At 36.3% G+C, this 71,407-nt stretch overlaps 4 protein-coding genes, 3 long non-coding RNA genes and 5 pseudogenes across 8 annotated transcripts in view; 8 read left to right on the top strand and 4 right to left on the bottom strand.

Moving 5' to 3' along the window:
- Window positions 1–8,945, top strand: part of LOC149052387 (uncharacterized) — a 15,996-nt gene extending 7,051 nt beyond the window's left edge. Inside the window, exons 3-7 of the mRNA XM_089180862.1 lie at window positions 123–194; window positions 763–834; window positions 1,648–1,719; window positions 8,198–8,269; window positions 8,870–8,945. Of these exons, the coding sequence (XP_089036988.1) occupies window positions 123–194; window positions 763–834; window positions 1,648–1,719; window positions 8,198–8,269; window positions 8,870–8,945 (364 nt within the window). The remainder of the gene's footprint in view (window positions 1–122; window positions 195–762; window positions 835–1,647; window positions 1,720–8,197; window positions 8,270–8,869) is intronic.
- A 665-nt stretch (window positions 8,946–9,610) lies between these two features.
- Window positions 9,611–12,287, top strand: LOC149052386 (uncharacterized). Its single transcript, XM_089180856.1, has 4 exons — window positions 9,611–9,702; window positions 10,423–10,494; window positions 11,617–11,688; window positions 12,190–12,287. Exons 1-4 carry the CDS (start codon window positions 9,611–9,613, stop codon window positions 12,263–12,265), a joined length of 312 nt encoding a protein of 103 aa, XP_089036982.1. The 3' UTR covers window positions 12,266–12,287.
- Window positions 12,288–14,160: 1,873 nt separating this feature from the next.
- On the top strand, window positions 14,161–22,566 carry LOC149052385 (G protein-coupled receptor GRL101-like). The gene is made up of 10 exons (XM_089194040.1): window positions 14,161–15,239; window positions 15,625–15,706; window positions 17,957–18,019; window positions 18,158–18,238; window positions 18,864–18,908; window positions 19,281–19,355; window positions 19,865–19,912; window positions 20,156–20,206; window positions 20,396–20,458; window positions 22,096–22,566. The coding sequence occupies exons 1-10, from the start codon at window positions 14,262–14,264 to the stop codon at window positions 22,137–22,139; spliced, it is 1,530 nt and encodes a 509-aa protein (XP_089050166.1). The 5' UTR covers window positions 14,161–14,261; the 3' UTR covers window positions 22,140–22,566.
- Window positions 22,567–35,030: 12,464 nt separating this feature from the next.
- On the top strand, window positions 35,031–36,521 carry LOC149052384 (uncharacterized; annotated as a pseudogene).
- A 2,018-nt stretch (window positions 36,522–38,539) lies between these two features.
- Window positions 38,540–40,368, top strand: LOC149052383 (uncharacterized; annotated as a pseudogene).
- A 289-nt stretch (window positions 40,369–40,657) lies between these two features.
- LOC149052382 (uncharacterized) lies at window positions 40,658–42,297 on the top strand (annotated as a pseudogene).
- Window positions 42,298–46,847: 4,550 nt separating this feature from the next.
- On the bottom strand, window positions 46,848–52,066 carry LOC149052381 (uncharacterized; annotated as a pseudogene).
- Window positions 51,820–53,585, bottom strand: LOC149052380 (uncharacterized; annotated as a pseudogene). The gene is made up of 2 exons (XR_016183272.1): window positions 53,102–53,585; window positions 51,820–52,522 (listed from the first exon to the last, which is right to left on the bottom strand). The product of XR_016183272.1 is annotated as an uncharacterized LOC149052380 (transcript).
- A 91-nt stretch (window positions 53,586–53,676) lies between these two features.
- LOC149052378 (NADH dehydrogenase [ubiquinone] 1 alpha subcomplex assembly factor 8-like) lies at window positions 53,677–61,411 on the top strand. The gene is made up of 3 exons (XM_089195169.1): window positions 53,677–53,877; window positions 59,916–60,014; window positions 60,886–61,411. The coding sequence occupies exons 1-3, from the start codon at window positions 53,806–53,808 to the stop codon at window positions 60,904–60,906; spliced, it is 192 nt and encodes a 63-aa protein (XP_089051295.1). The 5' UTR covers window positions 53,677–53,805; the 3' UTR covers window positions 60,907–61,411.
- On the bottom strand, window positions 54,436–56,375 carry LOC149052379 (uncharacterized). The gene is made up of 2 exons (XR_016183368.1): window positions 55,402–56,375; window positions 54,436–54,933 (listed from the first exon to the last, which is right to left on the bottom strand). It is a non-coding gene; the product is annotated as an uncharacterized LOC149052379 (long non-coding RNA).
- A 498-nt stretch (window positions 61,412–61,909) lies between the features above and the next one.
- On the bottom strand, window positions 61,910–64,082 carry LOC149052377 (uncharacterized). Its single transcript, XR_016183359.1, has 2 exons — window positions 62,893–64,082; window positions 61,910–62,405 (listed from the first exon to the last, which is right to left on the bottom strand). It is a non-coding gene; the product is annotated as an uncharacterized LOC149052377 (long non-coding RNA).
- Window positions 63,969–64,414, top strand: LOC149052376 (uncharacterized). Its single transcript, XR_016183377.1, has 2 exons — window positions 63,969–64,103; window positions 64,281–64,414. It is a non-coding gene; the product is annotated as an uncharacterized LOC149052376 (long non-coding RNA).
- The last annotated feature ends 6,993 nt before the right edge of the window (window positions 64,415–71,407 follow it).

Genomic DNA, 71,407 nt, shown 5'->3' with positions numbered 1-71,407 from the left:
AATCGAAAAGAAAGTATCGGCTCTTTGATTCTTAAGGTTTACGTGAATGCATTTATTGTGGATCCTGACCCTCTCTAATTCGTGCAATGTGATTGACACTACTTTTTATTATTTCTTGTTAGGGTTTTAGACAACAATCAGTTGGGGGAATTACCATCAGACATTTTTAGTAATAACACTAGGCTGGTGAACCTGTAAGTTTATACCCTGCTTCATCAGTATGCTAAAGGACATGTCTTAAATCCAAATCCACCGAACAGAGAAGTAATGTTTTATCTCCAAATGATCGAATTTACCTTCTTTTCTTGAACACTCATATTATTTCTTATGCTGATGCACAGTACCCTTGGACCCACCTCACCCTTGTTTTGACCTCTGCTAAACAGAATGTGCCATAAAACGACCAGCCATGTCGAAATTTGGGCTGTTACTTTTTTGTTTTTTTTGTCTTTTTTCTCTGTTTATTTTATGTTTTGTCTTTTCGCTTGTGCCAATGATGTTTTCCCTTTTTTTATTGCTTTTTTTGAGTTATTTTCCTTTTTGCATGGTTTTTTTTTCTTTTACGTAGTATGGGAGAAAACTGTACTAAGATAAAAATAGTTTGGATAGATTTCATGTATATTTGAATCATAAAGTTTTTAGTAGGGTTGATTTTGTTATTGTTGTGCTTTTAGTAAGCTTTAATACTTGGAAACATTTAGGTCTTGTATCATCTTGAAGCTCCAACTAAATCGGTACTTTGATATGTTTTCTTGTAAAAAGGACTCTTGACGAAAACAAGCTAAAGAATTTGTCTTCAGGCATTTTTAGAAACAACGTTCGTCTGTCATTTCTGTAAGTAGATGATGTTATTGTTATTGTTAACAGCATAATGAGGGATAAGAGTGAGATAACCAACGGACCAACCAAGAATTTCGTAAGGCGTAGCTCTGATATGTTGGCTCGGGTAAAATTTTGCACTTGTACGGAATTTGTTTGAACTCTGAAAATACAGCATTTACCGTACTGAAAATCGCATGGAGTTGTAGATAAAATTTTCATCATTGTTTGAACGGACGGAGTTGCATTGGAATTTGAACTTCAGCGAAAATTGAGACTGCGCGTTTGATGGGTCAAAGAATGCACTGTTTACCATCAGATCGCAAGAGCAAAGAAGCGAACAATGATAATACTTACAACAGAATGACTTACTCACAATGAATAAATAGCCCACATGACAATCCCAAAGTTATAAATTTAAGAGGGCACGGTAAACAAGGAAGACAGGAAACATAGAGAGGTGGAAAAATCCTACTGACTGTGCCGAGACTATCCGGTCGTTTATAGAACACAGTCACGGATTGGAACTGGGGGAAAAAGTCCCATGAGTGCCTTGGACCTGGGCTCCAGCCCACACCACCGGGTCCGGTACTTTCAGCGCTTACTAACACGCTAATCTCTATCAGACATGCGCAGTCTAACCTTAATCACATTTATTTTTGGGTGTAATATCTTCCTCCTTTATTAGTTTCTAGTTTTGAAGTGCTAAAAATAACCTTAAAAGTTATTATCACTGTTATTATTATTATTATTACTATTATTATTAATATTATTGTTGTTGTTATTATTTATTAATGCACTCTAACTGTTTTTGTTCTTGAATTGTAGTTACTTGTCCGGTAACCCATTAAAGGAATTGCAGTCAGATATTTTCAGTACAAATACCAAGTTGGAGTACCTGTAAGTATGTTTATTGTTTATTTGAATACGTTGTAAGAGTAGAAACAGAGCATTACAATGATAATTTGTCTTTATAGTCAATCACTCGCTGACACTTTTACTTTTAGAATCTAATAAGATAATTTAGGCCTTTGTCAATAATGAACACAAAATTAAGAATTTTGGTGTGAGCAAATTTGTGTTAAATTCCGTAGATTAGACATTTTAGGAACAATAAGTATATTTTGAGAAAGGAAGGAAGGAACTAAGATGAAGCATTTGACAATTGCCAAAGGCAACTTTCCGACGGCATTTGCTTCAAAAAATAAATAAATAGGTAAATTTTAAAAAAATTTTAAAATAGATTGAAAGAAAAGTCCTTAGCAGATTGCGATTATTTTATTTTTTGTTAACAATTTAGGTTATCATAGCAACACAACGACCTCTTAAAGAACCTTATTTTCTGCTTTTTTCGCCTGTGAATCACAAACGGGTTTTGGTGGCCCCCATTCCTTTTACTTCTGAATAGCAATTAGTGCATCAAAAGACACAAAATGACGACAATTTAACCTGCGGACGAACAAAGGGGTGAAGGAGGGGTTTCCTTCTCTTTTTTTCCTCTCTTTATAATCAAGAGGATTTTAACGGGGCAACTGTCCACTTGAGTAGCTATTCATTTATCTTGGGGACACATTTGCTGATAACTTGGTGAAAATCGGCTTAGTATATTGAATAACAAGTGAAGTGTGGTTTAGGAATTGATATGAGTTACGGAAGAATTAAAGGTTCTTAGATAAAAAAAAAGAAGCATAGATCGTTTTTCAGTATCTTTTGACGAGTCGAAAATTATTGAGGAAAAAACTAAAAATCTAAAAAAAAAACCGCCATCTTGGATGGTTTGGTATGATTTAGAAAAACCATCATCTTGTTTGTTTGTTTTTAAATAAAAGTAGCCCTACCAGTAAAATCAGCATATATTTAGTTTCTTTTGAAGGAAACTTTACCAAAGTCGTGACCTTTTTTGTCTCTAAGACTGACTAATTTTCTAATTAGGCCCATCATTCTATTTTCAATTTTGTAATGGGAAGAAGAACTTCGTCTTCGGGCTACTATAATGCTGAGTTGTTCGTATTCTAGAGATAAGGTAACACCGGAAGTAAAGATTGCATTGATCCCAGTCTCCACTTTCAAAGGCAATAAAATGGCTTCGAAAGGAAATGTGATGTTAACATCAAACATTTGTTAACACTTAGTCACCACTCCTCCGAGTAGTCGGCGTTTTAGTCGGTGTAAATACGTTTTATCATCATCATCATCTTTATTTACCCTATTTACACGATACAAAAATTTATTTACAGTGTTAATAGGGGAGGAGACCCATAAAGCCACCGGGCCTATGGGAGAGCCACCTCACTTACAATAATAAATAAGAGAAAGAAAAAGTGCTGCGAATGTGTGACTAGGCCAATTCAGGGATTATTTAAATAAAAACTCTTGCATTTTCGTCTGAAGGCTAAGAAGGTTTGAATTTGTAAATTGCTTGAGATTTGTACGACACAAATGTGTTCGATAATTAGTGGCTGTTCTGGTATCATAGTTGTGAATTTGGCTATTATACAAATTACTGATACAAAAAGCCGGATTGAGAAGCAATAGGGGTAATAAGTTCTTTTTATAATAAAACATGAATTTGGCGATTTCAAACGTATTGGCTTGGAAAGTATCTAAAATTCCTAGTTTGGAGAATAAAGGAGCGGAATGGGTTCGATAGTCTGAGTTGGTGATAGCCCACTCAGCTCGCTTTTGCAAGTAATAAATTCTATTTAAGTTAGATACATATGTGGACGACCAGGCGGAGTTACAATAGACGATGTAAGGATAAATTAAGGTGTTGTAGAAAGTGAGTTTGATCGTAGAGGATAGGAAAAAGTGAGACCTAAATATAACACCTATTGATTTAGCGATTTGTTTACATACATGGCAGATATGGTGTTTCCGAGTGAGATGATCGTCTATATAGACCCAAGGAATTTGGTTGTGTTAGATTGTTGTAGAGGTTTGATTCCAAAGGAGAGAAAAATGCTGGAGTTAAATTTCTTCTGTCTGAGTTTAAAAATGATGTAGTTCGTTTTCTTTATATTAACTGAAAGCTGATTACATTTCAGCCAAACATCAATATTTTGGAGTTCATCATTAAGTACGGGTTCTAAGCAATTTGGGCTTGAATGAGAATAAAAGATACTGGTTTCATAAGCGAAAAGCAGAGGGTCTGTTAATTCAGAGGCATTAGGGAGGTCATTTATGTATAGAATGAACAATAGGGGGCCTAAAATCATGATTGAACTTTTAGGGAAGCCACACTTGATGGTTTGCATTGGAGAGCAAGTTTGATTGACTTAGACAAACTGCAGGCGGTAAGAAAAGTAGCTTTTGAACCACTGCAGAGCCACGTCACGGATACCATAGTGCTCCAATTTGGCAAACAAGATTTGACGGTCGAGAATTTCGAGTGCTTTAGAAAGATCTAGAAAAACACCCACCGTTGTTTCGTGTTGGTCGATTGCCGAGGCAGTTTTATTTACCAAATGAATTTGCCCGTGCGATGTCGAATGATTTTTCCGAAATCCAAACTGACAGCGGTAAAGTATATCGTGTTTTTTTTGCCAAATTCAACTAAGCGACTGTATATGACTTTTTCAAAAAATTTGGAGAGATTAGACAACAAAGAAATAGGTCTGTAGCTTCCAAAAAGCAAGGATCCTCTGTTTCGAAAATGGGAATAATTTTCGCGATTTTAAGTTTGTTCGGGAAAATGCCTTTTAGAAGAGATAGATTGATAATATCTGCCAAGGGAGCAGAAATAAGGTGAAATGAATACTTAATGACATGCATTGGGAAACTGTCATAGCCAGGAGCCTTCTTTGACGCGAACATGCCACAAATGCTTTCTAGTTCACTAGTTGTGGTGGGCTTTAGGTTAATGAAGGAATGATTATTATCACCAAGATGGGAACGAAAAGAAGAATTCACACTGGATATAGATCTAGCCAGGCTAGGACCAATGTCTGTAAAGTATTTACAGAATCTTTCAGCGATCTCCATTGGATCCGTTAATTTTCTGCCTTCAGATTTGAATGATGTGGGAAGAGATGAATTACTTTTACGCTAGTTGATAACCTCATTTAACAATTTCCAAGTTGTTTTGAGGGCATTTCTGGCATTATCAAATTTGGAGTCGTAGTATTTTTGTTTGGAAATTCGAGTAAGATGGGTGAGTTTGTTCCTGTAAGCGTTATACTTCGTCTCAGAAGATGCGAAAGGTGATCAGACAAACTTTTTGTAGAGTCTCTTCTTCTTGTTAATAGATGTCAGAATTCCAGGGCTGAGCTAAGGGGAAACGACATGACAGGACGGAAAAACGCGTGGACTGTAAGTACCTACCGTTGTCCCATACAAAGCCTTAGAAAACTTTTCTAAGGCTTTGTATGGAACAACGGGAGGTACTTACAGTGCATGCATTATCCGTCCTGTCATGTTTGTTCACCTGTTTACTTTTGAGAACCTTTTGAGGGAAACAGTCGCTGTAGATACTGGAGTATTCTTCAATAAAATGATTATACGCTTCATTGGAATGTTACAGGTTGCGGAATGAGAACCATTTTGCGTTTGATAGGTTCTCGTTGAATTTATGCAAGTTATCGTCATTGAATGTGCGTATCAAAATTTTCCTTTCTGTGCTGCGCGTTAGAATTACGTCGTCAAAATATGCAAAAATGGGTTAGTGGTCAGATAAATCAGTTAGAATAATGCCTCTAAGACATTATGTGCAAGGTTGTTGATGAATATTTTGTCAATTAGCGTCACAGAGTATGAGGTGAGGCGTGTTGGATTGGAGATGAGAGGAAGAAAGGCGTGTGAAAATAAGCTGTCAATAAATTCCTGTGTTGGAACATGATAATTGTATTGAAGAAGGCTTAGGTTAAAGTCTTCCATCATGTAACGATGTTTATTGTCTTTAGAAATTAGTGAGAGAATATTGTTGAATTTCTCAATGAACATAACAGTGTTTTGATTTGGTGGTCTGTACACGTAACCGACAGTAACATTGTTTTGCGTGGGGAACAATAATTTCCTAGAAAAGTGGCTCAATTACATCTGGATCTGAAAATTTGCATTCTGTTGTAAATAAATTCCAACTCCGCCGACTGTTTTTTATTTACGATGGTTGGAGACAAAATTGTATCCTGTGATACTTGCGAGCTCTGCAGTGCAATGAGTTAGCCAAGTTTCTGACACACCAATCACAGAGAACGGCATATTAATATTTCTCAGGAATGAATTAAGTTGATCGAAATTTCTTATTAAGCTTCGAGCGTTTAAATGTATAATAGAAAAATTTGTTTTGTCGCCAAAAGAAACTACTCGATTGCTTAGGTCTTCCCTAACCAATAGCCACTATTAGGCCGGCGAGTGATAAAGTTAGAGTCGGGATTCAGATAAATAGAAAGCGGATTAAACAATTCGGGCCTTTCAACAAGATTAAATAATGTTTCAAGACGGCATCGTGACTCAAGGGACCAGGAGAAAATTCATAAACAGCTAAATTAAAGGAACTGTTATTCAAGTGAATAAAAGGGAGGAAAGATTGAAAGTGTGTCTTGTCAGCCATCATAGAAGCAGCAAATTAAATTATAGATTAAACTACAAAATTCAGAGTGCTTAGCTTAAAGGTAGGCTCTCTTGTCGAACAAACCTTTCAAGGTCGTCAAGAGTTTTGAACTGGATAGGGCGGAAGTCTTCTGTTTGCCGTAAATAGATGGTAAAGTTCTAACACCAACAAATCCTGAAGCCAATACGAGTATGAATCTTTTTTCATATCCGCCAGGAGTTGTTAGACCTGCGGAGTTAGATGGTCAAAAATCTTCACGTTCTCCGATGTGCAATCGGCAGGTTAACCAATTGAAGAAGCTGTAACCTTACATGCATCTTTCCGTACATTCATGACGTTCTCTTTCGCAATCCTTCTTGTGAACTTGCAAACGACTGGTCTCGGGCCAGGAATGGCGTTTCTTGTGGGAGTACGATGAGCGATATCGATATCTGGAATAGAGATTTCAACTCCTGCAGCTTGAAAGAGGCTAAGACATAATATAATTGTGTCGAATGTTGACTCGCTTGCCTTTTTTTTAGGGAGACCGACGATCTTACGTTGTATTGATAACTGTAGCGCTGAATCAGCTCGATGGATTTCCCAATCTCTTCCACTCGTTTTGACAGAACATTCAGGCGTGACCAGAGCTGTTGCAAACTTTTATCCGCTTACTGGCGAAGGTCATCGTAAGACTTGGCATAAAATTGCAGGGTGTTCAAAGTCTCGTCCTGTGATATCGCCGGTCGACTCACTTCGCCGTCATTGTTGGAGACATTAGTATCGTTGACGCTAAGTTTGAGCGAATTCTAAAAGTTTTCAATTTTTTTTTCAGAGCAGCAATTTCGGATTTGAAGCTTACATTTTCTCTAAAGCGAGCGAACATTCGAACTAGGCATAGAGGGAAAAATTGCATGAACGCCGAGTGATCAAATATTCGTCCGCACACCTCCCTGGCAGTTATCAGAATAAGTAAATAACTAACAAAAAAGTAAAGGAAAGATATCATGCTTTATCAACAATTTGGATTTTTTTGTTTGTTTCTTAGTTGAAATTAAAGAAGAGGTAGCATAATTTTCATTTTCACTGGCAGAATCTTTTAGGGTCTGACTGGCTACCAGCAGCATCATTTGCATATGTATACCATAATATTAACAATATCTTGTAGATGACATAGCAGGTATCTCTTTAAGGTAAAAACGTTTCAAAATATGGCAACGTAACGAAAACACAAGGGGGAAGGAAGGAAGGGGTGGCGATCTTAATTTCTGTGTTTCATTTTGAATTTGCCTGGTTCCCACGTTACTGTCATTATTTTAAATATTTTCCCTACTTTTCTATGTATACTCTCCTCTATCAATCTTCAAAGGGCGTTAGGAATCCATGATATTTTCAAAATTAAACTTTCAAATGTCTTCCGCTAGAGGACACGTGATTAGAAGGTCTTACGGCCCAGAAGACGATGAAAATTAATTAACTTCAAAAGATAATTTTCACTGAGATTTTCATCGGACTTCAAGTGACGGTCATAACTTTTAAAAAAACTTAATTCAATCCGAAAAATGCGTATCTCACTCGAAAATTGCTAATCACTGTAGCTGGCATGGATAAATGAAGAAAGAGAAAATATGTAGTTAACGCACTTTGTTTTACTATTTTCCTTTACGGAAATAAATCGTATTGCAGCCTATTAAGGAAAAAAACATGAAACAAATTTGTGATGAAATCGCAATAACTTCAAAAATGTAGTTATTAGTTATAGTTATCCTTAAATGGTAACAAGGGTTCTGGTACAGTATTGCTGCTATTTATACTTTATGCAACTCTTATGTATGTGAACTATATCATTAGGTACTTGTCTGAAATGCAATTGCACAACCTTCCCCTGGGAATCTTTGAGAATAACACAAGATTGGAGTTTTTGTAAGTAACATTTCTGTCTTAACTATTTAAACTCAGGATTATTGACGAGCGAGTCTTATTTATGTACGTAAACAAATGTAAAGCACCTATTTCGCATATCGAGAAGAACAAGAAATTTAAGAGACTCAATGATACATAAAATATTACCAAATCTTTCTTGAAGTGCGGCTAAGATGTGCCTCTTTTACTGCTGAATAGCTCTAAAACCCTCTAAGTGTTTTTGTTTTCAAACTGATACAAGTCAAGGTGTTGTAGAGAAACCTTGGAACTCATATCAAGGAGGCACTCTGACATCGATTGTCACATTTAAAACAGGCATTACCAGGTGTTTATTCAAAATATTTTCATCAAATGTCCATTATAGACCGAATGCAATTAAAAACCACACTTTCTCTTTGTATAATCTAAGTATATTGCAGAGTGATTTGATGAGTATTCAGGATGAAGTTAGCACAAGCAAATAATCATTTATGAAAGCAATGCAAATTTTTGCCAAATCGGCAAGACATTAATAATAGTCTCGGTGATTCCCCTACCCTGAGCGATAAACTTCAGGGGTATCTTAACACTATTAATCAGTTTATTTGGTAAATAACGCAGGCGCCTGAATGACAACGACATGAAAGGATTAAATGGAAGCGCCTTCAGAAACATGATACTTTTAAAGGAACTGTAAGTGTTTCGTAAAAACAAAGTGAAACATGGTAACAATGATTTCCGTTTGCAGGATCGCAATGTATTGACATCCGTCTTATGACTCATGCTGTACAATGATAAGGAAACAGATCTAGATAAACGAAGAGAACTGATGACTTTTTTAAATCAGTCAAATAATAAAAGTTAGGAAAGGTTCAAATTCTGATTACACTCAAACGACCCTTTTTGTCAAAAATATATCTCCGAAAAAGGTTTATCAACATATCCTCTGATGTAAATCATCGCAGTTGATAACTTGTAGAACCGAGGTAAATTAAATACGAATTCTTTAGATTGCATCAGGTTGAGAAACCATTATCGATTTGTCCTTCTAAAATTCTGTTTATCATAGAGCCCGTTGCATTCCACTCGGTAAGTGCGCCATGATCTCGAGCCAGGCATTTTCCAGTTTGGTCCTCTCACTCGTTGCATAAGTTCATAGAACTTGGTCGTATTGCATTGCATCGAATGGCATTGCATTTTGTTGTGATTTATTGTCGGTTACATATGTAATTAGCTTTCCTGTTGCGTTTCACACGATGCAGTTATTAGAAATAACTGTTTCAGTTTTTATTCTCTTATCGCTCGTGCACCAATTTAACCTATAGACTAATAATTTTTTAAGCTTTTCAATAAACTAAGTAGATGTCTCTTCTTCAACACAGATGGTTGCAAGACAACAATTTCACTGAATTGCCTCCCGAATTATTCAAAGATCTAAAAGGCTTAAATGAGCTGTAAGTTACATGGAGATGCTCTTTAGCTATTTAGCTTTATGACTGTGGTTAAGGGATGATTTTAAGCTTTCAATGTCATCTCCCTTCCACAACAGGCCTGCTCGTGTAATTATATAGACAATAATATGCTGGTCACCATATTATCGCGTCACTAATTATACGAGATTGGACGAGATATTTCCATTTTCAAACTTTTCTGATATTACCCTTAGCACAAAAATTAAAAAAAAAAAAACCAATTGAACCATCCTAAACTGTTCCCTCACTTTTGTTCTGATAATCAGAATAGGAGATTTTCAGTCATACAGCAACGAAATCGTTGCGTGCCATAAAATTTGTAGTCATTACATAATTTTCTGTTGTGAACTAGTTAGATGTCTTCATAAGACACGGGCTGGATGATTTCTATACTGAATAATTCACTGGAATAGTAGGGATAATCAGCTCATGCCAACCTTAGATAGCAGTGTTTAGTGTGCGATCAAATTTCAAGTTGTCAACCGGTTGTTCCTTTTCTGTAGAAATAGCGAAATAGCTAAGACGATTGCACTGCATTAACTGTTCCTTTCTCTTTATGAGATTATGCACATTGCTTGTACACGATTAAATTCAGCTCTTTCATTATTCTTAGTGACCAGCGTCTGTATACCTTTTTTTTCTACGAATTTCAAATAACATTGTAAATTAAGACGCACTTTCTTGTCTTGTCATTCCTATCAGCTATCTGTCAAATAACAAATTGAAGACTCTACCAGATGGAATTTTTAACAGCCTCTCCAACCTCATATATCTGTGAGTACAATAATTATTTAACAAAAGTAACGATTCGAAAAGAGGTCATTGAATTTTTACAAAAAGGCACATTTCTCAAAGCTGTGTGGCCACATTCAGTTAACAGAAACACGTATGTTAACACTGAAAGGTCTGACGTGGGTATCAGTCGAAATTTGCAACACAGTTTTGGTGATAAAAATGAATAAGTTGCCAGATGAAACTACGCTGAAGGAAGTCACTGATTATAAGGAGAGCAAAAGAAAAGAAGACCCACTACCCCAGGATCATTCTCCTCCATAAGGATTAGCAATAAACTCTAGGGATCGCTTTTTGTCTCCGTGTCATGAAAATTTTACAGTCAATTTTTGTAAAACTGTTTAGGTGAATTTTAGAATGCTATGTTATGTAGATGTGCTTTGGTGAGTAAAGTTGACGTACTTGGAGGTTTGAAAATCAATGAAAACCTTATTCGTGATTTGCTTCTGTTTGATAGCAACTTAGCAACTCAAAATTTTGTCCGGATAAAACACCTGCTTTTAGCACAGCATGATAAACCAGTAAACCAAGGCTGCAACAACAGTAATAAATGTAATCTCAATAAAAACAATGACAATAAAAATAATAATAATAAAAATAAAATGATTAATTAGAGTTGATGATTTTCAAGTTGGGTATTGTTCAACTACTGCACGCGAGGTAGCAACATTATGATACATTCCGCGTTTTTGTATTCCTTTTTTCGTCGTCGGGAGAGTATTAAGTATAAATAGTATATTTAGCATTTAGTATATTATAATCAATTTTTCTATTTTGTATGAAAAAAGCTTTCTGTATGATATTTTTTCCTAGAAAATATTCACGGATTATCTTATGCTCTTTTGGTCCGCACTATATCGTTTCTTGATAGCGTCATAACCAGCGTTTTGCTGCCGGATTTTGAAAAAAATTAACCATCTATAATGTTCCTCCAGATAGCTAAAGAACTCAAAATAGATAGATTAAGTTGGAAACTACTGCGGAGGCAAACATTATTTTATGAACAATTGTTCTTCAAAAGCAGCCAATATTTTTTATTCTATGAATCAGTATTGGTAATTTCATGGTAATAGATTCGTAACTACGGTTATTATTACATTCTAGGGATTTGTCAAATAATGAACTTGGAAATCTACCGCCATACATCTTTAAAAACATTACAGCTGTGAGATTTCTGTAAGTGAGATTCTCTTTGAGTTAAGATTAACAAAAAAAGCTGTCTCTAAGAATTACCTTGCAATAACAGCAATAAGTGAGTAAATCGGCTTCCTAGTTTATAGCAATTTACATTTCTTATTTATTTTAAGCTGCTAAATTTTTTTGGTCTTGCAATTATATTTTGCGACAGAGGCTTATAATTTGTTGACTTAGATACTAAAGCAACCTAAATAATTTTTTTAAAATGTGCAATAGCTTACTTACGATTTTTCAAACTCAACTTTAAACAACAGACCTGAAGCAGAGGTTTCTGGTAATAAAATCTAAAGTTTCTCTAGCCTGAGAGCATGAAAGTTTCATGTGGGTCTGATGTTTTCTTTTTTTCTGTGATATTTAAATATCAAACCCGGGAGCTAATTGTACTGCAGTAAATTCAGAAGATAATTAAGACAAAAGTAGATTTAAAGATATTCCTTCATGCGTGTATTTCAGTCTAACATCTGCACCGCGCTTTTTCAGAAAAATGGAATACAACAAAATTGAGAGGCTTCATGAAGATCAATTCCAGGGCTTAGTGAAGTTGTTCGAGTTGTGAGTACATCTAGATTTCAAACGTTAATTTTTCATTATGATCTGATGCAATCTAAAGCCTATTTTAGAACCAGCCAATTCATATGTATTAAAAAAAACTCATTCAGTGAATAAAAGTTGACAAGAAAATGTTTACAAATTAACCATATTTATATGGAGAGAGATGAAACCAAAAGAAGCGCATGATAATCATATATTATCAAGGTTTTTCTTTTTAACGTTTACGCGATAAACGGCTCAAGTGCACTGAGATTTTTGTTCATATTCGTCCTTCAGATTATAGAGCCGCAATGATAAAGTTAACTTGAAAGGAAACGAACTTTTTTGAACAAAGAAAAAATGGCTTCAATTTAGCTGAGTCTATAAATATTGAGTTTAGTTGCAAAGGTTTGGATTAAAACGGCCATGCGATTAATTTTCTCAGGGAATTAATTTGCACAGATATTAGTTGGAATAGAAAATCAGGAGCCATAATAGGGAACGCGTTAGTAAATATAGTTAGTATCCTCTATTAGTACTAGCGTTAGTAAATATAGTTAGTATCCTCTATTAGTACTAGCCTCTATAATATATTGGATCACAATCTTCGTCACCAGATCTATATAATTGTGATATAACTATATAATTGTGATATAACTATATAATTGTGATATAACTTTGATATCAGTTTTGCTGTTTAAATTAGATGTGCCATGTCAGGTTATGCTATGTTACTTGTGTATTAAATTAAATTCCCCCTTACCTGTTTAAGACATCTCTCGGAGAACAGAATCGAGGCTTTGCCTGACAAGATTTTCGAGGGCGTTAAGAACCTCAAGGGCCTGTGAGTGCAGCTGATAACATACGAAACAATTTCTAATTTTTTTAGAAGATGAAAATGTACATAACAGAAAGATTCACATTATGGAATTCTTTGAAAATGTTAACACGATCTCCAACAGGCGTGGTGTAAATTGTAATGCTCAACAACTTAATTTTATTACTATCTATTTTCTTGACGAAAAAAAGTGTGGCTTGCTATAAACATGGTTTTATTGAGCAAAGGTGGATATTATCAAAAAAGCAAACAAACATAGTTGAGAACTATGATACTTCCGACGGCAACTTCAGGTGTAATTTTTAGGAATCAGACAATGTAAGACCTTGTTTATCAACTGCTAGTTAATTCTTATGTTATTAATTTTTACAGAAACATCTTGGGCAATAAAATACAAAATGTCACCAGCATAACTTTCGGTCATGCCCGGGAACTTCGATTTTTGTAAGTTCACTGCAAATGGCAGTTCTTTATCACGGTACCTACAATAAAGCCGCATGTACTGCAATCGGATAAGATGCAGGTGTGAAGTTAATTTAGAGTATTATAGTTAATTGGCTATAATTTTTAATTTTATTAAACTCAAAGGAAAGGCTTGCAACTAATTATTTGGGAAGATGAGATATGCAACTTAATTTTCATCTTCTATTTTAAACTTGCAGGTTCATGCACTACAACCTGATGGCTGAACTCCCCAAAGGCTTTTTTGGGCTTTTGCCACACATTATCAGAGTGTAATACTCCATTATAATAATTTAACATGATGGCTTAATAGGAGATTTGGGGCGAATGTTGTCTGAATTACCTTTGAAATAGAAATTATTGTCAAATTGTGATGTGGGTGATGCAACCATTTGAAGTATTTTCTTTCCTTCAGTCTGTTATGGTTCAGTTGATCAATAAATTTTCATTTATGCCAACATCTTCTATCAATTCCAATCCTGAAATGATATGAAGCCTTATTTAGATTTTAAATAAAATTGCCTAAGGCATGCTTCGCGTGACTTTCTAATTGCTATTAATTCATGAAAAAATGCTTATCAATTATCTTTGCCTCAGCATAGATCACTATTTTCTTGCCGATCGTTTTCGATAATCATAATTTTGCTCTCATTGTTCTAACGATGTACCCTTTCTAATTTCCCCTTTTTTTTCTAATTCCAGAACTCTGGACACCAACCTGATGTGCTGCCACCTTGATCTTTTCAGGCAGGATGCCGATTGCGAATTTGCCTTCAATGATAACTTCGCAAGCTGTCACTCCATGTTCCGCAACCTTGCTCCAAGGAGAAGTCTTTGGGTTGTCGGCCTTCTTTCGTTGTTTGGGTCTGTGTTTGTAGTTGGGTGGCAGTATTTCTTCCCTGATAACAATATGGTCCAGTCTATTATGTTGGTAAATCTTGGTATTTCAGACGGCATCATGGGTATTTACCTCATCATTATAGGTATAAAAGACCTGCAATGGTCAGGGGAATACTACCTGCACGACTATGAGTGGCGCACCGGCTGGTTTTGCCATTTCAATGGCGCCATGTCTGTCCTTTCAAGCGAGGTGTCTGTTATGATGATTTCTCTGATTGCATGGGACAGGCTCAAGAACATTGTTTTTCCTTACACGTTTGCAAAAATTACACCAAGGCAGACCCGTATTATGTGCGCAGTTATCTGGCTAGTGGGAGGCATTATGGCATTCCTTCCCTTGTCTGGAATGCGATACTTTGGTGACTGGTATTATGGCAAGAACGTGGTGTGCCTGCCACTGCAACTTTCCCCGCAGTTACAAGAAGGCTGGGAATTCTCCACTTCCATCTTTATCATTTTCAATTTTTCTCTTTTCATCTTCATTATGATTGCTTATCTTGCCATCTTGTTGAAATCATGGTCGTCGAGCAGACGGCTGGGTGCGCATGGAACTGTTCGTGAAATACGAGCAAGAGCACAAAGCGCACAGGCTAAAAGGGAAAGAGCACTTGCCAAAAGAGTCTTCTTCATTATTCTGACCGATTTCCTGTGTTGGATACCAATCATTGCTATCGGTATCAAGTCGCACGTCGAGAAAACGTTTGATCCACCTGGTGATCTGGCAGTGTGGATTGCAGTGTTCGCCTTGCCGATCAATTCAGCTATCAACCCACTGCTGTACACGCTTTCTACTCCACAGGTAACAGTTTTCTCTTGCTTTGAAATACGATATACTGTCATTTTCAGTCTTAACAGACACCCCTGCGAAATGATTTTTGAAACAAACACAGATCGATTATCCCCACTGTTTTCCAGAAATTTTGATACTTTCACTCAAAGGCAACCTCTCTCTTTTTCAAATTTATTCTTATTACGACTGACAAATTATATTTTGAGACCCTCAAGTTACAGTCGATAAAAGTTTGTTTTTGTATATTTTTCGCGAAGAACCCCAGAAGTGGAGAAGCACAGTTTTTCTGTTTACTTCTTCACTGTTGGTTATAACCATGGAGACAAACCTAAATTTAAATGCAATTTAGTAAATATCTCTTTCATTAACTGCCGCATAAATTGATAATGTATAGGTGCAAGCTGTGTTGAAACCAAAACTGAGGAAACTGTGGTTCAATGTTCGATCTATTTTCCGAAGTGGACAAAATCAAGAAGGTACGGTGCATTTATACATACCATAATAAGGCCTTGGAGGAGATGAGGGTGAAAGTGGTATGAAATGGTAAAAACAAGCATTGCTTCCAATAAAAAAAAAAAAACAGAAAACGAAAACAAACAGATAGAAAGAAAATTTTTTAAATCTCAAAAGCGTAATAAACAAAATGTTATAACAGGTTTTCGTAAAGAAGAGAAGGTATTGTAGACGAGGCCGGCAAGAAAAGAAATTAATGCAAGAGAGTGACTAAAACTGTGGGAAGAAATGGGGACTAAGCACTAAATTTATAATGTCAATAGGAGAAACGACCCGATTAGAAATCATAATTTAATGTTCATGAGCTATTCCGAGTTATAGCGGTTCAGAGATAAAGTGCCGCAACTTCGGCGCGGGAATGAACTGTCATCGGTATAAAGAGGAAAAACCGAGGTAGTAAAAATCAGCGAAAATTTTTCGAACTTCAAAGTGGGACAGTCAATTTTATTTTATTTCATTTTTATTTTTTTTTGTGGGAGAGATATGGCGGCAAATTTATGCGCGAGGTATGCATTCTGTTTTTTTCCTGCTGATTCGTAGCGGGGGGTTACTGTATTAGGCAAAATAAAACAAAATGATATGAAACGAAATGCAAATTCTGTCATTTGTGAAAAGAACTCAAAATCTTTCATTTGCGAACTGGAAATCTGTAATTTGCAAGACTAGAAGTGTGGAGAACTTCAAGGTCACCAGCCGGAAGAATAAATCTGTCGGTTCATCACAAGTTTGGATTGCATATGCAACCTATTGTGCAATGTAAAGATAGTGCGCAACAAGCGGTAGAAACGGCCGAAACTTAGTTTCTTGGGTTTTATCAAAACTTCCTAAATGCTTCATATCCCACGAATGCACAGCTGAAGTATCAACCAATTGTTTTATAACATTGTCAACGCATTATGTTGCATGTTGTTTTCTCACAATTTAGGAAAATTTCGAGAAATACAGCGTGCAGTTAGTTTCAAATAAGTCGTCTTTGAACAATCACAGGCTCTAATGAAACTAGATAAGTTCAAAAACCTATCCCCAAGCTAGAAAAAAATTTGGCAGTTTTTTGTTATAATGTACTCAGAAACCAAAATTTTTAAAATAAAATTCGCAGTGCATACTTGGCAATCAGATTTCAAAGTCACTTCTTATATACGTCGGGTTTACCCAATGAACGTGAACTGAAAGGTAAGTCAAAAAAGACGTAAAAATATCAGAGAGAAACGTTTCATTCGAATAAATACCAAGTACGCTATGTATTGCCGAAAAGAATGATATTTCCTTGCGTATGTTCGACCCGCGTTAAAGATTCACATTTCTGGGATCGCTGTTGACTTGACTTCATGGCCAGAATATTGCGAAGCGTTGTGTTCAAAAGTTATCACATCTAAAACAAAATCTTCTTTTGCAGAATACTTCAGGTATGTTAACACTTATAAAAATATATCTAACGAGCAAAAGAATGCCCCAAAATAGCGAAGTCGACTGTTTTCAGCAAATTCAGTTTCGTTTTCCATCCATGATTCGGATCGTGTTTGGGAATCGTAGTATTGCTCACCCGAGAGCTCTTGCCATCGCTTTTAAGACTTAAAAGATCATCGCTTCCCAAACGAGTATCCTTCCACAGATTTACTTTTCAATAAGAGCTTTTAAAGGTCTATCTCAATCGGGATGGAAAGGATAAATTTCTTGAAAACCTCTCAGCCAAACTCGTTCGCAAGTTCGCATTCAATCGCTGAGGAAAATTTTCAATCTGGAGGCATATGTCTGCTGACGTCATTAGCGTGTACAATAGGATTATGAAGCACGCTTACGCTGTTGAATTTGGGAACTTGAATTTGTTAGCTATGTTATCAGTTCCTCTCTCCCACAAATACTTTTTCACTCTCCAACAATGAATTCAAGAAACTTTCGCTAATTATTCTTCATACCGATGAGATAGACTTCGCCTCTTTCTCGCGCCGTAATTTAGGCACCAGATCTCTGAACCAAACAATATTGGGGCAAATGGATACCACTTGCAAATTAAACCTTTTTTAAATAGAATGTGAGCGTAAAACTATGAACCATTTTCAGAATATAGATGGATAAGCTTCTAAAGATGCAGATCTGACTTGAAGAATGACTTTTTAAACTGATGTTTGGATAAGCCTTAATCTTTGTTTGTAAAAGTTTAAGACAATTTTTTTTGCTTTTTGTTTTTTTGTTTTTTTTGTTCTGTTACATAGCGGAAGCAGGAAATGATCAGCAGGGACAGATTATGAATGAAGAACACGCCAACAACGAAGAGGGTAATATATGGTAATTCCTTGTGTAATTAAAAATTAAATGACTTCTCTCCAACTTGGTAGTGTTCAATGTATAATGATTTTCCTTTGTTTCTTCTCTTCCTTTTTATTCCCTTTTTTTCTCACATTTTCTTCCCATAGGAGAGCAGATTGAAATGCAAGAAATAGAGCACAACGAAATCCCGGAAGTGGAAGCTCCTGAATCGCCTTTTCTGCAACCAGGTCAGTATTCCATCCGTATACTTATTTTCACTGAAACATCATTCCGCAATTAGCTAAGTGGGTAATCAAATGGAAAAACTCTGAAGCAAATTATTCGTCTCAGTACTCGTAGGTATTATATCGTGGGTATGAATGTACTTTTTTAAAATGATTTTGGTAATATGTGATTGATTTCATAGTTTTCAACTCGCATGGCACGTATATAGTTCAATTAAATCATCTACCACATGTTAGCGCTCTTCCTAATTAAAATAGATAAATGGAACTATACAACCCTGCTCCTCTTCCGATAATTCTGTTTGTGCATTTTGAGAAAAGAAAAATAGAGGAAGGGCTTCCCGTTATGACATAAACGCCATGAATTTTAATGTAATCACGATAGGCTGATTACTGAAAGAAAAAACCTACAATAAAACTAACTCCTTTGGTCTTTCTTAAGTTACCTTCAATAATTCTGGAGACAGTTCTCCTTACGCACTTTCTGAACCTCACTTGGTTCCCATACGACAGAGCTCTAGTTAATGACTAATAAGTATTCACAATTATCATTCCATGATTTAAGTTTGCGGTTCTACTATGAGGTAAATAACTTAAACTTAAAAATAATTTTTTGGTCCATCGACAGCTATGGAACAAGCCTGTGGAGGAGATGAGACCCCATCTTCTTCCGGTAAAATGTCTTATTAATTGAAATAAAATTCCCCGCCTATTATTATGTTTTTATTTTTTTTTTATTTCAAAAATATTAAAACAAGTCATGCAGAACTGTTTTATTCACAAGAGTAGAACTGTAATCATTACAACTGTAAATTGTAACTTCGACTGCTGTTTAAAATTGTTCCTGAGAATCGCCAGATACTGAGCAAGAAATGATGTGGTGGGAGTTAATGAAAGAAAGCATTGAGTCACATGAAATGTTTTTTGAAAAAGTGTGATTTCAAACCCACGTTATCATGCGCATAAACTTACACATGTGAAATAAGGTGAGCTGTATAACATAAGCATCATGTCATGGTTTACTCTACTTGTTCCTTTGAAACAGATTATGAGGATGATTTTGACATCCGACCAGCCACTGAAGAGACTGTCGAAGGCAAAGAACTTTTAAACAAACTATGTAAGTCTACCAAACAATAAATTAAGAGGAGCCTCGTACAACCCAAAGTGTTGGCTGGTTCCACAAAACTGGCTTTTGGTATATTTATTTATATATCCTTGTATGTTATACAAAAATATTTTATTTCGGTCTCTTGAATGAATTCATAGAAGAAGCTAGGTGGTCACCATCTCCTTTAAGGTAAAAAAAAATCTTTCCTCACTAACTGAAAATAATGACTCTTGCAAACTTAAAAAGACAGAGTGGGGGAAATTGGACAAAATTAGACGTATTCATGCCCTACACGCAAGTGCACCAAACACCACCTGCCTCATGCCCGTTTAGGGTAGAAGACTCTTGCGCAATACCTCGTGAATATCTTTAATAGCTATTGATACAAGAGTTGAAAAATTTTCAACAAATGTCATTTGTTTTAATCATCTGATTACTTACTCATAATGCCATAATGTGCTTAGTTTCAAGTTTACAAGTATTCGATTACTAATTTTTTTCAAAATGTGTTTCTCCAGGTCAGAAAGGAGAGAAAAAGCGTGAGCCTGAACAGCCAATTGAAGAAGGTAAATTTCATACGGTTCAGTTTCTTTTTGCTTTAATTTTTTTTTAACCTTTACAGCTAAATGAGCCAATTTGGTGGCTTCGACCATGGGCCGGGTTTATTATGAAGACCACTTATTATATTTGATAGGTATTATATATGCGTTAGCCTACACAGCAACACTGACAGTTACTATAATGCATTCTATACGTTTCCCTTAAAGTACTCATATCTCATTATAATTAACAACCTTGCTATCACACAGAATCTAAGGAGCAGGTGGAGAGTGAAGAGATTCCGATGCCAAGTGACGAAGGTAAAGGATATAAAGATTTTGATTGGTTACCCAAGGTGTTAACGCGCTAGATGAATTACTGAAGCATATCTTTTATCTTGGTAGTCCCTGGGAAAAAAGATAATGGCTTCTTAAAATGCTCAAGTCAAAGCAAGATTGAACGACTGAAACTAATGTACATTTTACCAAATGCTTTATCTTCTTAAAAAGCTGAAAACGTCGAAGAAGAAGACAAGAAAGTGCTTGAGCCTGACATGGACACGGAAGAGGAAGGTAACATTCCTTATAATCAGATAACTTGGGTTTATCGACCAAGATGATAATGTAAACTGACCCCGTGAAGAGTTTCAAAGCTGATGCCTCGTCAGAGCGAATGGAGGAATTTAGGTTGTGTGAGTGTTTATATGTGGAAAATGGAGATACGCTATAGGTGAGAACATGGTGACAAGGAATATTAGAGTGAATAAAAAGCGTTTGTTGATACTGTGGGGATCAAGAGTGCCAATTTGAAAGATAATTTTTTTGCTCTAGAGTTCTGCCCCCCTTCGAACTGCCTAGATATAGGGATAGGCCGTAGACTGCCATGTGACTCCTAGAACGTTCAGGGAGATTAAAGTGTCTAGCAACTCGTTTGGATGCGTCTTTATACGTTGCAAAGGTGTTTTAGAAATTGGCCACCTAGTCACCGTTCTGTGTCATCAATGTATATCTTTTTGCAATAAGTGCAAGTTATGCTATTTATGACATTGGCGGAACTGGAAGCGCAACTTAACCTCTTCGTACCGTTATGGGACCTAGTTCTTAAACACTAATCAGCTTAGCCGAAACAGTGCTTACGCACACTTGCTTTTCATTCGGGGACAACTATTACAAAAAAAGAACAGGTAACAATGAAACCAGCTTTAAAGCCAATATTTTCGTAGGTCTTATCGAACGCCAATTTTTCGGTTCATACAACGGCCTCAAACCTAAACTCTACGTCGCTACATTTGAAGTGTATATCGGTGCTACCGCAATTTATAACCGCGGTCAATTCCTTGTCTAAAATATACCTAGGAAATTTCCGACATTTCTTTGCCTTTTTAGAAATGAAAGTTTTAATTAAATGCGAAGGTTAATGTACTAGTGTGTACAACAAACGTACCGACTTATATAGTTACTTGTAATAATTACCTCCGCATCCATTACATGTTAAGAAGCCCACTGCTCTTTCTCAGTTTGTTAGACTTGTGGAAGAAAGCAGTGTGATTCGTTATAGTTATAGTCTGCTGCTTGTGGTTTTGCAAACGGAAACGATTTTATCCTGATTTTGGTGATGTACGATAAGTAAAAATATGAGCATACCTGCCTGCTGACCTAACCTTACCACCCAAGTTATTGATTAATAAGATGAGTTAGTGTAATCACCTTAGTTAATAATGCAAATTGTTCTCCGTCAGAGTTTCTAATTAACAATCTGGTTGATGGGCCAACTGGTCAATTGACTAGTAAGCCGTCAGATTACATCAACTGTGTGAGCTGGCTGAAAGACGGTCTCATAATCTGCTTGACTGTCTGCCAAACTGGATGATTGTCTGTCTGCTCTATTGTCTGCCAGACTGTCTGCTGGACTGTTTTTCTGACTGTCTGCCTGAACCTGTACACAACTGTCTGCCTGAATGTCCATCTGGCTTTCAGCCTAACCTTCTGACGGACTGTCTGCCTGACTGTTTGCCTGACTCTCTTTTATACTGTCTCTCAGACTGCCAGTAAGACTATCTGCCTGACTATCTGCTTAACCAGCGGGCATGGAGTAATTTATTTTCAAGCTGCCTGTGGGGATCAGACTGCCAAAGCCAAATGAGCGACTAACTTTCTGGTTAGTTGTTCTGCATGCATTGATAAATGTGTTTTTTTTCTCTTTCCATTAGTAAAAGAGACCTTCATGGTTGGAGAAAAGAACAGAAGGATTTAAGTGATAGAAAAAGCAATTCTAGTAATAGTCATGTGGTAATTAGAAAAATTATGTCCATCTACTGATCGTTTTTTATTGAGGTTATTTGCTATCATTAGTAGTATACATGATTAACTTTGAGGGAGTAGCAATTCCTCAGTGGTTTTAGATATGAATTTTAGCTGATTTTCATTGTAGTGTTTTCGGCTTCATTAGGCTTACTCGTAGTTTAGAGGGAATTTAAAGTTTTAAAGTCCATGAATAGCTTCCATTTAGAGTACCTTCTACCTCAGTTTCTTTTTCCTAAAACTGTAATTTAAAAAAATTACATATATCATAACCAAAGCAAATGTTTAGCATTTAGATTATGTTTGGAAGTTACGTTTCTTAGTATCTCGATTTTAGGAAACAAGCAAGCAATAAAAAAATAAAATTTAGAATCATTTAGAGGCACAGACGTCAATCATTGGATATTTAGTAGTATATTGACGATCTTATGGTTCGTTTTTAGAATTCTGACAGTCTTATTTACGAGTATTTCTAACTGAAATCGCTTTCAGCTTGCTTCATTTATGAAATTTCCTTAATTTAGGGAAGAACAAAGAAGTTTGGAGGTGTACTGATTTTAAAAAAGACTAACGGGCTTAAATAATAATTAGCAGAGATTTGGCAGTAAAACATAAATTTAAATAAGTCATTTCTAGGTTCTTGACTAATTCTGGGAGAGTGTTTCATTTTGAGTCTAAAAAAAAACCAAAGCACTTAGTATTCGACGATAAAACTTAGACAGTTGCGTGGTTCAAGATTTCCAATGGTAGATAATTATTAGCATCCTGACAATCTCATTTCTTATAGTTTTTTTTTTGTAGCTTTTTTCCGAGCAATTAGTTAATAGGAGTTACGGTTAATGTTATTTAGGGCTGGAGATTATATCAAGGAACTTAAAAAAATCACGGTCTGGACTTTAGCTACTGGGGATTCGGCAGTATAATAGCAACAATCAAAATAGCCTAATTCCACAGCACCTTTGGCGAGTTATCAGGGTAAATTTCGACTTTTTTTTTTCAACAATATTTCTAGTTGCAAGAGAAATTAATACAAAAGGGACAAAAAGAAGAACAATTTACTGAATAAGACGTCACTAATCAATGTTTCAGTTAGCAGTTTAGTAAGTTATCTAAGTAGCTCATTTCTAGAATTTTCATAACTCGTTTTCGAGCATTATAGTAACTAATATGAGGTAAAGTGACTTCTATTCTCGCTATGTTAGGACGTTTGTCATGAGTATAGATTTATCAGATAACTTAGAAAAAAGTCTGGGTACGCAAACAAGCTTTAAGATATGTAGTGGGAAAAAAATAAACAGTTTAATACATCGCTTATTAGACGTTTTGTAGTGCATCGATGATCTAAATAGCCCATTTATTAGAATTTTCATAACTCGTTTGCGAGCATTACAATCATTAAGACTTAAAAAGACGTTCGGAGATATTACGCTTATACAATCGATATTTCACTCCAAAAAAAATTAATAATAATAAAAAAGGTCTAAGAATATCACTAAATTAGATATTTGGTAGTGTGTTTAAGCCTAAATTGTAGTTAATTTTTAGAATTGTTTAACTCATTTTGAGAATTCTAGTTCATTGTAGTACGTGATATTCAAATTATTTCATAGCCTGGTTTAAATGTGATCATCAAACAAGGTTTCTACAGTAAAGAGGGAAATGGCACGGAGTAAGAACTTTTTCCAAGTTAAGGGGTTAACAATAAGGGGATCATGTTTACTGTAAATCAGAGCTTTCAATAAAACACCTTTTAGACCTTATCTTGAGTCTGATATATAAAAGAAAAACAAACAAACAAACAAAAAACCAACAATAAAAGTTTTTAAGTCTCGTTATTGATGCGTTACAAGATTACAATGGTCTTCAAGTGAGAAGGTACGTAGACGGCCCTGAATTTCAGATCAAGCTTTACTTATGATATACTTTTGAATTGACTGGCTAAAATTTATCGAAAAAATATTGTCCCCTTACGGCTCTTTCCAGGCGAGCGAAGGCGAGTGCAAGGGAGTGTCTTGCTACTCGCGTGAAACCAGAACAATGGGATTGTTGGAACTAGGCTGTTGGATATGCATAATTAAGAAATCAAGAAAAACTACACCTATTTTGTCTACAATCGAAAACTTTAGTCCAATTGACAAGATGATTCCAACCGTGTTCCACATCAGCAGCTGTAATGAATTTGCCTAAAAGAGCCATGAGCCACATGGATGTTCCCGGTCAGTGATCAATGCAGTGAATGTAGGATCACATGAGATGTAAAAATTTCATTACAACCTGATCCATTTACTATTTTAACTCCTGAAAGTACAGTTTGTTATTCCATCAGCTTATTAGTTTCTCTTGGTTCCAAGAAATCAAAGGAAAGGTCACCCTATGAAGCATTTTATTGCACGGTTCAAAAGCAAAGGCCTTTAATTGATCGAATCGTAACAATAGTACTTCTGTAAAAGGGATCAACAGTCAATCTATCTCGACTAATATTATTACATTGTTCTGCAAACTACTGAACCTAAACTACTGATGGCTGGATGTCCAAAATCTTGGAGAAACACATGTAAATAGAGTGGTAAGAATTTCAATTTGAGCGTCTGATTTACATAACATTTCACGAGAAAAACATAAACTTTACCAAGAAAGGAAAATCGCTGGTTAGTTTTTGAAACTTACATTTGAAAAATGACAACTGGCACCGTTGGGGACGGTTATCACATGAAATAGTATGAAATTGATTTTCCCCAGCGTTGCCGCCCTGCTTGCTTAAGATCCCTAAGATCTGTAAAGAATCCACAAGTGATCTAGCAGTGACAAAGGCGCAGAGACGAAAAAATATTCAATGAGCAAAGTAATGGGTCTGCTCTTGGGTTTCAGACAACCTTTTGCCGTCCTTAGCTAACCACAGCGTGAGGTTCCTAAAATTTGTTTTCTCTAAAAAGGAGAATCTCGCAAATCATTCGCACCATTCAACGTTGCATTGACATATAATAGTTAAATGGAAATCCTCTGACTTTAGCAAAAGTGAGCACATCAACTTTGTCGAAAAATTCGCGGAAGAAATGAAAGTTTACTTTTGATTTTGATTTGCCCAGCCATCCGCATTGCGTCTTGCGTGATACCTTTACCTCCGTGATGCAAATGGAATTCTTTTTAAGAATCGGTAATACCATGAAGGGGCCCTTTGAGTTTAAGGTCTTGACATCAAATCATCGGTTGAATATAGAGTTAAATCGTTTAAGGAAAATAGTCATCTCATCATCGCAGTAGTGCATTACATTTTCATAATCTCACGTAAATTATGCCTTGTACGATTTCAAAACTAAATCTTCTATTAAGAAACACTTCTGGGACACATCAACACTTCAAAATAATATCTACCATGTTAAAGGAGAGTCCTTAACATCGCAAAACCTCATTTGAAGGCAGAAAACAACCAAAACTCCCGTCGCGTTTGGGACATTTGAAGGTTTTTCAACTCACAAAGATAGTTTCGTCGTTTAAAAGAACTGCAAGCTCATTTTGTTTCGAAAGGAATATCATTTGGTAAAATTTTTCTTTTCTTTTTGAAGTCTATCTCAATTGGAATAGAAAGGAGAAAAGATCTCGTGGCTTTACTCGAGGGGAACTTTCTGCCGGCGTGAAACTGCATACGTAATGCTATGGTTGCACGGCTATGTGGTAATAACGAGGAATTTTACCATGCTAGCTCCTCTGGAAAAAAGGTAAGCCTTGCGCGCGCTACGTTTAACAAATAGAGAAGCCTTGCCTGTGCTCTGTTCTGCTGCAAAGCACGCAGGAAGAAAGAAGCGTAAGGAGAAATACGAGAAGTAGTCGACTGTTTCTCTCCACCACTTGAGTGCACTAGCCGCTTCCTATGTGCTTTACAACATACAGAGTAGGGCACAGTCATTCTCTATTTGTTTTTCATAACAAAGAATAAGGAGAAATACGAGAAGTAGTCGACTGTTTCTCTCCACCACTTGAGTGCACTAGCCGCTTCCTATGTGCTTTAAAACTTACAGAGTAGGGCACAGTCATTCTCTATTTGTTTTTTATAACAAAGAATAATTCAGACTCCCCTTACATTATCTTCAATTGTAAAAGAAAAAGACAGTTTTGACAGCTCTATATTCTCATAAACAAGCTACAATAAGCCAATCGGAATCCTTTTAGAATGTTTCAAATAATCAGATTGATTGAACAAAACTAAAGCTGTCAAAAATGCCAAACCATTAAAATTCACAATCAAAAGTAGTTTACAAACTGAAATAGTAAGACAGGTCAAACTTAATACGTTTGCCAGAAGTTTTTTAGCTCACGCGAAATTTTTCACATGAAAATTAGTGAAGAAACTGCTAAAAGCCGTGTGTTTTATGAATGAGTGACGACCGAATACAGAAGAACATAGCGATTACTCGAAATTAAAGCACCGTAAAACTCGGTTGTTGCGACTGAAGTGGTCTTCCATTCGACGCATCGGAAAGGATATCAGAGCAAACTTTTAGTTGTTACTAGAAGGGCGGCCGATGCAATTTCCTAGGCTTTCTTCACTGCGATTACCGGGGATTGCCATGATGATCTAGCCGCGATGGAACTCAGCATATTGGCGGTCCTTCTGACACCGCTATGATTAATTTGTGTTTCATTTTCATTACCATATGTAAACTTGCAAACTAACTGAGCGTGAAAACTTGTTCCGAAATTTCAGAAACAAAAAAGCTTGAGAGAAGTCCGGGAAATGGTCAAACATGGTACAATTTGGCAGAAGGGATAATAACATCAGGCTGATCAGTTGCAATTTTCGCCGCCTAATATCTTAAATTTTTATTTCTTAATACTAAACGATTGACTCTGAGATTTAGAGATTTGGAACGTACGCGTGAGCCTGGAGCTAATCCAAACGCTAGTTCATTAAACGAAATACAGCGTACGAATTCGATGTTTTTTCTTTTTTTATTTACTAATTTAGTGAATATGAGACGAGCAAGTCAGTACAAAAGGGTAATTTAGTGTTATCAACTCAATCGATAACGTAAATTCGCCACCGTAATGAGTTTAAAAGCTGACGCTATGAGCGTTAGCCCTCCATGAGAGCGGTTAGAAATTAAATCAAACTGTTGACCTACACTGTGGCAAATAACTGGTTAGCGGTTACAATAGCTCGTGGTTAAAACTAAAATGAACAAGGACCTCTAGGATGAAAGGGCTCGTATTTGCAACTATGTTGCAAAGGAGAAACGTTAGTAAAAGGGGTCGTACGAAGTGGAAGTTTTAGAGAGAGTTAAAAATGAAAGAAAAATGATAAAATAGAAAGCAAATCAATTATGAGAACGTAGGCATTTAGTGTGTTACGTAGATGTTGATATTTGTTATTCCTTTTCTTGTGAAAAATAAAGAATGTAAAAATCGTTATAAAATCTCAGGACCATTTTTCTTATTTTCTCCTCAAACATGCTAGAATTAAGACTGAAAAATACTAAATCATAAATGTCACTATCAAAACCTCCTCGTGATTATTGATCTACTGCACGATATATTTTTTATCCTTAGATTTTACCAGGATTCTAAATATCAAGTATGCGGAGAAACCGTCCTTACGATTTCTTTCCCATACAAACAAGATAGTTTGAGATTATATTGTCTGAAGAGATCTAAATAATCAATCTGTTTTGGATCTGCTTGTAAAAAAAAAAACTTTCTCTTAAAATACTTGTCTTTTGTAATGCCGGCCTTTGCCTATGTTTACAGAACCTTGACACCTGTTCAACCACTTGTTATAAACACCAAAGACACTGGGGTTATAATTGTAATCTACTCCAAGGTAATAGCAAACCGGTGGAATGTAATATAAGCAATTCCTTTCAGTTAGCTTAATCCGCTAAACAGTTTCCAAGAGGCGTAATCATATATCTTGGACAGCAATCAAGGTATGTAAAAGACGTGTTTAGGGGGCATAAATAAAACTTAGCAGGTTTTAAATCAAACCAAGCTAAATCTCAACTTTCATTTTCCATCTCTGTCTGTCTTGGTTTTGTTGTTTCGTGGGTTCTTCTCTCATTCCACAAACAGTTTTTAGCCAAGATCCAAAAAGTTACCTTCATTCTTAGCACTATACCATAATCTTGGTCTTTAATTCTTAATCGAAATTTATCTTGCAGGAAAGAATTAATAAACTCATTAACAATTTATAAACCAAAAAAGTAAAATTTGACTGTAACGGGACGTTACACTTTTTCCCTTTTATATAGTTGGTTTTATCTCGGCTAAACAATTAAAAGTAACTAAGAGCGAAACGATATACGGGAACAACATGGTTGAAGAGCAAGTACAAAAAAAATATCTATTTTTCAGTTATTTTCCACGTTTTTCATGACGAGCTTTGCGTCGGAAAAAAATTTTATGCAAATTAGCTGGCTGCACATTAAATGTGCAGGCAGCTAATTTGCATAAGTAACTCAAGCCAAGGTTTGTGGCATAAGGTGTTCGCTAAACTTTCCAGGACATCCGATAATCGCTTCAAAAAACGTAATTATGCTCCCCTCGAATGAAATGGAAAAAACCGCAACTTCCGATGATTACAATTCTAATCATTTTCAAGATGCAACTCTACTTTGTTCACTCATTTTTCAGAAACAAGATTCCAGAGAAATGTCTCATACAAACTTAACGGGTCTAATTCGAAAAAACTTAAAGGGCGGTACGCTAAGCTTATTTTCTCTGTAGAGGCAATACGTGTCTTAAAGAAGACAACAGTAAATCGTTAACGCAAGGTCCACGAATATTCCTGACCAAATGTTACAGAAACATATAACAGGAACAATTCAAAACACGTAAGACGAAGAAACTCAAAAGTAGCCTAAAAGCGGCACCGGTAAAGCTGATTTCACCTCCTTGATCGAAGACCTAGCCCTACGTAAGGTTAACTCCGACAAACCCTTCTTTATACAGGTCATGGTTTTTAACTTTTAAAGACCAGAAACTGTGTTGATTAGATGATCCAGAGAATACACATCGCTTCTAACTGATAGTCTCCTCGTTCGGTCTTCAAGCTTCGGCGCAATGCAATTATTCTTATAATGACCTTCTATGTGCAAAGGTTTCAGTTTGAAACGGGGAGGAGCTGGTCTAAAACATCGTTATTGCATTTTAGGTCATTGGGAACAAATTCATGCGTATGAATATCGTCTCACGCGACTGCCGAGTTAGGAGGGATAAGAAAAGGTTAAAAATAACCCTCAGGTATACGCTACCCAAGAGGGTATAGAGGAGATTAAAAATAACCCTCAGGTATACACAACCCAAGAGGGTATAGGAGAGATTAAGTATAACCCTCAGGTATACACTACCCAAGAGGGTATGCGAGAGATTAAAAATAACCCTCAGGTATACACAACCCAAGAGGGTATAGGAGAGATTAAGAATAACCCTCAGGTATACACTACCCAAGAGGGTATGCAAGAGATTAAAAATATCCCCCAGGTATACACTACCCAAGAGGGTATAGGAGAGATTAAGAATAACCCTCAGGTATTCACTACCCAAGAGGGTATGCAAGAGATTAAAAATATCCCTCAGGTATACACTACCCAGGAGGGTATACGAAAGATTAAGAATAACCCTCAGGTATACACTACCCAAGAGGGTATAGGAGAGATTAAGAATAACCCTCAGGTATACACTACCCAAGAGGGTATGCAAGAGATTAAAAATATCCCCCAGGTATACACTACCCAAGAGGGTATAGGAGAGATTAAGAATAACCCTCAGGTATACACTACCCAAGAGGGTATAGGAGAGATTAAGAATACCCCTCAGGTATACACAACCCAAGAGGGTATGCAAGAGCACGAAAAAATGAATTCACACTAATTTATATCAGGAGACCGCTCTTTGGCCGGACTCTTTCTTTTGATTGAAAGTTGAGGCATCCACCATTAACTCATATAATTATTATCCTTTACTAGTTCCCGAATGTCTTTGTCAAGCTCGGCTATTCTTGACTGACATCATTGCAATTTCCCATGATATTTCGACTGGAGGCATTTCCCGCCTAAAGTGTACGGTCGAGGGCGATTTGATTTACCGCATAAACAACAAGATTATATTTTGAGACCTTGCGAATCTATCCGCTGGATTTCTCCCTGTCTGATTAATCTGGCACAGAGACCAATTGAAGATGTAACAAGCATGTTATTTGGTTACCTGGGGTTGAACGAACAGCCTTTATTGGCGCGCTTGAGACCTGCTGACAGGATAGAACGTATTGTAGTCATCACGGAATCGACGAAACAATTCGTTCTTTGCAAAAGTTTTTGGTCTGATTTCACATTAACTTTTCATTAGCACATACCAGGACTTTTTGGGGTCGAGATTGGATCCCGTAGCTATAGAAAGCTCAGGCGATCGATCGAAGACTACAGCCTTCATGATAAGATCGCGCCAAGTGATTTTAATGCCAGATTTCTTGTGTTTTCGTAATTGAAATTCGAGCATAGATGCAGTATTAATAATTAGGTGAACCTTTAACTTATAATCAACAGGTTTAAGTAACCGCACAGACACTTACCGACCGCAAACGTTGATGTAATTCTCTACACTGATGACAGAAATATAGCGCCTCAATTTCTCACCTAGCCTTACGAAAATTAGTTAAATCTCGTCTGATAGGTCAAATAAGAAAGGTAGCAGCCGAAGTCATTCATAGATTTTGGGAAAGGAGCAACGAGAAGTTTGGAGGGGCTTTGAATTAATGCGTTCGTACTGAATGTTCGATATTTCATACTCTTCCCACTTAAGATCAAAATACAACTGAGGGCCGGTTATTTAAATAAAGTCTAGGCATTCTTTAACAGAACCGCATCCTAATCAATCCTCAACTTAGCTGAGCCTTTTATCGGAACGTTTATATTTGTGAACAATTTCATTGATATAACTTTTTATTGAGTTTCTGAGTAATGTTTCCAATTTGAGAGTTTGAGATATCGCAAAAAATGGCTTCCTGTTGGTGGAAAAGATACACGGCTCTAGATCAGTTTTACTTCCCGTTTTTTCAGAATGTTAGCCAAAGAAATGCTAGAATGAATACCCCCCATTATATCGGTTAGTTGGTACGTGTGCTATCATTGGTCAAAAAAGCGCACCGAATTGCACTTAATTTCCCCCTAAATTCAAAAGTTTGTTGGAATTGATATCTTCCACCCTCCACTTGAATCCAGAGATGTGAAAAAAAACTTACTTACCTCCTTTTATTGGTCTGTATCGTAATTAACGGAACCTTGCTTTTTTCGCACAGTCCTTTGGCCCACCAAGCACAAAGCCATGATGAAAAGACATTTATTATATCTCATGTTCAAAGAGAGGAGGAAGATTTTAATTCAAACAACTTTTAAATTCAGAGGGCCGTACTATTGAAGACGGCCCCCTTGACTGACTGATCATAGCGCACCATACTAAGTGAGATATATAACACTGAGTATTATTACCATTAAATGACTGATATGTGTTTCGTTCAATACTGTAGGATATTAAGTATTTTATAATCATCTTCAATAACATCAACGAGCCTTTTCTCGCGCAATTTATAAACCAGAAACTGACATGTGACTGTCATAAATTCATCGCATAAGAGTGATTAGCACACTTATTTTAAAAAAACAAATATATAAAACAGGCTAGAGAAGATTAAAGTAGACTTATTTCAAACCTTGCCAATGTTTTGTTCCTGATATACACTCCAACTGCTTTCATCAATAGAGAAGGACAGCTTGTAGCTTTTGACGCATGGACCATTTTTCTTCCCTTGCGTTGCGATTGCGCAGACAGTGTGAAGTGCTCCCATATCAACTTGTATGTAGTCATCGGTGATTGCAGTAGTTTTCTGACACCAACCATTTACTCCATTGAGCCGTCCCATGCGCGGATAATAACTTAGATAATAAGAACTTGCGGTAATTTGGGCGTTAGGTATTGTGTGGATCTTCTACCCCTACAGTGGCATGAAAATGTAATTAACTGGGTGCCATTGTTAGACATTTGTTGATACATTTGTGCAATTTTGTCCTCTCTGACTCAAGTTGTCAATTGAAAAATGAGATCGACTGTAATTTAGTTTTCCATAAGGAAATTATAGGAACAATGATGGCCTTTGTAACTCCTATTTGTCGAGCACAATGATAGTCTGAATGATTCATCTACAGCTGGCCTCTTAAACCAGCCTACTATCTCCATCTCGAGCTGAGATAATATTTCTTTGATTTTTGGTGGTTTTAGATGGTTGTACCGAGGTGGTTTTAGATGGTTGTACTGAGGTAGTTTTAGGGGGTTGTACTGAGGTGGTTTTTAGATGGTTGTACTAAGGTAGTTTTAGGTGGTTGTACTGAGGTGGTTTTTAGATGGTTGCAATTAGGTAGTTTTAGTTGGTTATGCAGAGGTGGTTTTAGATGGTTGCACTGAGGTAGTTTTAGATGGTTTAAGATGGTTTGCTTGTAGATTGTTTAAGATGGTTTAAGATGGTTTAGGGCCTGGTTACATAAAAGTGGGGGACCCTTGGTAGTTGAGGTAACCTGCCTACTTGTGGTTGAGAAATAGCCTGTGTTAATGTACAATCTTACAACCTCAGGAACTCTAGCAACCCCAGCAAGATACATTGACCCACCTTGGGATTTTTACATGGCAAATTGCCATCCCTGTTGGGAGACACTCTCCTAAGAAGGTCACCCTGCCTATCATGTAAACGTGATCAATATAAAGTAAGAGATTATATGGATAGGCAGGTTACCTCACTTAGGTGGAGTCCCCCAACCTTCATGTAAACAGGCCCCTAGGATGGTTTTAAGATGGTTTCAGGTGCTTGTACATGGCTTTAGATGGTTTCAGTTGGTTGTAGATGGTCTGAATCAGTTGTAGATCAGGTTTTAGTTGGTTGTGGATGGTTTGAGTCAGTTGCAGATGGTTTGAGCTGGTTGTAGATGGTTTAAGTTGGTTGTAGATGGTTTAAGTTGGTTTTAGATGGCTTGAGTTGGTTGTAGATGGATACAGATGCTTCTAGATGGTTTCAAATGGTTACAGATCACTCTAGATGTTTTAAGAAGGTTATAAATGGTTCCAGATAGTTTAAGATGGTTCTGAATGGTTTTAGTAGATTCAAGATGGTTGCCAATTTTTTTTACATGGGGCAAAGGATTTAAGATGGGTTTATATGGTTTTAGGTGGTTTCAAATGGTTTAAGATTACTTTGGATCCTTTTAGTTTGTTTTCAGATGTACATATTGGTTTTAGTTTGTGTTAAGGGGGTTTTTGGTCAGGCCATGCTTTAGTATTTCCCTTTCTTTGCACCTTATGTGTTTCCTACATAAGTTTTGTCTTATATATTAATACAGTAAAACCCAATTGAACTAAGTGTTTTGAATAAGGTACTACATACGAGTATGTTAATGCAGAAGGTCATATTCACAGCTGACTTCTGATAACTTTCAAATGTTATTCCAGCCAGCAACTAGCAAATGAAACAAAAGTCATTGGGGTGCTTTAGATTTACATGTTTTTTATTCATTTGCTATCGCTATTTTTTTCCTCTATCTCTCTCCCTCTCCTCTCTCTGTGTCTCTCTATCTTTCAATTTGTTTTTATTTGTTATTTTGCATCTTTTTCAGTATTTTAAGATGGACAAAATTGATGTGGTATTTGTACCACACAATATAGATACAAAAAGAAATACTTTTAAAGAGATCTTGAAGAAGCTCAGAACTTTAATTTTATGGGACTGCATGCACATACCTCTCCTCCCAGACTTTGCAAATTAAAGCATATAATAACAGTTTCCTTTTTTCAATAGCCTTTTTAGCTACTGTACAGTGTCATCTAACTGTTTTAAGTCATATTAATGTGATAAAGAAACTGGAAAATATATTTTTCCAATGGAATAAAGAGAGAAAGTTTCTAAAGAACCTGTGGTGCTGCATTTGTGGGGAAATATAGCAAGAAAATTCTGTTTTATTTACTGAGTTGATAATATAAATGTACCATCATAAAGTGTTTCAAAGTTGACTTTTTGAGTGTCAGCCCTAAAGTAGCTGTGACTGCATGTGTGTTGTCGGTGACAGTTAGTTCAAAGTTTTCTTGTTTGTCAAACTGCTAAACCAGTTAGAATTTTACTTTTCTTGGTTTTTTCTTTTAGTGTGTAACATTACTTTTTTTCTGGTCAGCACTGGATAAACAACCACAATGCGAAGTGTAGTAGTGGTTCCAGAGTGCTTGATGGACACAAGAGGACAGAAAAGAAACTAGTGAGGAAACAAAGTGGCTTTAATGCTTTCACAAGGGATATTCTCCTGGATTGACAAGTTCTTGAAATGATATACCCAATACATTTACTGACCTTATGATTTTGTTTAATTTGTAAACTGGTCTTAAATTGTGCTATAATAGCAAACAAGCATTTCGTATTGAATTTTTCTGTTCGACATTGATTTAAATTGATCAGCATTAATTTATCAGTTTTCTTATTGTTACATTTATATTACTGGTAGATTGACTGTTGTCAAATAAAATTATGATATTTATCTGTGTGGATTGTAATTTAAGATATGCCAAAAATTTTCCCCTTTCTTATAATTTTACAGTTGGTCACCAGGTGTCTCAGCAAGCTCTTAATAAACAATGAAAGTTATTCTTAAACTTACTCATAATTACCTGTTTTAAATATCTTACTTTTTGGGTTTTTTATTTTCCTTGATTTACACAACTTTCTAAGTATGCAAGCTCAGTAATTTTCATGTAATTAAATGCTTGTCACCATACAATCCTATCATGGAATACAACTTTAATCCAGCACTAAACAAACTGACATTGCTTAAGTAATGAGTATATATGTTATCACACTTATTTGGTTCTTCTAATTATTACCAATCCTTATCAATGTTTTACACAGGTTGCAGAACTGGAAACACTTGCTGGTCATGCACTGATGTTATGTGCTTATGATGGTGTTTGTTACCAAGGTTCAGCTGGGATTGGTGACAGCCTTTTAAAAACAAACATCATGGAAACATTTGCAAGTAGATTACACTGTGAGTACTGACTGTAGATATGCATTAATTAGCACTTTACTCTTGATATATACTTTCAGAAGCTCTTTCTAATTTTACTTGTAATGTTGAAATCTTTCTGCAAATTTTTGCGCTTGAGAATTTGTGAATTGGATTTTTCCATACATGAGTTGATGAAAAAAAGAAAAACAATTAGTAAAACCAATTACCTGTTAATTCCAATTTGCATTTCATTCCTGCACTCAAAACATAAACAGAACCTCAAAAAAAGTTATCGAGAGCAGTAGTCCCGGTACTCAATTTCTGTTACTCTAAGTGTACATTTATGTTCTTAAATATCAATATAATCTCAATATATTAAAACAATAAATGAATCTCAATGAAATTCACTACATTGATGCTTAGATCAACAACTTATTACACCAAGCATCTCGTTTCTTAAGAACTTAGAAAAGAAAGCACTATATTTCCAGTGAGAATAGGTCCTTAATTTATAGGTAGTCCCTGGTGGAAAAGCAAGACGTGTCAGTAAAACATCTACAAGAAGTGTTCAACTTCAAATACAGTATGCGTTTTTATAGCATATATTTGCCTTTATCCATGCACGTGCGGATTAAGGTCTTCGAAGATCTAGCTGATGTTCCTCCAAATTATTGAAAAATATCTTTGTTTTCTCTTTCCATTGAAATGGCCGCATTCAGTTTCAGTTGACCCATGATTGAAAACTACATCTCCATAAACTACTATTTGAAGCATTTAAGGGGTCAATAGCTGTTTTACACTCAGCTTCTGCCTTTTCTGTGATTTGTTGCAATACGAAAAAAAGTCAGTCTTCTTTCCCAATATAAATTTTATTTCTGCTTTTAATGTATTGATGTGGTAATTCCCTTTATCTATGGCTATGATTTCTCTTTTAAGTGTCATATTCAACGCAACAAGGAGTGACTTTTAGCTTCGTTTCTTTTTCCAGTCAATTTCTGTCTTTGTCCTTTGTAGGTGAACTTGTCGGAAACAGAGGAAGTAAAATGCCTTACGCTAAGATACAGCAATTGGTAATTTCATTTAATAACCTTCCCTTGGATTTAAAGAAAGAGATTGGTGTTATGCCGCGTAAACCGTCCCTTTACGGAAGCGGCCAGCGCCGAAAGCTGTGGCTCGCCCGTCACGACTGGAGCTTTGGTATTTCTTTGCCTGTACCCTCCATGGATAGTTGCACGACCCCTTCAGCCACCACTCATACATCAACTTCTCCTACGCCCACTCCTTCCCTTGTTAACTCGTCGACCTCCTGTTAATTAGTACTCCCGGTTTAAGATAAAAACCACTGCTATTCACAACCGTAACAATACCAACTCACAACAAACTAACTACTAATAGAACTTACAAACACCTCAGTCGAAAAGATGAAATTTACACAATATACATTCTTCTTTCACTTTGACACAACCTCATCACACACAAGTTCTTTAAGTGTTTATCAGTCATCTGCAACCAGAGCCACAGTGAGTGTTGACCACTGTACTTCCCGCGCATCCATTGTTCTTGGTACTCCTTCCTAATCTCAACGCAGCACTTCCTCTGCTGCTGGTTTTATCGTTTCCAAAGGTGAGCAAGTTTTTGTGTCTAGTGCATTAGCACGCAGACACGATGGAAGAGCGTATGGTATTCGAAAAGCACTTTATATACGCCACATTTGAGCACGAAATATGATGTTTTACTAAAAGTTTACCTTACGTGACGGATAACATGAATTGTACACTGATTTTCAACCAGTGGAATGTGTAACCATGTCGATATTTCATCGTTATAATTTCGGAAACTGTCGGTTGACCAATTGGATTCAAGTAGAAAACCGCAAGGAAGAGTCGGGAGCAATTGAATTCGGGGACGAAAATATGACGATGACTCTGATCTTTGACCACCATGTGCTTTTACTCGTGCCTTAAGGGAAGGAGGAATTTCACACTTGTGGATCACACTTCGGAAAGTTGGTGAGTGTCCTTTTGCTCTCGTAAACTTTATGATGAACTTCTATAGCGTTGGTTTCTCGGTATGCCACAGCTTTCGAAGTTTGAGTCAATGTGGTCGAGTAAAAGACTTTAAAGGATGTTTTCAAGTGTTCGATCGATGCTCTCCACGCCAACAGAATAGTCATGCTGCGGTGTTGTTTACCATGCGTAAAGGAAAGAACTTCAGCTTCGTGAGCTCCATTTGGGGAAAAGAAAAGGCCTTAGAGGCCAACATTGAGCCCCTTTTTGGGGAAAATTGAGCCCCTTGTGGGGAAAATTAAGCCCCTTGTGGGAAAAATTGAGCCCCTTGTGGGGATTATTGAGCCTACCCGTTTGGAGATTACACAAAATGTATATAGAAGAGCGAGAAACCTGACTGATGTTAAAGGAAAGACTCCTTTGACTGACGAAACATCCGCGAAAGCTGTGGTATATATGAACAGAAAAAGTTATGTTAGTAGCAGTATAAATGCGATTAAACGTAATTTAAGCGATTTCTCGAAAACAACTGATGTGGATATGTTGTGTTCACGTGGAACAGATGAAATTGATACACATTTCAAAATGGCTGACCAAAAACAAAAGAAACGACGTAGAAACCGAGAGCCGTCGAGGGTTTCGATGAAACGGATTGTGCAGTTTATGAAAAAAAGAAAAACAAGATATAAACTTAAGGTCATCATTAGGAAATATATTCATAAGTCTTCAAGGTTATACAGCTTTGCTACTGACTATAAGTTGTGTTACATAAGATATCTTAAGAGATGTGACAGTTTTTTCACCAGCTTTGTTAATCTAAGCAAACCAATCGTAAATAAGCTTTTAAAGAAATCAAGCAGCCATTCTAGAAGATTTTCTGTATCAAGTATGAAGCTTATGACTTCAGGTGATATTGAATTAAATCCAGGCTCTCAACTACATGTAAAAGTCAACACTGAAACTACAGTATCAGTTGGTTCCACCATATTGTTAAACTTTCGGTTATGTCACCTGGGATTGAGACCCCTAGATGTTTGGGGTGCTGGTGACTGTTTTTTTAGAGCTGTTTCTCATCAGTTATATGGTGATCCATGCCATCACTTGCAGAAGTAAAACATTATAATTCCAGAGCAGGGGAAAACTTTAATGAAGTTAAAATGTTATTTCTTTGCCCCTACTGGAAAAGCTGCTTATGGTATCAAAGGGAACACAGTACATAGTGCCTTGGTAATACCAACATGCCAGTCTCTAAAGACATATAAACCTCTTAACTCAAGCAGACTAAATACCCTCAGATGTAAACTTCGTGCTCAGTTCGTGTTCAGCTTATATTTCTTGATGAAATATCAATGATAGGCAATACTATGTTAAATGTCCAAATAAATAATAGACTTAAGGATATCTAGGGTAGTAAAGAGGTATTTGGAGGTATTAGCATAATTGCATTGGGTGATTTGTTTCAACTAGAACCTGTTATGGACAGTTATGTGTTCAAAGATATGAAGAACTCAGATTATGGATCTCTTGCCCCCAATTTATGGCAAGAACATTTTACAATGTTTGAACTGGACGAAATTATGAGACAAAGGGAAAGTAGAGAATTTGCTCAAATTCTAAATAGATTGAGAGAAGGTAATCACACCCAAGATGATATTGCAAAACTGAAAGTAAGATGCATTTCAGAACACTGTATGAATTACCCAATTGATGTTCCTCATTTGTTCATTCAAAACTCAAAAGTGGACGACTTTAATATTAGAGTTCACAGGGCAGCTACTGGTGACAAATGTACCATCAAAGCATTGGATAGTGTTATAGGTGCAAATTCTCCAGAACTCAGAGACAATATCTTCAAGCGAATACCACTGGATTCCAGGAAAACAAAGCAATTAGCTACAAATCTTCAACTTGCTGAAGGGGAAAGAATAGAAATAGCCATAAATGTAAGAACTGATGATGGTATCACAAATGGTGCTGGCGGCATCATCAAGATGACAAAATTGTATGACACAAATATACCATCTGGTATAATTTGGGTTCAATTTGACTATGTGGATGTTGGTGAGAAAACCAGACATGACAACAGACATGTGTATGTCAATTGCATTGAATGCACGTGAACCCCCATCAAACCTGTTACTGTACAATTTGCAGTTGGAAGAAATAGAACAGCTTAAGTTGTAAGAAAGCAGTTTCCACTTAGACCTGCAGCAGCAAAAACAACACATAGATCACAGGGTGACACTGAAACTAGAATAGTTGTTAACTTTAACACCAGAAGAGCAATACCTCATGTACATTATGTAGGACTGAGCAGAGTAACAACCATTGAGGGATTGTATATTACTGACCTTTGTGAAAGCAAAATAGTTGTGAATCCTGAAGTAAAAGCAGAAATGCAACATTAAAGAAAAGACCGGCACCTCAAGCTTTCCATAGTTCCAATTTATAAAACAAATCCAACAGCCTTTAAGATATGTTTTCTTAATTCAAGGTCATTGCATAGACATACTGAGGACATACAAAAAGACTTAAACTACTCAAACATGGATGTAAATGTATTCTCAGAAACACGGTTATGTTACTTAGACAGTGATACTGACTACAGCATCACTGGGTATACCCTATTTAGAAATGACAGTCAACTTGACGTTTTCAATACAAGACCTTATGGTGGAACTGCAGTGTACAGAAAAATTCCTTTTCTACCTGGATATCCAGTTTGCAACAACACTGGTGGTGTTGAAATAGCTATCATTAAGGTTACAACAGTTCCACATATTACCATATTAGGCATTTATCGGTCACCAAGAGTGCCAATTAGACAAATGTGTGTAGCATTGATCGGACTTCTTACCTTTGATATTTCAGGTTTCAAAGTTTTCATTGGCGATTTCAATATCAATTGGTTAAATAAAAAAGACAAGATTCCTCTTTATAATCTATTTATAAGAGACCACAGTTACAGACAACTGGTATCATGTTCTACTACTAATAACAGAACCACTATAGACCATGTCTACACTAATTTACCTGAATCACAAATCCATGTACACATTTTAGAAACTTATTTTTCTGATCACAAAGCAATCTGTGCATTGATTCAAAAATAGACCTTTATGGTTTTCTTGTCACCTTCACTGCAACTTCCATGTGTTTTTCTTTTTGTCTTAAAGAGAATATTCATAGTTAATGAGTACAAAAAAATGAAATTAACTCAAATGTACACCTTAGATACCAATCATGCACTGTGATTGACATCTAAGGGGTAATCTGCAGATATGTAATATGCAACACATATCCAGGTATGATTATTTTATGATTATTGCTTTTGTGCCCTGTAGTACATACAGATTGCAGTTTTCTTTGATAACTGTTCTACAACCCACAGTTACTGATACCATTTATTTCTCTTCGCTCTCCAGGTAGACACACCTCGGTTGTAATAGACAACAACAATGAACAACCTAACAGGATACATTCATAACGTATCCCCTGTTAAGCACTCCAACAAGACTCGCTATTTTGATATGCTTATTTAAACAGAAGCGACCAAAGTACATGGAGTCTGTTTCTGTTCAAGCAAGCATCTTGACTTTGAAAGATGCAGCAAACAAAAGTCCCCAGTAAAGATTAGCAACTTCACTATTAAAAATGACAGTGTTCTCATGAATGCAAGAGTCCAAATAGAGGAACTGAAGGAGGTCACTTTTCTACGAGAAGAGATTCCCTCGACTCTAAACATCTCGATGCTCTCGAATGTCACCAATAACCAGCTTATTAATCTCAAAGCCAAAGTGGTGCACTTATCTGGAGTGAAGAAAATAATCACAAGAGATGGCACGAAGTCGAAAGCTGATTTTTGCCTCCTAGATCCATCTGGATCGATCAAACTAACCCTGTGGGAGGACCTGATCACAGAAGTTGCAGACGACAACACATATAACTTCTGTAACCTTAAAGTGCCGAAGGATAATGACAACTACTCCATTTACCTTACTACACCAAATCATGACTGTTCCATTTCACCAGCTGATCCTTTCCCAGAGGAAGTAGCTTCACCAGGCGATTTGCCAGACTACTTCACCCAAACATCAACAAATGCTGAAGTCCTTGGTGTTCAAAATTTTATGTGCTATCGCCAATGTTGCAAATGTAACAAAAAGCTTCCAGCAACACCAGGGAATGTAGCAAAGTGTGAAACATGTGGGCTCAGGCAGAAAGTGTCTGCTTGCAGCAGTCCGTACCACTTGCAGGCATTGCTGAGACATGATGACATTAACACCACTGTAACATTTTTTAATGATACTTTGCTCAGTGCCTTACAGTTGTTTAAAGTTGACGCTAAGCAGTCATTAAGTAAAGATATTGTTGTTGAAGCATTCCTAAATACACCAATGCTCTTTGTTACCTTTGATAAGAAAACTAAAGTTGTGGCTGCAGTCAGTGTTGCAGAGAACTAAACTGCAGCAAGAACCAAAATAATGGTAAAGATCAGAATGCATCCACTCTATATTACCATTTAACAGGATACCAAAGCCATTGTTGTATCTTTCACTAACGACAAAAATGTTCATGTTATTATCACTGGGACAATGTTCTGTTATAGCATTCCCCTTCTCCCAAGTGACTTTTTGTATTTAAAAGTATTTAGATATTATATTTTATTCAGTTTGTACATTCAGTTGAAAACTGTAACTGAAGTACATTTATGAACAGTATTTTTAATGCTTATACATTGAGAAGAGAAAGTTTCAACAGGAACTCAAGGCTTTTAATGCAGATTACTAATATTGCCACTTTTAATTTTCAATTACAAAAGTAACCCGTCTCAGTTGAAACCTTCAGTAATTATCAAGTAGTAGAGCTGTTCGCATTTCTTCATACTCTCCTGTTGTTAAACTTTCTATTTCTTTTTTTATATTACAGTTATATGTTCATTAAATTTTCTGATGTAAAAGAAAATAAATCACAATTCCTAACTTGAATCATGTTTTGTTCTTATTTATTGTATTAAATACATACAGTTACGGTTTCTTTTGTAATGCAGGCTGTTTTTTACAATAAACTTGTTCATGCCTGATGTCTATGTTCCAGTCTCTGTATTCCAGATTTTAGTCACCTAACCTTGCAGCTAAAATTATTTTAATCAATTCTTGTTCAAATTGTTGAATTGAACTTGCAACCAAACCTACACAAAAAAAGACCCCACGGAAGTACTGCTAAAACCTAGCACTAGACACACGTACGCATTGCGGACCTATTTTTTATCTCTGACTTTGTAAAGTTCAGTGTTAAGCGTGTTTACCACTCAAAGTGACGGGCTTATTACGTGTGAAAAGGAATTAGGAATTTCCATGAAACAAAGTGATCACGCTGGAATGAAAGACTAGTGTACTATTTGGTCTCCTAAGTATTTAACACCAACGTTATTACTTTGTAACCCTTTTTACGCAGATACTAATTTGGAATGCTGTTACCAAGCACGGCCTGAAAAATACGTGTGGTTTTTGTTCTTCCACCACGAACACACATTCATGGGTGCACAGTGAATCCGGGAAACTTTGTGGTTGAATGGTGCATTCTATGACGGAGAATCGATTTTTGTCGGTGGTTTTATGAATGGCCGTTGGAGCCGGCAACCTATTTTGACTCGACTTACTGAAGTTTACTTCTTCAGGCTGACCTCCCTGTGAAGGCGCCATAACCTTTTGGAACTGTGCACAATAAATTGTTACGTGGTTTTGGCAAATAAATCTCTTTTAATTTTTTGTTTGTATGTTTGTTTGCTTTTTTTCATGTTTATTTGGTTAATTTCTTGGCAATAAAAGGAAAAAGCAGTGTCCATCGAGCATCGCATATCCCATGTTTATCGCATAGTTTCCTAACAAGTTTGACGATAAGTTTTCACGCACTCTAAACTGAACTTGCGGGAAACGTACAAACGGGGGGAATTAACTCGGCAGAGACAACTCGGCAAATGAGAACGGAAACTCGTCACGATTTCCTGGCACACAGCGATCTACTTCGAGTGAACTTGTACGGACGTCAAGAAAGAGATAGCGTTTGGTTCCACAGTATACTTTTATTCTTAGAGCGCTCTAACATACATCATGCTAGAGTAGAAGCTAAAAAAAAAATCATAAAAGCTGCACAAGGTACTTGCTTAAGAACTAACTGGTGAGAGGTGCTATTGAACCAATTTTTCCCGAGAGACCATTAACACTTGTATTTACCTAACAAAAACCAGTAATAAATAACAAGTGCCGACGTGCAGGTGCATAATGAAAGCGAGTAACAAGCAAATCTATTGGTCAATTGTCCTGTCAATGCTAATAATTTACATATCAATCAATGACTCTAGTATCGTAGTCCATCATCCCCTTATGAACTGGTCTGAAAAGTTTCCATTTTTAGGCTTTCTATTGTATCATGGAACAACACTAAAAGTGTCTTTTTTTCTTGAAAAGAATAAGGGGAAACAGTCCCTTCTATTCATTTTCTTTGTATTGTGGCTACTTTGGTACTATGAAACCAATTAAGACACGAAACGAAGATCGTATGGCCTGGATTTCTTTGGTCTTTAGCGGTTTCATTAGGTAAAACCCCGAAAACTGGGGGTGTGCGTGTGTGCTAGCCTTCCCAGGAGGATACACGTAGTATACTTGATATACAGCGTAATACATCAAGAACTGATCCCTGTTATCACTTGTTTCCTATTGGCATGCACCACATTTGTTCTGAGCTTCGAGTGTTTACGAAGATTTCACCACCTTTCAGTTAATTAAAGACAATTTGCAGCAGACGTGAATTTAGCCAAGCCAGAGTTCCCGAGCAATGAAAACTCGGTAACATTGTTATGGTTTTCATGGGATAACGACATTGGGTCCCACTTGGACTTATTTTGGTGATATTGGCGGATTTCCACATCTGTTTTATGATTTTCATGGGAGATTGCGGTTGGTCCGCAGTCAGACCCATTTGGCAATATTGGTTAGTTTTCTAAATTTTTCCTATGATTTCCATGGGAAATCGACTTTTAATCGCACTTGTACTCATTCTGGCGACTCGCCCAGTTTCCAGAACTGTCCTATGATTTTCAAGGGCTATTGTTGTTGGTCCTCACTAAGACCCATTTTAGTGATATTGGCGAGTTTCCACATCTGTCCTAAGATTTTGATGAGATGTTCACCTTGAGTCGCACTTGGACCCATTTTGGCGATATTGGCCAGTTTACATAATTTTCTCGTCATTTTTATGGGATATTGGCATTAATCCACACTTGGACTCTCTTTGGTGATATTGGCGAATTTCCTCACCTTCATATGATTTTCCTGAGATATCGCTGCCGATCCTCACTGAGACCTATTTTGGCGATATTGGCGAGTTTACACATTTGTTCTATGGTTTTGATGAGATATTGAGTCGCACTTGGACCCATTTTGGCAATATGAACCGGTTTCCACAACTTGGCTATGAGTTTCACAGAATATCGATATTGACCTGCACTTATACCCATTTCGGCGATATTAGCGAATTTTGCCATCTTTTCTCTGATTTTCATCGAATATTGACGTTCATCCGCACTTAGATCCATTTTGACGTCATTGGCGAATTTTCAACTTTTGTCTTATGATTTTGATGGGAGGTTGCCGTTGGTCCGCACTTAGACCCATTTTGGAAAAATTTGGTCAGTTTCCAGATTTTTCTTATGATTTCAATGATATCGATATCAATGATATCGACATTGACTCACACTTGGACTCATCTTGGCGATATTGCCAGTTTCCAGAACTCTGTAATGATTTTCATGGGATATTGCTGTTGATCAGCACTAAGACCCATTGGCGATATTGGCGAGTTTCCGCATCTGTCTTGTGATTTTCATGGGAGATTGCTGTTGGTCCGCACATACACTCATTTTGGAAATATTAGTCAGTTTCCAAATTTTTCCAATGATTTCCATAGGATATCGACATTAAATCGCACTTGGACTCATTTTGGCGATACTGGTCATTTTCCATAACTCTTCTTTGATTTTCATGGGATATTGCTATTGATCCGCGCCTAGACCCATTTTAGTGATATTGGCCAGTTTCCACATCTGTCTGATATTTTCATGGGTCATTGACATTAAGTTGGACTCATGTTGGCGATATTGGCCAGTTTACATAACTTTCTTCACATTTTTATGGGATATTGGCATTAACCCACACTTGGACTCATTTTAGCGAAATTGGCAAATTTTCTCACCTTCATATTATTTTCTTGTCGACACGCATTAATTTGGAACCATTTTAGCGATATTACGTAGTTTTCTAAATTTTTCCCATGATTTCCACGGGAAATCGACATTGACTCGCTCTTGGACTCATTTTAGCAATATTGGCCAGTTTCCAGAACTCTCATATGATTTTCATGGGATATTGCTGTTGATCTGCACTTAAACCCATTCTGGCAATATTGGCGAGTTTCCACATCTGTTGATTCGCACCTTAACCCATCTTGGCGATTTCAGCCAATCTGTTCGACTTTCCAATTATTTTCATGGGATCTTAGCATTGACCCTCAATTGGACCCATTTTTGTTATTTTGGTCAATCCCTGCGACTTTCTTATGATTTTCATGAGATGTCAACGTTGACCCGCACTTGCACCCATCTTGGCGATATTTGTTAGTTTCTACAACTTGCTTATAACGATTTTGACTCACACCTGGATCCATTTAGGCGAAAGTCGCCAGTTTCCACGACTTTCTTACGATTCTCATGGGAAGTTGACACTGATTCGCACCCTAACCCATTTTGGTGATTTCAGCCAATCTCTTCGACTTTCCAATGATTTTCATGGGATCTTAGCATTGACCCGCAATTGGACCCATTTTGTGATTTTGGTCAATCCCTGCGATTTTCTTATCATTTTTATGAGATGTCAATATTGACCCGCACTTGGACCCATTTTCGGAGATATTTGCCAGTTTCCACAACTTGATAATAACGATTTTGACTCCCACTTGGACCCATTTTAGCGATATTGCCCAGTTTCTACAAGTTCCTCACGATCTTTGTGGGATATCGATACTGCCTTGTAATTGGACCCATTTTGGCCATAAAGGCCAGTTTCCACAACTTTCTTATGGTATTTATGGGACACTTGGACCCATTTTGCAGACATTGGCCAATTCCTCGACTTCCTTGTCGCTCTTATGGGATATTGCTCTTGACCCACACTCACACTCTCACTCATTTTAGCAAAATTGCGAACCTTAGATGTTCTTGACTCATGTAATAATGCACTAAATAATTTTAATAAAGGTCGCCATTGCCATGCGTTAAAATACTTGTCCCGCGAAAAAAGACACTTAGGCCAAAATGCTGAAACTTTTTCAATTTAATCAGGCTTCCAACGTCACAACAAAATGACCAGGTAAAGATGCGTCAAGGAGCCAAAGTCGATAAAACAAGATTGAATTAATTCGTGGAGGAGAGCTGTTATTTGTCGTGTAAAGTGACTGACTAGTTGACACTGAGCTTAATTTTTTTTTTTTGCTGATTGGTAACACTTGTTCGTAGATTTACATTCTTGAGTGAAAGAGGAAAAAGATCAGGCAGTTGAAATGACTCACAAGTTACAATCACGATATTTCAGTGTTTAAATCTGAACTATCTGAATCAGACTCCCTGTCACTTCCGTATTCAACACTGAGAACGGAACGCAGGTCCTCAAAGACTTCACTTTGGCCAAGCTGTTGAACCACGTCAGCTTCATCAGTGTTGTAATCGTCCTCCATCTGAACCTCCTCACCGGCATCATCGCAATCCACTTCGGGGAAAATTCCAAGGTCAAACTGAGCTTCACATTCCTCATGGCTACCATCATAATTAGAAAAGAGACCGTGGAGATGACCTGTGAATACGGAGAGCTCATCCATTTTAGTGCGGGCAATGGAGAGTAATGCGCGAGCTCGCTCCGTATCTTTCTGCGCCATCAGTTCCTTTGACCAAGTGTCCAGTACCTTCAACTTTCCCTCGAAATGACTGAACATCCGAGCCATTTCTTTTTCTGGTGTTGGCTATTTCCTCTAAGCATCTTTTGCGTGTGTGAAACAAATCAATGAGTTGCCTCTTTAAACAATAGGGAACAGCAGACTGAGGTTGGATGTCATCGTTTAGTACACGCCACAGTGGACTGTCGATGCTTAACGCGTCTTCAACCGCAATTGTGGAGGGGTATTTACAACCCACCGTGTCAACGTTTTGTCTTTTGTACTCCTTGACCAGCTGTTTAATAGCTTCCGTTGCCTTTGTAATTTGCGTACAAAGCCGTTTTGCAATGGCTTGTCCATCTAAAGAATTAACACGACATGAGTCAAAATGATACCCTAGAAAGCCCAGGTTATAATCATTTCAATACGATGTGTTGGTTAGCTGTAATCAGGCTTTTATCGACGACTGTTAGCACTGGAACATATCAATGCATTACCTGCATATTTCTTCACCAGTTGTAAGAGAAACCACCTTTCTGAGCACTTAACATGCATGGATAATAGCAAGTCTTCTGGACGCTTGTCTTGCAAATTGCGGAGGTATGCAATATACATGCTACTGTCAGGAGACCATCGGGGTTGGCCGCCCTCAAGGTTCTTTAACAATTGATCCAACCTATTACCAGCGTAAAGGAAAACAGCGGAGAAACCCAAAATTTGGTTGAAATTATTGGTTTGGATTTGCATTGCTTTGAAGTGCGATTGGCAATCAAAACTTGCCCTGAGAACCCAGTAAAATACCAATAACGACTTCCACGTTTAATGAGATGGAATTTTCCATAATTCTGATTGCCCGACTGCCTGATTGTCTGTTTACTTGTATAATAAGCTATTTCTAGATTTTGTGGCTGGTAATGAGTTGTTTGCTTTGTTTTGGCGGACCTCATTTGAAAATCGTTTTAATATCCTTACGTAAAGATCATTTAGTTCCCACATTAGGGGAATGAATTGCAGGATCCAAAATATGGTTTCATACCTGTCAAGCTGATCGGTCAGTACTTTCCAAGTTTCAGATGCCGGGGAACATTTTTGCAGGTTTGTTCTGTTAATGAACAGTTTGAAAATTCAGAAGACAAGCATCAGAGAAAGTCAGGAGAAATGACAGAAAGTGATGGACCAAAAGTGACACATTTCCTGTAAAATTTGGGGTAAACATTGTACGAAAACCAGATCCTCATGCTACTTCATACCTTACACAGAAAAACTGCCTCAACTTGTCTGGGTAATCATCTGGTTATGAACCTTCAAGTAGGAAACGTAAAATCATAAACGAACTTGTAACTGTTTAAGTAACTTGCGTGTACCCATCTGAACTTCAGTTGTGGTACTCTAATTTCCTCTTAAGCACTTCAAAACATTTATCACTCTGTAATCAAAAGGGGGGCAAAGTACAATGGAAATCATTCATTTGTCATGATTATTATTGGTCGTTAAAGGTGAACCATTTCAAATAAGTTCCCCTCAATGAATAGGCGAAATTTGTACGTACTGGGTCTTCCTGTACTGGCCGCTTTGTTAGCCGTAGATTTCTCCATAATGCTCCACTCTGAGACGCTGGATGCGTCCACCTTAATACCTTGGTAATAGTAAAATGGGGCTGTATCATTATCTAGAGATACCTATGTATCTAACAAAGTTACATTCATCGAAGTTTCATTTTCTAGTATTCCGCAATACCTAAATGCCAATTTGCTAATGAAAGGAAAAGAATATACAATTGATTGTATCAAAATAGTGCTCCACTTAAGCTGAAGTTATTTGAATGAAGTTGGTCCATGGAGTATGAAAACATACCATGTGGTTTCTTTACAAAAGTTCTCAAGGAACGTTAACCGTACATGTATTTACGACATAAAGCTCACAACAGGACGCACATGCAATGAAGTCTAATTCTTTTTAACACGTAAAGGAACAATGTAATTAGTTGAAGGGAAAAAATAAAGAAAGTAACGAAATCGAATCCCTACCTGTCTCATTCAACTTCTCAAGAAGCAAATTGAGTTGCTCTTCAGTTTCTTTCTCCGTTTCCACTGCTTTCTTTAAATGGTCACGAAGTCGTTCTCCTAAATTTTTGGGAATAACGAAACATGGTGAAAAACAGCAAAATAACGATTGAGTTTACGAAAACATATCACAAATCGTTTATAATATGATATACTGTGGTGATAACTGTATTTGTAAAACGTGAAGATTAACAGCTAAATTACCAAGGTTCGAAATTGACTTTTTAGCGTAATGTATCAAGAAGTCAGTTAATGTATCAACTCGGTGGGCTGGAGTCATTTCCTTCGTTATTTTTGCTGTTGGCCTCAAGTAAGACCACAGTCTCTCCATCACCTCGCCATCACTCATCCCGAACCCTTCCAGCCGTCTTCCACTGTAGTTGACCTGGCGTTACAAAAGACCAAACAAAGCTTCATGAAAACAATAACTGTTTTAGAGTAAGCATGCATGTGTTTTTCAATACCTTTCAACTCCTCAAAAGTGTTCAAAAGGAAAATATTTCAAAATACCTGACAAGAAACTTTGTGTCCATAGCAGTGAAATGCAGGTATCACAAGAGTAACATTTTCAAGCAATGTTTCCTGGTGCGTATTCTACAGAGAAGATAAATTAAAAACAACAGGGCATCATTTAACAAGCAAAAATGCCAGAGTACCATGACCACAACTTAATTCAAATAAAACCGCTAAAAAATCTTACTCTCAAATGTATATCCAGCACACATGCAATATCATAGAAGAAGCGAATGTTGATAGCTTTATCTTGCACATGATTTTTAATCCATTTTAGCAAATACACAGCATTTCCAATCCTGTTTAATAAAAATATAATCATTATTAGCCACAATGTCCATGCAGTAATTTATTTGTTCCCTAGTTTCATTGAGTACCCTAATAGAAATGGTGTATAAAACAGAGTTATGCTATACAGCAGTACGACTATCATATACAAATTCTTTCCTTAGGAACCTAAAAATGTCTCTTAATTTATGCATCCTACATGGCACTCTGGTTACATATTTCTTAACAATAGCTGACCAATAATGTACAGATTTCCTTTTGCATGTACATACTCTTCTCCTCTCTTTAAGCTGAAAAACTTCAGTGGCACTTCGTGCTTGCAGCCTCCACCAAAGAGGGCTGTCTTATTGAGCTTTATGGATCTGTTTTTGGAACGGAGATTGGAACCAGCTTGAAACTGATTACACTGCTCCTACAACAGAAAACATTTAACTCTTAATCTTTAACTTCCTTTCTACCTTTTCTTGAGATGTCATTTAAAGCAGAAGTATCAAAGATAAAGACAGAACAGGAATTAAGATCTATGTAGCATTCATGTACATGTAGCATTCAAAGTAGATATGGGTTGTTGGAGGTGAACCCTCACATTAGAAATTAAACATTACATTATGGGAAAGGTGGCAAGGACAATATTGGCAGAAAATAATAATCATTCATCAATTTCTCATAAAAATTTAAAAAATGGGACAACCAAATAAATTTACTGCTTGATAACAACCCCTCCTCTTTCATTCAGGCTTGAGACCAGCAAGAGTGACAGTAGACACCCTTGGCAGAGTTAGTTGTGTAAGCAAATACAAAGATATTACCTTTAAAGACCATAAATCAATTACAAAAAAAGAGGGAAAAAAACTGTATTTGAAAAAAATAAATAAATAAAAAATAGAAAAAGATCAAGGAAAAGAGGGGGCTGCAATAAAGATTATGTACTTGTTCTTGAAGCTGACAATTCACACAGTTCTTGTAAATTAAGTTTACAGAACAAACTAACAATATGTTTGAGCTACATGTATTTTGGGCAGAATGTTAGCAAAGTAATTAACCCTTCAAACTGTAACATATTTAAATTATTCAACACTAACATCATTATTACAAGTAACGAACATAATTGTTACTTTTGGTCTCTCATTGCAATGGTTGAGTAGTGGTATGAGTACTGATGGGTAACAAAAGGTTAGAGCAACGCAACAAAATACAAAGTAAGAGAAAAAGTCCTTTGGTTCACACACCATTGACTTGCTGCTTGGTCTTTTGCTGTAATTAGCTAGAAATGCATCTACTTTTTCTTGGCTAATGAACAGTTCCTCTCCATGATTTGAGGACTTTCCACTAGTTCCAGCACTGTATTTGCGGACACATTCAAACAATGCATCACCAGAGATGAATAAACTTCCCTTCTCCTACAATCAGATGCCAAAATCTTATAAGAAATGTCATGTTAAAAAATATTTCTTACACCTAAATGAATGAAAAACAATGGAATAACTCATGCTAAGACCAGCTGCCACACTATGAGGACCACTAGGAAAAAGAGAGAATCATAAAGATTCAAAACAATGTTTCTTGTCTAAATTATATCATTCATTATGCCAACACATATAGCGATAGTCATTTGAGATTTCTAAAGGTAAATATTACCCACTCAGACATTTCATCTGAAGGATGACTTATCACAAACCTTAGGACATGCAGGATATTCATGATCATTCTCATAAGAAGGATTGAAATGCTTCAGGTTACTCAATGTGCTAGACATATACCGGAACTTGCAGAAACAATCTCCAACGAGGAGCCGGTAGATATCCTTAATCTAAAGGAAAACAAATAATTTATTTATTGTATAAATTAAGAAAATAAAAAGGAATTCATAAGCATAAGATAAAAAATTACTGAATGAATACTTACGTAAACCTTTGAAGCAGGTGGGACCAGCCACTGCAGTGCCTGACATATTGACCTTAAAGACACTCTACATTCTAATAAAATGTATTGAAGCAAGGCCATAAATTCAAGGTCAAAGGCTACCTGGGGCTGTTTTGGAGTAGATGGCCAGAAACCATTCCTGACCAGCGTTATGGCTTCTGGTTCATGCTTGCAACATTTGATTTTGATGGGATTCTGCTGCCCCGTATAGAGACAAACACCATAGAGTGTCCATAGTCGTATTCTTCTATAATAATTGTTTATTAATTCCTGTCTGTGTTGAAAAAAACAATTAAAACACAAACAAAGACCTTCCTGGAAGAGGTAACCTAACTATTTAAATATAAGTATAAGTAAAAAGTAGTACCAATAATTGCAGACTGGCAACCTATCTCACAATATAGTTACATATTGCACAGCTGCTAGTTACTTACCATGCAAACCGACAGCTATAATGTCACACACATATCCATGATCCATGTTGTGAGGTGTGGTCCATACACACTCACCAAACTGATATGGCACAAATCTTCCATCCTAAGAGCATAAAATATCCTACATGAATCAGGTGAATACAAATCACACACCATTTAAATCAGCCAACTCTTTCAAAATTGTCAAAAATAAACTTTACTTTGTTCTGAGTATAGAGCAAATTACATGTATGCTTGCAAGAAAAAATTATCCTTACTGCTTTCGCTTTTTCCTCTGTATAAAAATGGGTCAGGTCTCATTGACATAATGCACATTGAAGTTGAGAAAAAACTACATCAAGTGAAGTAATTGAATAGAGGTGATATATGGAGTTGTAAGAAAAAAAAGATGGATATCTCTGGGCTAAACTTCAGAATACCCCGCAACTCATTTCTGCCTCACTTACATGTGTCGGGAGGCTTTGAAGAGCGAGGCATAACACAATAGACGCTATTCTTATTCAATGACATGTAAATGAGTTGCGGGGTATTCTGAAGTTGCTCCTATCTCTGCAATTAAACCACAAGACAACGTACTTACAAATGAAATTGCCTACCGGCCAGAGTACACAAGAAATCGGGTTTCACAACATAATTGAAAAGGTGACTGGAGGAGATTGTCCTCCATAAATCTTCAACTCACTTTCCAAACTTCCGGGTGGTGAAGTGATCTACAGCCTGCGTGAACTAAATTGATGTGATCTGCGCATAGGAATTGCCCTGGACTGCAGTGAAGGCATCTGCCGCACGCCTCTTCTTCGCAAAAAGGAATGACACACATCTGCCCCAAAGGCAAAGCCTGTCTGGTCAGCAGCGCTGAGACGAGCTGCTCTCTCGCATTGAGCCAAGACAAAGCCAGCGTGGCTTCCCTCTCATGGTAAGCTTTTAACTTGCGCTTCAGTCGCACTTTTTTACTTTTAGATCTTTGGTTGGTTCTCAAACCATGATATTCGTCAATATGGGGAAGGTCTTCTTGGTCTGGAGAAAAACCGCCGCACGTGTTTAGAGAAGATCCGGCGACTACAGACGTTGTATCAGTTAATTGCTGACTTTCTTATAGCTTGTCCTCCTTTAAAAGTAACTACATTCAAACTTTTTTTCGACCTAAAATCGCGTTTAGGAGGCATAATGGTATCCAAAGCTTTTCCAAAGCCGCGTTTTGAGAGTTCGCAGGCTATGGCACCAGGCCTTGAGTCCTTTCAGGTCTCTATAGGTAAATAGGCCCTACTTTGACCGCTTGTATGCGTTAATTTGATACTAATTAAATCCGCATGTAAGCGGTTAATTATGAGCGAATCGGGTACTTAAAGATGGCGGATAAGGCTAAACGAAGATTTACCTGAAATAATGAGCTTAATAGGAAAAGATTACAGAAGAATCTCGGGCTTAGCGAAGCCTCTTGTGGAATGCAAAACAGAGGTGAGAGTTTACCAGGCACATTGTGTTCACTACGCCTAAGTAGTACGGGTAGTTAACGCAGGTAAGTACGTTTAAACAAAGTCAAGTTCAAGATTGCACAAAACTTGGCCATGAAATGCCGGTACATGTAGCTGCAAGGGGTTGTGGCTACCCTTGCGAAATGGCTTTTGGAATTCCTAGGAATTCCTAGGAATTCCTAGGAATAAAGGTGTGAATTTTCACGGTAAATTCGGACTGGGAATTCTTAGGAATTCCCAACCATAACAACTCTGGTTCTAAAAACCTAGAAATTCCTAGAAATTCCCAGAAATTCCCAGAAATTCCCAGAAATTCCAAGTTTATAGCCAACAGGACTTGGAATTCCTAGGAATTCCAACTCAGAGAACCAATGACTTCCCATGAAAAGCTGTAAATCTAAAAAATTCCTAGGAATTTCTGGGAATTTCTGGGAATTTCTGGGAATTTTTAGGAATGTTTAAGAATTACTGGGAATTTTAAGCAAAAATTTGAGGCTAATGATATAAAATAAATACTTTAAATTAAAAAACCCGGCTAAAATTCAAGTATTCAATGAAATTTATTTAGAAGCTTAATTAAGGCTTACATGTAAAATATTTTTGATTAATTATTAACATCAATGTGTGGTAATATTAGGATGGAATTTGATTTATTTTTCTTTTCTTGAAAACTTCATACAGATTAATCCTCAATTACAGCTATTCATATAAAATAGTTCTAATCAATCATTAAATTTGGTTTGACACAAATTGTGAATATAATCTGTTGATTCTTTTCCATAAAATACAATATCTTAAGTTACATTGATATGGTTATATTCTTGGGAGTGAAGGGGCTAATTACAGACAAATACAATTGATTTTTTGATTAAAATCTTGTTGTAACTGTAACAATAAATTAGAATGAAGTTATCCTAAACTGCAAACTTAGCTGCTGTTTGTACTGTTTGTATTTTTTTTCCTGGGCTCACAATGAGTTGGCCTTGAATGAGGTTGTCAACAAGAACCTTGACCATTTTGTATCTGGATTCCTTGACATCTGAATTTGAAAAAAAATAATATATTAAAACATGTATGTTTAAAGCTCAGACCAGGCTTTTAAGATGGCTATGAGGAAAAGGGCATTCATTGGATTCTCAAATTGAGAAATCTCTGTTATATTGAGTGACTTTAATATTGGAGTTAGTACATCTCTCTCATGGATTTTACTAAAAAAGGGCTGAATACATTATTTTGTTTTTACCAAGGAGGGCTTCTTTATGTACTAAGGTTTGTTACGAATCTTGAATGTTCCCAAACGTGACTAGAGGAATCTTGAAACCTTACTGATAGGTTTATTTCATTGTAAAGCATAAGCTTACGAAACTGCGGCATGCAAGTGACCGATTCGATTCTCAGAATTATTCTAGTTTCAGTTGCGCCGAGCGTTATGTAAGCTTAATTCAACCCGCTACATCTATTATTTTATAAGATTTTGATCACAACGAATATCGCAATTTTTACTCACCACAAACTTTCAAAATCGTAGCTTTACAGATGGCCACTCGACCCTTGTTTGTACCGGTCCATATGTTAACTGTTGTCCCTTCTTTTAAGTCCACGGCGCCAACGACTTTCTTCTCTTTTACAACACTCACGCTATTCTCGTTTTCCCATTGAACCACAATAAAAGCTATCTTTAGAAATGTTATATTAAGCAAAACAGTTGAGAAAAGCGATCAACCGATGAAAAGTACATTCAAAGATGAGCGCCAAATGGAGTCTTCTTTGTTTCCGATCACGGGCATGATCACGTGGATCTTTTAGGACTTGTCATTGGCTAGCAAAGTGAATCCGCTGGCTTGCCGATTGCGGTGTTAAGAGAAGCGCCTAACTTTATTCTGACTTCTCCGACCGGTTCTCTGCTTCTAGAAGACGGATAGCTTGGTGATATAAATAAAGATGTGAGCTCACTCTATGTAGAAATAATCGACAAGAATCGATCGTATTACAAATGCACGATTTGTAGACGAAAGTTGTCGAGGAAACAAAGACTCGAAACTCACTTGAGTTGTGTTAATGGCAAAGGTGAGAAATAACACAAGCCAATCACAGTTTTGAATGCGACTACAAATCGTCTTTTACCCTCATATTTATAAAAGAAGGATACCACATTCGGAAGTGTAAGAGATACAGAGATGCTCCCAGTGTACCAGTACCTAAATCTACAAAGCTTGACCGTAGCAAGCGTTCAGCAACACGTTCCAACACCGCCATCTCGATTCCTCAGTCAGTCGTTTCCACTGAACTTAAAGCAGTATTGACAACAAAGTAGAGTGCGTCTTACAAAGGAGAAACATTTGTACAAGAGACAGGAGTAGCTATATGCGATTACTGAGGTGCGTTGGAACTCTGGTCCACAAATAGTTATGCACTGCCCGAAGTATAAAACAATTTTGCTGATAGCTGACAGACAGAGAAGAACAACAAGTAAACTTAAGAGCTGTTATTATTGAAGTGCAGACATTCCAACCCTCCCGATTTGATCGGGAGTCTCCCGATTTGATGTGTTGCCTCCCGCTCTCCCGATTTTTATCAGGTTCTCCCGATTTATCATAAAATTCTGAAAACAAGGAAAAAATTGCTTATGTTATCAGTATTTTTTGCGATCTGAGTGTAAAACGTTACTTTACTGTTGTTAATCCATCTTTTCAGAATCTAAGACCTTAAAGAAAACCACAGAAATGATGTCAACATGCTGGAAATGCCACTTGAGAGAAACTAAATTTGCAAAATTTCCTGGGGGGGGGCATGCCCCCAGACCCCCCTAGAAGCTCGCGCCGTTGGCGCTCATCTTAGCGCCTTCGGCACTAAAAGAGTCTCCCTATTTCTCCTCAAAAGGGGTTGGAATGTCTGGAAGTGTGACTAGCACTTTTCATTTTTATATAAAGAAGGACTTGTAATTTGCACCAAAAATAAAAAGATGTAATATTTTTTTGGGGAGATCCAGTGATTGGGACATTTAAGAAATTAAGTTATGAATGGAAACTTGGTTGGTACTTCTCACTACTAACAAGTCTTGTTGACAAATATTTTCAGATCAGAGTTTCAAATAAAGTAAATTGAAGACGTCATATAAAAGGTGTTTTTCCTCAAAGGGTACATTGACTACCTCTGTCTTGTCTGCATGCCAAATGTTTGCAAAGTGTGTGGATGATCCACAAGTATTGGAACTCTTACAAAAATGTTTTGTAAGAATAAAAACAGCAAAGCAAATTACAGCAATTAGTCATGAAAATAGAGCAAAAAACTGAAAAAAAGCAGCAACAACAATCATGAAAAAAGAAAGATTAATTAGGTGTTGAATTTGTTTTTCTAAGGCATGAAATTTCTACTAAAAGTATTGTCAACAAAAAGTCTCTGACAGCCTTTGAGGCAACTGAGCTTGACTGTTCCAAGGTTTTCTAACAAAGGCAACCAGTAATGTAGGTTAGGGAAGTAAGATAACAATGTAATTATTGTTAATTATTGTGGAAGTTGGCAATTTCCATTTAACATAACTGACAGCTGGTTCATGAGAAAATCCATATTAATGTAAAGATTTACTAAAACTTAGTTTGAGTAATAAATTTCATGATCTTTAAGTTATAAACATGTACATGTATGTATATTTCTTGGTAAGTTTTGTATAGCATACCTTTTATTGAGCCAAAGTTTTAAGCCTCTGAAATTACTCTTTTTCTTAAAACCTTCACATTCAAGGTATTGAGAATTTCTTAGAATTTATGTGGACTTCAGGGTATTAAAATTGCCTCAAATTCAATTCCCAGAAATTCCCAAGAGTTCCACACTTCTTAAATTATAGGTAGTTTGTAAAGCTGAGAATTCCTAGGAATTCCTAGGGATTCCAAGTCCTCATAAAACTGGAGTCTTCCTTTCCCAGAAATTCCCAGTAATTTCAGGCTTTTTAAATCAGAGTTAATTTGCATAGTTGGGAATTTTTGAGAATTCCCAGAAATTCCCAGAAAACTGGGAATTCAGTTTGCAAGGGTCATTTGCATAATTGGGAATTTTTGAGAATTCCTAGGAATTCCTAGGAATTCCTAGGAATTTCCAGAAAACTGGGAATTCAGTTCGCAAGGGTACCGACTTTTCCGGTTTATACGCAGATTTCTTTTTCTTAGCATTGCTCGTATCAATTTAAACCGTGACGAATTACCTAATAGGAAAGTTGTTTGAAACCTAGAAAAAAAAATGACATCGAAGGCACGTGAGGTTTGGTTAATTGTTTATTTTTAATTGAGCTTACATAATGCTAAGGATTTACGTATATTTTTCTCCTCGGCAAAATAGCGATTACATGTAGTTGCTGCTTTAAATGAATTCTTCAGGACAAATTTATCATCAGGTTCTTTTTTATTATTTCTTGTCTTGTTTTGCTTTGTTTTGTTTCTATTTACCCTCCAGCATAATGCAACTTGTGATTAAATCAATCAAATGCTGAACATATTCTTTTCCCCACTAAAATGAAACGAACAAACGTTTAGTGAAAGTCGTATTTTTTTATGACAGCTCAGCAAATGATCACAGTGTGATAAATGTGTGATAAAAGTGTCCCTAAAAATCAGCCACATATCAGTTGTTAAAGCACAAAGAGAAGATTTGTTTGTTGCTACACTTTGGGATCACAGAGAGTAACTTAACTGTTCAATAAGTGTCTTCTTCTGAATTTCAAATTTGGCAAAGGGTAAAATTTTGCTCCCTAATGTGACTTACTTAAAGAATGAAAAAGGAAACTATAAGAAATAAATTAAAAGCACTGTTGCTCCAAAAATCACATTTGACATAATTTATTTAAAATTTATAGATTTTTTTCTATCCATTTCATTTTCATTAAGCCTTCATCAAATTTCTAATAAGCTGAGAGGTTTATATTATGAATTATATTCAGCTACCCTCTATTTACACCAAATGGAGGCTGTTATGTTTATTATCCCGCAATATTTTCCAACATGTGGGAAAATTGTTTTTGAACAGCTTACTTATGATGGTGTGGGAGGTTTACTTTTCAGTGTCCTCTGAAATGATTTTATGGACAAAAGATACATGTTCCCTCTTCTATAACAACCACACAATTAATGCTTTTCATCTTTAATTAACCTTTTAACTCCCATGAGTGACCAAGACAGAATTTCTCCTTAGAATAGTAATACATTATCAAGAAGACAAGTGGTGAGAGTTAAGAAGAATATTAATTAGGGGATTATTAGTCGATCCAAAAACAAACTCTCCAAACTAACATCACAAGAACTGTATGGGAGAGGTTATAGAGAATTACTAATGAGATCTTGGGAGTTTTAAACACAGAGTTTTCCATATTGGACATAAGGTTGGAAAATTAGGGAATATCACTTCAGGTACAGTGTTGGATATCCCCGAGTTTTCTGTCATGTAATGGGTTTAGACCGGTTGCCTACTAGCAAATAAATTTATTGGATTATAATGGAATTTATTGATCATGAGTAATTTATTGTAAAAGTGAGGTTGCTGATGTATTTTTAGTATAATGTGTGATGTTGTGATTAAAATATGAAAAAAGAAGGGGGAAAAACAGAGATAAACAAAGACAGAAACCAACTTAGGCCTCTGCAAAATACAAGAAACCAAATTGCTGTTTTTTCCTCTGATTGGTTGAGTAGATAGTGCTAATATTTTAGCCAATCACAGACCAGTCATGGAAAAGCTTAGTTCCAATATTAGATTGTTTTAGGCCCAATTAAGTTTATAGATAGCACTGTGTATGATGAATAAAAAGATCATTACGGTGTTCAAATCTGTCCCAAATTGTCTCCTCTTAGCCAACCAGCTGAAATCTTGACCCTTTTACTTTCAAGATCCAAGAATTGACTCACTCAATTGAAAACCATACACAGTTTGTTTTAAGTATTGAGAATATGCCTGAGATTGTGTTAATGCTCAACCAAAAGGTTCTTGTCAGATATCTTATTTTCTTGATGATTATATTTTTATTCACTTTTTCAGGCCCTTCTTTATGGAAGCTGTGTGTCCCAGAACGACAACATAACCAAGCATGCATGTGATAAGGAGTTTCAAGCACTTAAAGCCTGCATAAGACAAGCAGTAAGTTTTCTTGGAGACTGGTCAGGGTCTCTTTTCTTTCTGAATTTAATTAGCTTGGATATCATGTTAGATTTTAAACCACAAACTTTAGTTATCATGACAAGATAGTCATATGAAGATGGGCACAAAAGTGTCCTTTCAGGGAATGGGGTGATTAAAATAGAAAGGTTTGGCTTTTTCGTGCAGCACTTTCTTTGTTAGAAATGTCCATAGTTTCTTTCAGCTAGTAATTTGTTAAACGCAAGGAGTTAATGACTGGCTTCAAGGGATAAAGTGAGTTTTCTTTTCCCAAGGCTCTCAAATGTTCCTTGAACTGAAACCAAAGGCAACAATTAGGGTCAAATGAAAAATGGCTTTCGGTTGGGAGGTATAACATTGGGATTTCAAACAATTGCAAAAGTATTTGTAGTACTTACATACTTAAACATTTATTTTCAAACTAACTCTTACACTCTCAAATGAGTCAGCTTTAATCAAAATTAATCAGATTCAGCCTTTCATCAGTGGAAGGTTTAACTTTTCATTGTCAAATTGTTGGTGTCCTTTTTTGTTAATTTCTCTCTGATTTTAATTAACAGTCATCAACAAAAATTAGGGACTCAAGATAACTAAGAGACTACAGCAAGTCACCTAGACATAGGAATGCTGTGCTTTTTCTACTTAAATTTAAATACTTCTTACCTATAATAATGTAATAATAATCATTAGATACTGAAAAAAAATGTTTCATTCCTGATTAGTCTGTTGTGAATGAATTGAAAAATAAGTTATTGAGTGCAATTGAAATTCTTATCAAATATTATCATGTAATATTTTATATTTTTATCTCTCTTAAGTTTTCTCATTGTTTGATGATGCATTTTTGTTGCAGGCAAAGAAAATTAAAGTGTAGAGACTGGAAAAGAGAGAACAACTGCACCTATTGCAGGAAAGTTCTGAAACAAGACGTTACATACAACCCACTCACTTTTTGCTTGGGGTAGAAATGTTACAAGAGGAGACATTTAGTCTCTGTCTGTAAATGCATATATTTACAAGCCCTTTTTATAAGCCCTCGGTTAAAGGCTCATCTAACTTTAAACAAAAAAAAAGTATCAAATTATAAGCCCCCCCTCCCCCCCCCGATATAAGCCCTGTTCTAGCTTTTCTTGTTTCTACAATACCAAAGCAGGAAAAGCCTCAGTGCTGTGACTTGGACATAGAAATTCTAATAATAGAAGAGCAAAGATGAACTTTTGAGAGAAAAGTCTGTTTTCTCAGTTTTGCTACGTACCAGTTTTCTTCATGTTGCTAGTTTTTATTCTGTGCCACCTGTATTGAAACTTATTTGATTTATTATGACGTTTTGAATCCTAATTAAAAACGAGTAAATACAAAACGTATTTTGATCAGCACTGCACTAGCCTTCTATTCCGGCTACATGTTCCCTCGGGTATAGGCCCCTTTGTTAATAACCCTTGCGAAATGGCTTTTGGAATTCCTAGGAATTTCTAGGATTTTCCTAGGAATTCCTAGGAATAAAGGTGTGAATTTTCACGGTAAATTCGGACTGGGAATTCCTAGGAATTCCTAGGAATTCCCAACCATAACAACTCTGGTTCTAAAAACCTAGAAATTCCTAGAAATTCCCAGAAATTCCCAGAAATTCCCAGAAATTCCAAGTTTATAGCCAACAGGACTTGGAATTCCTAGGAATTCCTAGGAATTCCTAGGAATTCCAACTCAGAGAACCAATGACTTTTCCTGAAAAGCTGTAAATCTAAAACATTTCTAGGAATTTCTGGGAATTTCTGGGAATTTTTGGGAATGTTTAAGAATTACTGGGAATTTTAAGCAAAAATTTGAGGCTAATGATATAAAATAAATACTTTAAATTAAAAAAAAACCATCTAAAATTCAAGTATTCAATGAAATTTATTTAGAAGCTTAATTAAGGCTTACATGTAAAATATTTTTGATTAAATAACATCAATGTGTGGTAATATTAGGATGGGATTTGATTTATTTTTCTTTTCTTGAAAACTTCATACGGATTAATCCTCAATTACAGCTATTCATATAAAATAGTTCTAATCAATCATTAAATTTGGTTTGACACAAATTGTGAATAAAATCTGTTGATTCTTTTCCATAAAATACAATATCTTAAGTTATATTTGAAAACCAAGCACTCTTGGGAGTGAAGGGGCTAATTACAGACAAATAAAATTGATTTTTTGATTAAAATCTTGTTGTAACTGTAACAATAAATTAGAATGAAGTTATCCTAAACTGCAAACTTAGCTGCTGTTTGTACTGTTTGTATTTTTTTTCCTGGGCTCACAATGAGTTGGCCTTGAATGAGGTTGTCAACAAGAACCTTGACCATTTTGTATCTGGATTCCTTGACATCTGAATTTGAAAAAAAATAATATATTAAAATATGTATATTTAAAGCTCAGACCAGGCTTTTAAGATGGCTATGAGGAAAAGGGCATTCATTGGATTCTCAAATTGAGAAATCTCTGTTATATTGAGTGACTTTTATATTGGAGTTAGTACATCTCTCTCATGGATTTTACTAAAAAAGGGCTGAATACATTATTTTGTTTTTACCAAGCAGGGCTTCTTTATGTACTAAGGTTTGTTTAATAACAGTTCCTATTATGAATCTTGAATGTTCCCAAACGTGACTAGAGGAATCTTGAAACCTTACTGATAGGTTTATTTCATTGTAAAGCATAAGCTTAAGAAACTGCGGCATGCAAGTGACCGATTCGATTCTCAGAATTATTCTAGTTTCAGTTGCGCCGAGCGTTACGTAAGCTTAATTCAACCCGCTACATCTATTCTTTTATAAGATTTTGATCACGTAACGAATATCGCAATTTTTACTCACCACAAACTTTCAAAATCGTAGCTTTACAGATGGCCACTCGACCCTTGTTTGTACCAGTCAATATGTCAACTGTTGTCCCTTCTTTTAACTCCACGGCGCCAACGACTTTCTTTTCTTTTACAACACTCACGCTATTCTCGTTTTCCCATTGAACCACAATAAAAGCTATCTTTAGAAATGTTATATTAAGCAAAACAGTTGAGAAAAGCGATCAACCGATCCAAAGTACATTCAAAGATGAGCGCCAAATGGAGTCTTCTTTGTTTCCGATCACGGGCATGATCACGTGGATCTTTTAGGACTTGTAATTGGCTAGCAAAGTGAATCCGCTGGCTTGCCGATTGCAGTGTTAAGAGAAGCGCCTAACTTTATTCTGACTTCTCCGACCGGTTCTCTGCTTCTAGAAGATGGATAGCTTGGTGATACAAATAAAGATGTGAGCTCACTCTATGTAGAAATAATCGACAAGAATCGATCGTATTACAAATGCACGATTTGTGGCCGAAAGTTGTCGAGGAAACAAAGACTCGAAACTCACTTGAGTTGTGTTAATGGCAAAGGTGAGAAATAACACAAGCCAATCACAGTTTTGAATGCGACTACAAATCGTCTTTTACCCTCATACTTATAAAAGAAGGATACCACATTCGGAAGTATAAGAGATACATAGATGATTCCAGTGTACCAGTACCTAAATCTACAAAGCTTGACCGTAGCAAGCGTTCAGCAACACGTTCCAACACCGCCATCTCGATTCCTCAGTCAGTCGTTTCCAATGAACTTAAAGCAGTATTGACAACAGAGTAGAGTGCGTCTTACAAAGGAGAAACATTTGTACAAGAGACAGGAGTAGCTATATGCAATTACAGAGGTGCGTTGGAACTCTGGTCCACAAATAGTTATGCACTGCCCGAAGTATAAAACAATCTTGTTGATAGCTGACAGACAGAGAAGAACAACAAGTAAACTTAAGAGCTGTTATTATTGAAGTGTGACTATCACTTTTCATTTTTATATAAAGAAGGACTTGTAATTTGCACCAAAAATAAAAAGATGTAATATTTTTTTGGGAGATCCAGTGATTGGGACATTTAAGAAATTAAGTTATGAAAGGAAACTTGGTTGGTACTTCTCACTACTAACAAGTCTTGTTGACAAATATTTTCAGATCAGAGTTTCAAATAAAGTAAATTGAAGACGTCATATAAAAGGTGTTTTTCCTCTAAGGGAACATTGACTACCTTTGTCTTGTCTGCATGCCAAATGTTTGCAAAGTGTGTGGATGATCCACAAGTATTGGAACATATACAAAACATTTTTGTAAGAGTTCCAATACTTGTGGATCATCCACACACTTTGCAAACATTTGGCATGCAGACAGGACTGAGGTAGTCAATGTTCCCCTTTTCTTACAAAAATGTTTTGTAAGAATAAAAACAGCAAAACAAATTACAGCAATTAGTCATGAAAATAGAGCAAAAAACTGAAAAAAAAGCAGCAACAACAATCATGAAAAAAGAAAGATTAATTAGGTGTTGAATTTGTTTGTCTAAGGCATGAAATTTCTACTAAAAGTATTGTCAACAAAAAGTCTCTGACAGCGTTTGAGGCAACTGAGCTTGACTGTTCCAAGGTTTTCTAACAAAGGCAACCAGTAATGTAGGTTAGGGAAGTAAGATAACAATGTAATTATTGTTAATTATTGTGGAAGTTGGCAATTTCCATTTAACATAACTGACAGCTGGTTCATGAGAAAATCCATATTAATGTCAAGATTTACTAAAACTTAGTTTGAGTAATAAATTTCATGATCTTTAAGTTATAAACATGTACATGTATGTATATCTCTTGGTAAGTTTTGTATAGCATACCTTTTATTGAGCCAAAGTCTCTGAAATTACTCTTTTTCTTAAAACCTTCACATTCAAGGTATTGAGAATTTCTTAGAATTTATGTGGACCTCAGGGTATTAAAATTGCCTCAAATTCAATTCCCAGAAATTCCCAAGAGTTCCACACTTCTTAAATTATAGGTAGTTTGTAAAGCTGAGAATTCCTAGGAATTCCTAGGGATTCCAAGTCCTCACAAGACTGGAGTCTTCCTTTCCCAGAAATTCCCAGTAATTCCAAGCTTTTTAAATCAGAGTTAATTTGCATAGTTGGGAATTTTTGAGAATTCCTAGGAATTCCTAGGAATTCCTAGGAATTTTTAGGAATTCCTAGGAATTCCCAGAAATTCCCAGAAAACTGGGAATTCGGTTTGCAAGGGTCATTTGCATAATTGAGAATTTTTGAGAATTCCTAGGAATTCCTAGGAATTCCTAGGAATTCCCAGAAAACTGGGAATTCAGTTCACAAGGGAAGCCCTCCTAAAACCCCTTACGAAGTTGTATAACCCCTGAGCTTATAATCGGCAGGTTTGTTTGTGTTGTGGAACTTTAAGGATTTGCCTCAGAAGGAATTTGATTGACGTATAAAATCGAATAGAGACGTCGGCGAGTTGGTCTTCAATCCAGTACAACTTATTAGAAGTTGAACATATAGAAAAGTGAAATATCTTTAGTGAAAAAAACAATTTTGTTTTTTTTGGTATAAGGATTTCATGGTGAGTAAAGCAAGGTAAACATCGCCAATTACTATAAAAGCTTCAGTCGCGAACGAGTTAAATTCTCAACGTTTCCTATAGTAACTTAACATCGGGTCACACTATGCGTGACGGTTTCATGAATCAATCGCTTGCTTTTTCTCATGACGTGAGCTCGGGACGCCTGTGCGTAAAGATATTTACATAATTGCTGAGGCGCATTCTGCCAGCATGGGTTAACTGTGGGTACATTGCTTATTTCTTCTTCTTTTTCTTCTTCTTCTTCTTCTTCTTCCGATTCAGTTCTCGGGTCGCCGTTAAAATTAATATTCATGTCTAATCCATATCGGGGTATTTTTTAAAATAATTGCAAGTGTCAGTTTCCTTTGAAGCCTACAAACGAAATGAGTTACTTTCAAATTCGTGTTGTAGAGGTTCCTGACTGCATAGCAAAAATTCAAATGGCCTCCCTTTGTTAAAAATGGTTGTTCGGTTGGCTGATGAAGCTTATTTTCCTCGTGACAGGCATGTCACGTCGGCGAAGGATAAATTAACGCGCGCAAAATAATGCAAAGGTTTGATAGCGGAAATTTGTTTCCCTTTTTTTTCTTTAATTGGTTTAGCTGGCCAAGAATAAAGACAACGACTTTTTCAGTATTAATTTCCTAAAGAACAACACAGGTTACGTTTTTCAGCTAATTGTTGTACGCGTGACTTAAACGCATCACGCGATTAAAATTATTGTCTTAGCTCTGAATTTGTTTACAACAACGCTTAACAGCAGCTGTAAAAACCTTTACTTTTCTGTGTATTTATTCTCTGCTGCTTATGTAGATAAATGCGATCAGGCTCTGAAAGTGTAAAGGGACAATCAATATTCAGGTACTTAATGTAATAGCCTTAACCCTTAGTAGTCAATTATTTTATCCTTCTTACAGCAAAATTGTTAATTTAAAGACGGTGAGCAATTTTTTCGGTGTATCGCAAAATAACTTCATTTGCGGTACATATGTCGATTCTGTTGATGAATACGTGTTTGCTTTGCGCTCTAATGGAATATTTATTCTTCACTATTTATCTCCGGAACGTATAGTCTGTTATTCGATCCATCTAGTTTCTTTAGGTTGTGTGATGTCACCGAAAAATGAACTGTACAATGAACTTTCTTAGTGCTGTCAAATCAAAGAAAACATAGCACTTCGGTAAAACTGATCAAAATTAATTTTCTCTCTATAAACATTACTACAATGTCGTGTAAACTGCTGACGAGAATCAAGAACAATCAGCTTGTTAAAATGTCCAAATGCTTAGCGAAACACATCGAGATTTAGTGGTAAGATCTTCAGACTTCAGAGGGGAAAAGTCTGCATGGGAGAGTCCACTTTGAATTGTTGTTTTACATTTAATATATAACAACAACAAAAAAGAGGAAAAATTGGCGATTAGTTCGTTAAACCAAAAATTTGAAAGTCAAATTAAAACTGAGTTGGAGACAAGAAGCAGTCAGCTTGTGGATGATGCGGGTTCTAAAAATTACTAATATTCCATTTTTTTTTCTCGTCGACATGAGCCTTTCTTTCCTCAGCATCAATGAAAAAATAGAAAAAAAGAAAAACATTCTTTGTCCACATGCTCTTTAGGAAGACGTAATAACTACTAGAGTTTCAATAACTTTTAGTCTATAAATAACTTCCCTAGTCTATAACTGTTTACTTCCAAACAATAAACTCTTAACTCTCTAAACCATACCGGAGCTTTCTCAGGAAAGAGGGTAGTGGGAAAAACGCGATTCATCAAATCCCTTGTTCCTTTTTAACTCGTGAATTGCGCGCATGCGCAAGAGCGAGTTATAGATACGATGTGGGGAATAGCATTCGCTCGCTCGCTCGCTCGATTGGTCGATTCCTGTAAACTTTTTTAGATTTTAGGCTTTTGAGTGCATTTTATAGTTTTTGGCGAGCAATAAACAGACGAAATGGCGACCTTTGTTGCTAAGAATAGTGGTGGGGTGAAAAAGAAGCCAATGATAATCTTAAAAGAGTTTTTTTTTTCGTTTTAGTTTCAACAAGCGGCGCCAGCGACTGGCAGGCATGCAAGGATTCACACTGAAATAACAGAACAACCTTCGTTTTTCATAAAATTGTAATTTACAGTCCTTGAACTTGAAAACAATCTGAAGATTCATTGAAAATATCACTTACTGCGAAGCGCTCGGAGTTTACAGATGTTCAAAAGCTTTTTCTGTTATAGCGTGAGATTGAGGACAAAATTGATCATTACGTTTCGTCGCGTGTGTTTTTCCTGTGAGAAGCAACAAAAGATGCCGGCGACTGACGAAATAACAAGTTAACACGAAAATCAGATAACACCTAAACAAACAATTTTAGCTACTGATTTTCAGTGAATTTTTAAAGAACAATTTTCTTTTAAGTTTCAAGACAATTTGAAGATTCAACATACAAACAACGTACTAAAATGCGAAAGTTACACACCACAAAATTGATAAATAGGCCTGAAATGAAATTCTATCTTGTTATTGATCATACGTTGCCTAGCACGTGACCTAAATCTACCCAGGCGGAGATCCAAAATGACGGTGGCAGGCTTGGCTTAGTTATATCACTCAAAACTCGTTCCCGTTTGTCTCATTTGATAAAGAGGGAATCGTTAATGTTTTCATTAAGACAGTATTGCCTTGATTTTCTAATATTTACAACGAAGAACAGTAAATTTCACTTTTCACCTACATTTACTTCCAACCTTTTCTTTTGAACCAGAAACAAAAATGATAGACGTTTAAAACACATGACATCATCCACCTTGTCAAATGTAATAGCATGATCAGCTCAATTGTAATGCCTTCTTATCCCAACGCTACTTTGTTTCTCTGCTACATTAGCGAACACTGAACTACTGCTCGTACTCTAGATGTGAGAATCAACCACAAAATTCCCTAAACCAGATAACATTAAACATAATCTAAAAAATCATGTGTCAATTCACGAGTTTGCTGACAGAGCCCTTTGATTCAACGAGTGATGATAAGAATGCTCGTCCTCTGGTTAGGTATTAAAAATAGGTCCGCAATGCGTACATGTGTGGCTCAGGAAATTTAGCTGCTTTTTGTCTCATTGGGTTTCTATTAGAAGAGCTAATATCTGATTACCATTAGATAGTTTTCAATATTAATCCTGTTCATTAATAACACAAGATAACTAGCATACAAAAGTCCCGAAATGTTCATTCTGAAGATGAGTTATTGGCCAAACTTTGGTTTAGAAGTCTCATTTTGACAACAAATGTTGCACATGTAACCCGAGGATTTTAGGAACTGAAAAAACATCAGCATAATCTTCCATAGTGATCTGAGAGATTCAGTCACGATTATGTTTACGTAACGAAGTGGAATTGACTTCTGAAATTTGTTGGTTGCTTGTCTTTTCCAAGGCAAGTGATGTGAAATAAACTCTAGGGAAGAATTTCATATGAATATTTTTGACATTTTGTGTACCAGTACACAAGGACAAAACTTTGTAGAAGGGCAGGGACATTTGGGAAATTATGTAATCTAAACTAGAAGCTATTGGGAGCTTGTTTGGTTTTAATGTGTGACTAATTTTGGACAATATATACATGTAAAGTAACACAATGCTGAATGTAGGTAGGGTATAAAGGGTATAAAGTTCAACTTTCAGTTGGTTGAGAGCAAAACGTTTACTATAATTATTGTATTTAGGTTTTGTGGGACTGTATTTTCAATAAAGAATACAGAAAAATTTAGTTGAGGTAGGTAGATGTGAGGTTGCAAATGGAAGAGTCTAGGGAAAGAAGTTAGGTGCATTACAAGATCAGAACACAAGCAGTATTTTAATGTCATATGTTGAGTTAAGTACTCTGAAGTAACATTACATTAACGTTGCTAATAATTTTTAACCCAATAACTGGAGGTTTTATTTAACAGAAAGTTCAATGGAGATAGTGTCACCATGATAGATTTCAGGAACAGCAATCAGAGACATAACTTAAACACAGCAGAGCAATGTACAGGCAAGTGCATGATGGTATCATATGATTTAAACTACCAGAAGCTTTCAAGTTTTCTTATTATTGAAATTGTAATTTCATGCCAGTGAGTCTACCAAATTCAAGTTATTGGGAAAAATGAATAGGTGAACCTTGACATCATCATGCAAATGGTCAACTTCACATCATCATGCAAAGTGCTAATCTACCGTACAAAAAGGTCCAAAACAAACATGGTAAGCAACTGAACTTCATGTATCACTTTGTGTTAGAGCACACAAGAGGACGTGTGAGACCTGCTTCACTCTCATTTGCTAGAACAAGATTGAATTTCTGGTACCAATCAAAATTCAGAATGACTGACAGTTTGGAACTGATCTGTTAAGACTGTGCTTTTAAGGGGTCTACAGATGTGATAAGAACCCTAGGTCTCCGAGGATACCTCATGGCTAACTTTTAACAATAAACGTAACAAATGTCAGTTCCATCGAACTGTCTTCATAAAAAACTCAACAAAGTCTAAGCTACATGTAAGTTAATTAAAGTGTACTTTGGTATTCTAAATAAGCAGAAGTAAATTTTTCACAAACAACAAATGTTGAGCTCATAGCATGTGTGCAGTTTAAAGTATTTGAACAATTTAAAAGTGCTTATCATATGAGAAATCATGTTGTTAATTATTCATAATATATACGTGAAAGATACACATTCACAGGAAATCAACAAACTGATGGCAGATAAATTTGACAGTATTGACTAAATGAAGTGTGTGCCATCAAAATTTGTCCTTCAGCTGAATTCTTGCTCAGGAACGCAATTTTGTTAGTGGTTATCATTATACATAAAAGTATCCAAGCTTTTGTTTATTTTTGTCAGCTACAGCATGTATCAATCAGAACAACCTACTTTGGGTAAATCTGATTGGTTTCTCATGTGATCTATTATTGCTGAGCCTAGTTTATATTATTTTGTACATGAGTTATTACTTTTTCACTGATGATAAATGAAAAAGGCACCTAGCTATTTTCAGGTAATCAAAAAAGTGTAATTTTCATGTATATCAGTATTGTGATGAATTCACCAAACCAAACAAAAAACTGAAAAGGAGGTGTAGTCTACCAAATAAAGGCCTAATACACATGTATTGCTACCAAGTATAGATACCAATGCTTAATATCTGAACCATTATGAAGAGAATCTAGAAGACTGCCAAGCTTGAAGGAAGTCATGAAATGTTAAGGTCTGAATAATTTTGGCCATAACTTGGAAAACATAACACTAATCACATTTCAGTTAACATTAAAGCATTAGGCTCCTATTCATATTTTAATAAAAGCGAAACCACTTTGTTACTGAATTCCATTACTCCCCAAAGTTTGGAATCAATCACAATAGACATTTAGCACCATGTTAATGACAAACTGCAGTTTCAGGTTAGGCGTTAGACGTTTGTGACTTTTATTGGTTTAGCTATGTAAACATGAAAGTATAATTTCACTTAATGGGGCCGTCAAATCGAATTGCCAGACAACAGCAGTGTCCGATTTTCTAATGGCAACAAAAAAGTCCTATTTTCACTCACTGGCTAAAAATTGTTTATTCTATTTGTATTCAATGACATGTAATGCCATGGGGTGGCAGGGTATTCTGCAGTTTAACCAAAATTTTATCTTAGCATTTACTAAAAAGACTGCTTGAGTAATTTTCTCACTAAACATGTGGCATAAACAGAAATTCAGGATAAAAAACATTCCAGTAAATGACTTACGTGAAATGTGACCGCATAGAGAGTCAATAATGACTGCCAAGTTTCAATGTGGCACAACCTGCACTAAAGGCCCAGACCATGAAATGATGGTCTGTGAGAGCACAACTCCACGCTGTAATCCACTTAGAAGACAAGCCGACT

The sequence above is a fragment of the Pocillopora damicornis genome, chromosome 1 (assembly GCF_964200805.1).
Source record: "Pocillopora damicornis chromosome 1, jaPocDami1.2, whole genome shotgun sequence".
Classification (NCBI taxonomy): Eukaryota; Metazoa; Cnidaria; class Anthozoa; order Scleractinia; family Pocilloporidae; genus Pocillopora; species Pocillopora damicornis.
This window is presented reverse-complemented; position numbering and strand designations above follow the sequence as displayed.

Coding starts and splice junctions, on each gene's coding strand:
- LOC149052385 (XM_089194040.1), top strand. CDS start 14,262: ATGTGCTGCCACCTTGATCTTTTCAGGCAGGATGCCGATTGCGAATTT. Junction 15,707..17,956: donor AAGTGGACAAAATCAAGAAG/GTACGGTGCATT, acceptor TCTGTTACATAG/CGGAAGCAGGAAATGATCAG. Junction 19,913..20,155: donor TGAACAGCCAATTGAAGAAG/GTAAATTTCATA, acceptor GCTATCACACAG/AATCTAAGGAGCAGGTGGAG.
- LOC149052386 (XM_089180856.1), top strand. CDS start 9,611: ATGTCTCTTCTTCAACACAGATGGTTGCAAGACAACAATTTCACTGAA. Junction 9,703..10,422: donor CTAAAAGGCTTAAATGAGCT/GTAAGTTACATG, acceptor CATTCCTATCAG/CTATCTGTCAAATAACAAAT. Junction 10,495..11,616: donor CTCTCCAACCTCATATATCT/GTGAGTACAATA, acceptor ATTACATTCTAG/GGATTTGTCAAATAATGAAC.
- LOC149052378 (XM_089195169.1), top strand. CDS start 53,806: ATGAGCTTAATAGGAAAAGATTACAGAAGAATCTCGGGCTTAGCGAAG. Junction 53,878..59,915: donor TTGTGGAATGCAAAACAGAG/GTGAGAGTTTAC, acceptor TCACTTTTTCAG/GCCCTTCTTTATGGAAGCTG. Junction 60,015..60,885: donor AAGCCTGCATAAGACAAGCA/GTAAGTTTTCTT, acceptor TTTTTGTTGCAG/GCAAAGAAAATTAAAGTGTA.